The sequence below is a fragment of the Helianthus annuus genome, chromosome 7, assembly GCF_002127325.2.
Source record: "Helianthus annuus cultivar XRQ/B chromosome 7, HanXRQr2.0-SUNRISE, whole genome shotgun sequence".
In the NCBI taxonomy this organism is placed as follows: Eukaryota; Viridiplantae; Streptophyta; class Magnoliopsida; order Asterales; family Asteraceae; genus Helianthus; species Helianthus annuus.
In genome coordinates, this window is record NC_035439.2 from 97,395,835 (window position 1) to 97,467,923 (window position 72,089).

A 72,089-nucleotide genomic window follows, 5' to 3' on the forward strand; every position below is an offset into this window, starting at 1 on the left:
TGAAGCAGCCCTGCAGGATTTGAAGCAATATCTTTCAACTGCACCTCTACTGATGAAGCCTGAGAATGGTGAACCACTATCCCTATACCTCGCAGTATCAGGGAATGCTGTAAGTGTCGTCCTTGTAAAGGATCATGAAGGTCAGCAATATCCTGTTTATTATGTTAGTAAAAGTTTGTTAAATGCTGAAACTAGGTATTCTCATTTAGAAAAATTGATACTAGCATTAGTTATGGCATCAACGAAGCTTAGACATTACTTTGAGACACATAGGATTCATGTTAAAACAAATTATCCTGTCAAAAATGTGCTTAGGAAACCTGAGATGTCAGGTAGAATGGCTAAATTGTCAGTAACGTTAAGTGCCTATGATCTAGTGTACGAACCTAGAAATGCCATAAAATCTTAGGCTTTAGCTGACTTTGTGGCTGATTTTAGTAGTGATATTCAAAATGAAGTGGACCTGGAAGTACAACAACTAGGAGAAACCTTAGAATTTTGGACATTATATAGTGATGGTGCATCTAATATTAGAGGAGTAGGATTGGGTATACTACTAAAATTGCCATAGGGGGACATAATACCCCAGGCTATTAGATGCGAATTTCCTGCCACTAATAATGAAGCAGAATATGAGGCTTTGATTGCAGGATTAGAATTGGCTAAGAGCATGAATATTAAAAGTTTGCAAGTATATGTTGACTCCTTGTTAACCACTAATCATTTTAATGGATCTTATGCAGTTAAAAGTGAGAAATTAATTGAATATCTTGATATTCTCAAAAAATTAGCAGGATATTTCGATATTTTTACACTGGAACAGGTACCAAGAGAGGATAATGCTGAAGCGGATGCCTTGGCAAACTTAGGATCATCAGTTAGGATACCGGAAGGAACCCAAATACCGATACTTCATATCTTGTATCCTGCCATGGATCCCTTCAAAGCTTAGGATAAAGAGGTAACAAGCATTCAGGATCCTGGTCATGATCCTGAGGAGGATACTGGATCTTGGATGACTCCAATCATAAGATATCTCAAAGAAGGACACGTTCCTGACAATGAAAAGCCTAAGGCATTTTGGATGAAGGTATCACGATTCACCATTATAAATAATATTTGGTATAAGAAATCTCTTGCAGGTCCATACCTAAGATGCTTGAAGGATCCTGAGGCCATGGAAGTGCTTCAGGATATACACGAAGGGGATTGTGGTAACCATACTGGGGGCATATCTTTATTCTCGAAAGTATTGAGGACAGGATACTATTGGCTGACAATGAAGAAAGATGCTGCAGAATATGCTCGAAGATGTGATGCATGTCAGAGGCATAGCAACATATTGCACCAACCAGCTGAACCATTATATCCTATAGTTTCCCTTTGGCCATTCATGAAATGGGGAATGGATATAGTGGGAAAGTTGCCGAAAGCTCCGGGAGGAAAAGTTTTTATGCTAGCAATGACCGACTATTTTTCAAAATGGGTTGAAGCTGAAGCATTAAAGACCAAGAAGTAGTATCCTTCATAAAGAGAAATATCCTGACCAGGTTTGGAGTACCAGCTGAGATAATCTGTGACAATGGTTCTCAGTTCATAAGCAAGAGGACCACTGACTTTTGCAAGAGTTGGGGGATCAAAATGATCACATCTACCCCGGTACATCCTCAAGCAAATGGGCAGGCAGAATCCTTAAACAAGATAATAATCAACAACCTGAAAAAGAGACTATGAGCTAAAAAAGGAAGATGGGCAGAAGAGCTACCCTTTGTTTTGTGGGCTGGTAGAACAACAATAAAGAGTGCAACTGGCCAAACCCCTTTCTCCTTAGTATTTGGAGCAGAAGCGGTGATCCCAACAGAAATGGTAATACCTACAACAAGATCCAGCCTCCGGGATCCTGAGCGGAATCCTAAAATCCTATGCCAGGAATTGGATACTATTGATGAGACAAGAGATGCAGCAAAGCTAAGGATGGCAGCATATCAACAGAGGATATCCAGAGCATATAACAAGAATATAAGGACTAGAAGGTTCGAAGTCGGAGATTGGGTCTTAAGGAAAGCTTTTCAGAATACTACTAATCCTGCCGATGGAAAATTGGCTCCAAAATGGGAAGGACCTTATGAAATTGAATCTGAAGCAGGGAAAGGAGCATATCGACTTAAGAATATGGAGGGGGATATACTACCAAGATCCTGGAATGCTATACATCTCAAATCCTATTTCAAGTGAGTTTAGAATTTAATTTCTAACTCAAGATGGTATGAACTCTGTCTCTTTTAAATATAATTTATTTTATTTGAACCCAATACTAACTTAAGCATCGGAGGGGTGTTAGCCAAGCTAACACCCACCTTAGTTTAAAGTTGTTTTGCAGAATATGCTTCGGGATATAGCTCCAGGATACACACTCAGGATACTTCGAAAGATTAGAGGATTGGCCCCCTCTCTCACGTTTAAGGGATCCTGATCCCTTCACAGGTTTAAAGGTATTCACCTTTCTCACGAATTGGGTTTAAACACCCCGCCTGGAGCGCAAGTTATCCAGGGATAGTTCAAGGTGGCGGGACCAGTTCATGTAAAAGTGGCTGACAATTTCGTTACTGTTGGCTATACCCTGGATCCTTAAGGTATATGAGGATTGATCACCCTCTCTCGCGAAAGGGTATTTTCATACTCTCTAAGGTTTAAAGGTTTTCACCTTTCTAAGTCTTGGAGTTTATACACTCCCGCCTGTAGCGCACGAAAATTTGGGATTTTCCCCAGGATACTAAGGGTTTATCCCCAGTAAAACTAAAGTTTTTAACAAGATTGCAAAGATATAACAAGTGGTGGTTACACACGTTCTTTTGTGGATAAGAAGCTACGAAGTTTAATCACTAAGTGAAGAAATACTCAAGTATGTCATGCACTGATGCAATATCCTGCACAGACAGGGGACATCCATGCCGGGGACATTGCAAAGGATTCAAAGGTTAAGGTTGGAAATTATTGCCTAAGTGTTTCTGGTATGATTTATTATTCTTCAAGTCTCGAAAACCTTATCTAAATGATCTAAGTTTTCTAAAAAGTCATATTCAACCAAGTTTTGTCTAACGTTTAGAAGACATTTCATCAGTATCCTGACCAGGATATTTGATCAGGATATTCAAAACATACCTTTCAAAATAAAAACTTAATAAATAAGACTAAAAGGTCAGTGTATTATTAGTCCAAAAGATTGTATTCTTGGTTTCGTCTCAAAAAGAGACCCATTCACCAAGAACACAATTAAGTTTTTAAAGCATATTTACATAAACAGTTGAAGACTTCATCCTGAAAACACAGGATCCCTCCACCTTCAACTGTCAAACTATTCTACTTGCAGGAAATTAAAATTGTTCTAAGTGCAGGACAATCAGATGATTTAGACCCTACAAAATACAGGTATCATTAAAGACAAACTAACCAGGATACAGGTTCAGTATATGTGTACGGGATACAGGATCCGGATACTTACCTTATTAGGGAAGGAGATCATGGGGTCGATGGATTCCATGAAGCCAAGGTTACCATAAGAGAAACCTTCGGCAGCAGCAGCAGAGGGCTTAGAGCGGATGGCAACATATGGCTCCTTTTTCACCAAGGCAAGCTTAGAAAAGCTGTCAAGCTCCTCTAGATCAAAAGTAGCAGGGTCCTTGATGGAATCTGCGTAAAAGGGAGTAATTCTAATTTCATTACATGATAGTATTCTGAAGTAACCAAATCTATGCAGGAATATTTAAAACAGATATCCTTACCAGCCATGTTGGAATGACTAAAAAATATATCCGTTGGAATCAGGATATCCAACGGTTATATTTTTGGGGACAATTGTTATGGGTGAAATTATGAGCCCATATCCTGACTTTGTATCTTGATTTTTTAGTTGTATATGATCAGGATACCGGATCAGGATACAGGATCAGGATACCGGATCAGGATACCAGGCCAGGATATTGGTAACATCCTGGGGCAGTATCCTGACTATTACTAATGATTTGCTTGTAAACGTTGGTTACAAGGGACTAACGTTCATGAGGACCAAGTTATCCTGAAGACCCGCTCAAATTAGTCAGGATAAGGACGTTGATGGCGGAAGAATAGCTCTTGTAACGGTCATCATTGAAGAAAGGCATGTTTCATGGGAGCTGGTCAAAGATATTAATGTTCCAACGGTCATGGAGGCTTAAATCCCGGAATTATAGTTAATATGCGCGTGGAAAACGAGTAGAAGCAGCCCCCAACGTTCAGAATGGAATATTCCAAAGTATCCCGGAATAATAGGATAGTTTGTTAGTTTCTTTTACTATAAAAGGGATTGATCGGATCATAGGTAGACACAACTTTTTCCACACACTTTCACTCACACACTTTACTCTCTAGCTTCTAGCAATCACTAAACACAAACACTTGTAATCAAATTTCATTGTAACACCTAGTTGATCCGCATCATATCCTGCACTGTATCCTGAAGTTGAAAGCAATAAGAAGAACAAGGCAGCTGCGATTGTCAGCTCCCGAGGTTTTATGCCGGAGATCTAGATTGATCAAGGGCTTTCCTCGTATATCTCGTGTCAACCCCTTTACTTTTTGCGCATTGTTTGATCGTAGATACAGCTCAATATCCTGAGCCGTATCCTGAATACTGTTTTTCCAAATAACTTAACCAACATATTTTCAACACACTTTTTAGCACACTACCTCACTTAACTAATTTGATCACTTAATTGCTTCGGTAATTTTTGACGAAAACACCAACTAAACTAAAGGGGAAATTTTACAGGGTAGCAGTTAGGCCCGCTATGCTATATGGAACAGACTGTTGGGCTATCAAGAAGACACAAACGCGCAAGATGGAGGTAGCAGAGATGAGGATGCTGAGGTGGATGTGCGGACACACGAGGTTAGATCGGATAAGAAATGAGGTTTTTAGGGAGAGATTAGGAGTAGCTAGTATATCGGATAAGATTAAGGAGGGGAGGTTGAGATGGTTTGGGCATGTGAAGCAGAGGTAAACGACGACACCAGTTAGAGTAGTGGAAACTCTTACTGTGGAGGGGAGGAGAGGAAGAGGCAGACCCAAACTGACATGGGATGAGCAGATTAGGCATGATTTACTAGAGTTGCATCTTTCTGAGGACATGGTCCAAGATAGGACTTCGTGGAGGCGTAGGATTAGGGTTCAGGACTTCTAGAGAATATTACAGTAAGGTCTTAGGTGTATTTTAGGGACGTAGGTTTTCTTATCCTTTAAGTGACTTTACCGGTGATTGTCTCCTTGTGTTTATGCCCAAATGATGTTGCATGCTATTATACATGATTTACATTATATTGTGTCACTCTTTTCACCTTCTTGGTATTGGTCTTGCTATTGGTGACATCTTTTTTCTATATTCTTTGACTTGGTGTATTGGCATGCGGTTCGTTTTGGAACTGAGGGTCTCTCTGGAAGCAGCCTCTCTATCCCTAGGGATAGAGGCAAGGTCTGTCTACATCCCACCCTCCCCAGACCCTATAAGTAGCTTTGCTATTTGTGGGATTTACTGGGTATGGTTGTTGTTGTTGTTTAATAAATTTCTTTTGATATTAATATTAATTAATAAGTAGATATCACTTATTTTTATCTTTATCTTTATTTAAAATTAATAAATAACTTCAATTTTGTAATTTAATCCCAACTGTTGATAGCCATATCAATATAGAATTATAACCAATATTAATATAAGTTATAACGATTAATAGAAAACACGATATGCAGCATTATTTCTTTTAATGTTTAAACTAGGTTAGAACCCCGTGTATTACACGGGTTTAATAAATGTAATTTTATATAGTAAATAAAAAAATAATATATTTTTTAAAACCACTTTTATTACACGTGTATATATTAAATAATAAAAAAATATATTTTTAATAACTTCGTGTATTGTGCGATTTAAATAAATGTAATTTTATATACCAACTAATAAAAAAGTTATATTTTTAAGAAACCCTGTGTATTTACGGGTGAAAGAAATGTAATTTTATATACTAAATAATTAAAAAATTATATTTAAAAAAAACTCCGTGTATTGTACGGGTTGAATAAGTATAATTTTATATAGCAAATAATAAAAAAAGTTATATCTTTAAAAACCCTCGTGTATTACATGGCTTGATTAAATATAATTTTATATACCAAATAATAATAAAATTATATTTAAAAAAAATTAATGGATAAAAATAATAAAAAAAATCCATTTTGATTTAGAAAGATTTTTTTTAACAATACATAAACCCGTGTATTACACAGGGTTTTTAAAGATATAACAACCCATGTAATACACGTGGTTTTAAAGATATAACTTTTTTATTATTTGGTATATAAAATTACATTTATTCAACCCGTACAATATTGTTTTTATAGATATAACTTTTATTATTTAATATATAAAATTACATGTATTCAACCCGTGCAATAAAGGATGTTTTTAAAGATATATTGTTTTATTATTTAGTATATAAAATTTATTTATTCAACTCGTATAACACGAGGTTATAACCTAGTTATTATTTATATTAAATATAAATTCTATCTAACTTCTAATTTGTTTTTTCTTTGGGGTAGGTTTCGATTCTTTCACAATAATATTACCGAATATATGTGGCAAAAGAGGTTATAGGTTATGAGATATTATTTTTGTATAAAAGATTTATATTAATTTAATTAATATTTAATAATTTAAATTAAATAATTATTATCTATAATTAAGGATGATCTAAAATAATGACAAGTGTCTTCAAATTGGTTTCTTTTATTATATGTATAGATATTTATAGTAGTTGTAAACGTGTTAAATTTGATATTGGATTAAGTGTTACTTTTTTGACTTTTAAGTTTTCAATGCTCTTTGTTGACTCTTTAATCCAGATGTTTTTCTTCTAGCCGTCTTTAACATTTACTTGTTTCTCCTCACACCCTCGTTGTTCAATCAAATTGCTAAACCCATCTAGAATTTGTGGCTTCTATTTCATTGATTGCTTATTGATCTGCCATAACAAAAGAAAATCATACCATTTGATTTTACCTTTTTATATAATCTAACTCTTAAATTTACATCTTTGTTAGACAAGAACCCTCAAATAACTTAAAAAAAGAATACCATTATTTATACCGTTAAACTACAAACCTTTGATATTTGGTTTTACCTACCCTATCACATCTACTTATGTTCTACTATGTTTGCTAAGACCTCTGGATGATATTATCCTGAGAAGGACAACAATTATTACTTATTAGGGAAAGACATACTTGGTAACAGAACTTAACTATAGATTACTAGAGGGGAACCCACATGACGACGAAGAACACAAATATTAGGTTGGTGATTTTAATTTAATAACTAGGATTTTATTTTAGTTGATTCAACTAGACTCATATTTTAGTTGTATGGGGATCTTGCTCGAATATCATAGATCGCTTAGCTCGGCTCAAAATCAAGCTATTTTAAGGCTTGAGCTCAACTCGAATAAAATGTGAGTTAGCTCAGCTTAGTTTGATTTAGATCGATTCAGTTTTGAACCATAACTATAACCAAAATTTTCGGTTCGGTTCAGTTCTGAACTAGTCTATTGGTTATTAATAATATGTCCATGAATCAAGAAAAAAAAAATTAAAACTAAACAGGCCAAAGAGCCCATTAACGCAGCTAAACAAAGCGACTAAGGAACTTTGTTGAATTACTATTTTCTATTTATAGGAGTTTTCTTTGTCAATGTTTCTTTAGGCAAGTAATATAAGACAAAAAGTTCTAGCTTTATATAAACTTAAATATATAGGTTAAGTATAAGGGCGAAAGGGTAATTTCCCCCTCATTTTAAAACATTAAACTCTCTTTAAGTGTATTAAAATCTTGATAAAATTACCTTGTTGTCCAAAAGAGTTCATTCATATTCATAAACTAGTATAAATTAGAATTTTTGAATGTAAATGATTTGATAAATAAATTAGAAATTTTGAATGTAAATGATTTGTTAATTTGTTGAGTGTCTTAATTGTTAGATTATTTATTTAGTTCTTATTGAAACTTGAAGTGTAGTATTCAAATTCTATCAATCATTTTATACCTTATAATTACACTAAAAACAACTATATTTTGTAACGCTCCAAAACTCAAATATTAAATTTTGAGCATGTTTTGTTTACACAATGTGACTTGGGTAACTAAGTTAGTTAACATAGTTATAGTTACAAATAACAAACATAACTACAAGGGCTAAAAGAGGATAAGTGGGAAAGTGTTTTAATTAAAACATAAAAAAGGAAACCCCATTTGGGGCAGATGTGTCACACCCTGGGTTTGTAAGCGTGGGTTTATTTGGTGTGACTTCTTAATACCATAGCTTAATCATAACAAAGTTATATGAAAGTAAAACCATGAAGATCATCCATTGATTTAAGTTTGAAAAGTAAAATACGACATCATTGTTTAAAGTTGACACATGCAACGAGTTAAAACCCAACAAAATAAAGACATTGTTCATAAGACACAACCACAAAACATGAAATAAACACAGCTTAAGACTTGTGACTCGTCCAGGTAAAAGCCACAACCCCTAAACTTGGATGACATCGCCCTTCTTACGCAGCTTGAAAACATAGCATACCTCGCCAGATCCCTAATTCCCTGAAATACATGTAAGTTTGAAAAATCAACAAAAATGTTGAGCGAGTTCATGTGTAGGTGAGTATGTAAAACCTTTGTAATAAGAAAATCCCTGGTATGTAGCAAATAAGGAAATAAAGAGATCACCATTGTTTTGCAAGGCCAATGATATGTGTGAAGTGCAGTAGGAAGACTCAAACCTAGCAGATCTTTGCGTCGGGCTCAAAGTCACCCCGAGGTCCGTTCTGTTGGGCCTGGAGTTGGGCTCGCTACACCCAGATAGATCTACCGCTAATGACCCTCGGTCCTACAATGAGAATTAATGGCCTCCAGTTCCCACCTACCCACTCACATGATCTAAGTAGTAACTCTCCTTACACTAACCATACCATGTAAAAAAGTATTCGTAATCGTAGTAACATGTATTTCACCCCCGAAGTATAAAAACTGAAAACAGTTAAGAGAAAAGGGGGACATGAACTCACTGTAGTGCGTCCTCAGAATCAGCAACTCAAGACTCTATCTGCAGTACGACCACCTACAACGTACTAATATCTATTAGACGAAAGGGTCGTGCCTTAGTTTAGTATTTTGTGCTCTTGAGTTACGTTACAAGATATCATTCCAAGTTACAGCTTGTTGTTAAAATAATAACTATTTTCATTTATGCTTTGTTTTAGGGATTTGGAGAAATAGTTAGATAACTATTTCGTATGTACTTTGCAAGTATTTGCGGTTTTTAACATCTTGACATCATATACTTTAAGTCCCACTCTAGGAATATATCATACTTCCTTTACCAAAAATAATATTTACCCCACAATATATGTTTGCAAACGTATTTTCCGGTTTATATGTGTGATGGTATTTTGCTATGTTACATTATTTTGTCCTAAATAATATAACTAGTTCTCAAAATAATCAAAAATCACACAAGCATTTTTAATATCAATTATATATTCTAAATATATATTTATTCGCTTTTATTTTTTTGAAAACCCATCTCCGATACTTTGGAGTTTCGTAATAAAAATATGGCGAAGTTTATAGTCGAACACAAGTCAGAAAGTATATTTGTTAGAAAAATAATTTTTCTAAGTCTTATGATTTTTAGAAAATTTCGCCAGAGTTTCCCCTAAAACGGGAGCGTCCATGCTTATTAGCATATCGTTTTCTTTTTGAAATAATTCAACAATTTTCAACAATCAACTTTATAACATCAAAAGCAAAAATATACTTGTTACATTCTAGTCATGAACTTGATATTTCCCGAAAGCGCGTAGTAACTTAGTGAAGCCTTTAGTGGACTTAGTTACCCTCCGAAATGTATTTATTTCGTTAAAAATTACTTCTTTGAACAAGTTACGTTTTCACAACTTGTAAATAATATTTACAAAAATTATCTTCTTGAACTCCTCTTGTAAATAAAAGCTTTTTACATTCATTTTGTTAAAAATGTAAGTTTATGTAAAGTTATGATTTTTTTTCCAAAAACCGCTTCTTTACTTGGTTTCTTTATAAAAGTTTCTTGTAAGACTTGAATCCTCATGATCACAAATTTACTAGTTTATTTATATTTTAAAGAAAATTATATTTTATTCAAGTTAATGGCTCACTAGAAGGTGGTTATTTTACTTAACATGTAACCACTTTCTATTTAGTTAAATCACTCTTCAAATTTTATCTAACCAAAACCATAGGGTGATTAACCCATATAACCAAGAATCAACATACAAACAACAACAAGTTTACTACAACATTATAACAACATCATCTCAACATTTTATATCTTCAAGTAAACCTTATCTCTAAACTTTTATATTCATGATTCTTGTTTAACACCTTTAGCATTCTTGTTCTTGTGATTTAAGTAAATAAACATCATACTTCACATTTTTAACCAAGAATAAGATGGAACAAGGTGTAGAGACTTACTACTAGCTTCAAGCTAGGGAAGAATCTAGTGAAGAAATGTTGAGAAAAAGATGGTGAAAAAGCTAGAAACAAGCTCCCTTGAAAGCCCTTCAAGAAGCAACCTCTATGGATCAACTTTGAAGCTTTGAATGGAACTTGTTAGTGAAGAAGATGAAGATGTGAAAGTGATGGTGGTGGGTTCGGTTATGAAGGACCGAAAATGAGAGAGAGGAGAGTGAGGATGGAGTGTAATCTTAGGTGTGATGATGAGATATCTAAGAACCATGCCTCTTATAATCATCTTTGCATTTTTTGGATACTTACACAAGCCAAATCAAATAAACAATTAGATTAAAATCAAGTAGGAGATAGCAAGTATGGTGAATGATATGGGGGGGGGGGGTCCACAAGGACCGAAATTTCGGTTGGGGGGGGGGGGGTCTTGAGGTAAAAATTGTAACTAGAATGCAAGTACTAGTTAGATGTGAGAAATGTGATGATATAAGTTAGTTTGATTATTTTTAGTGGGTGTTATGGCAAACGGGAACCATGACTAGCCAAAAATAATAAAATATGTTATTGACAAAAATTTAGTGTTCCGGGTAATGTCCGGTTGTTCGGTTGGATATTAATCCGTTAAAGAGCTAATTAAGCATTTAGAGTGTCTTTAATATTATTTTTAGTGACACAATGAATTCCCGACACTTTGGAAAGTGTCTAGTATTATTTTCCCATGTTTTTGCACTTTGCTAGTTAAATAAAACGCTGAATTTTGTAATAAAGTGCAGGATTTTGTAGTTAGAGCATGTTTTAGGCACATCCGGTCACTATAATTATAACCTGGTGACGCAGTTTTACAATCATCACCTCTCTACACTGCCTGCTGGTGTAGTAATCTATTCCCGGCTCATAATGGCCTCAGAGACAGTGTCTGTCTAGTGCTGGCTATGTCAGCATGTTTACTGGGTTATCCGTTCATTGCGCTACTGTGCTTTTGTGCATCAAGTTTGTCACTATTGTTCTGTGTAATAAATGGAGTGACAGTAATAAAATATGATGCATGTATGTGTATGTATCAGAAATCAAGTAGCAGTTTATTCACAACTGTGAGCTAGTACAGTACTTAAGCATTAATTAAATATTAATTAATTCGTACGGATACCTGATTTGGTGAGAGTTATCACAAGATGTATGCGTCGACACACACACATGTGTGTGTTCTTGTGTGAATCAAGGAAGAAGGGAAGAGAAGGAATTTGAATGTTTGCATGGATGATCTATGAGTTTGGAAGTATTTATCATCTCCTAAGCAATAAGTAAGTACCCAAATCATCTCTTGAATCTTTTGAATGAAGCTCTTGGTGGGTTTTGAGAAATTTCCCTTAATTGGATAAATTGAAAGAATGTGATGGTTGAATTTGGGTTTAGGGACACTTAATTTAGTATTGATAATGACTTAATCATTTCAATTAGGAGTTTTAATGAATGAAGGGGTATGGTCCCAAAAAGTCGCGCAGACCATTTTAGGTCGCGCGCTGGACCATACTCCTTACTCAGCAAGCTGATCAATCTTCAGACTCGCGAGGGCTGTTCAAGCAGAACCTGGCCTCGCGCGAGATCCAAGCAAGAGATAACATCAGTTTCCACACTTAGTGTTCTGAATAAGAGCCTTCAGGCCGTACAACCCTACGCGGGCTAGTTACGTGCTCAGCAAGGGTCGCGCAGTAATTAGGGCGCAAGACCACTTCAGAGAGTACAAAAGGTACACGTGGCAGAAAAATAGGCCAATCAGCATCCTCCAGCCTGTGCTCTATCGTGCTCCACGATCGTCTAACGTGCAGGAGACAGAGAGTACACAAGGACATCGACGTGGCATCAATCAGGGGGCGGCGACACCTGCCCCATAATCTCCACTTACCTGCTGATGGTAGAGGGACAACAAGGCCGACAACTGGGACACGTGGCTCCAATCACGATGCGCCAGCACCGGAGATCTTCTAGAAGACACTAACGGTCGATACCAGTGAGACAAGGAGGATATTCCCCGTTTGTCGCCTTCCGGCCCAAGGCCCTTCAGCCCATCTCCTCTTACACCTCTCCGGCTATAAATAGGGACCTCCATGCACAGGTTAAACATTCCGTTCTCTCTACTCTCACTCTTAACACACACTTATTTCCTCAAAGCAGTTACTTATTCTCACGCCAGAGTCTGGTTAAGAGGGAAACCCCCATGTTCCACTCTTAACGAGCTAACAGTGTTGCTGTTTTGCAGGAAGAAAGGATCACATCGGAGCTCAGGAAAATTTAAGAAGATCAAACCTTATGATTTAAACATAAACCAAACTAATTAATCCTAAATTTAGTTCCGTGTTTCTTCATTGGCGCCCACCGATTTTTACAATCACTTTCATCTTCTTCTTTCTGAGTTTTTTCCGTTCTCTTGATCATGGCTGGTCAAAAGATCATTGCTGATTTCGGTTTCGGCACAAACTCTAACATAGGATTGGGGGAGGACAATCCCAATGTCCAAGTCCAACCTGTTGAGGAGATAGGTGAAATCGAAGCAACGAACACTGGGGGACCCTGCGCGAGCATCACTCGTATCACTCAGACGGGACCCCAACGAGCATTGGCGCTGGTCCTTTAAACCCAGCTCCAAACCTGAATATTTCGGCGCTATTAGGGCTACCAGAAGGCGAAACTGTAGCTTCCTGGTACGCCAAGCAAATCGCTACCATAAATGCTGCGTATCAGTCTTTGAGCGCACAACAAGCAATTTTGCAAGCAGAACCATCCTTAGTTACCCCTTCGGGTCCAAGTCAGGGGCCGCGCTAGACACCCCCGCAGCAGAACATTCAAGGAAGAATCCGCAGACCTCCTCCCCAAAGAAGGCCAAGCGTGCATGACACGCGCGACACATGTGGGGAGACAGGCAGTTATTATGACCATCCGTCAAACGTACAAAAGGGTCCAGTTCAAAGCCGGCTCGGGCCGTGCAACTTGAACAACGAATAGGATGACACGTATCCGGACGATTATACTTGGCAAGAGGATGAAGGTTCCTCGGTTTTCAACCGTCTGCAGAAAAATCATGAGTCTTACAGGCCAAGACAGCGCATTGCATACAACCAAGAAGCGGAACGGGATTTTAGCCTCGTCTACAGACCAGCTAAAGCTCCGAACACTCAAAGTTCATTCCAAAGATTGCTCTAGCCCCGCTATCAAAAGAGAAACTGCCTCCAACAGTGGGAAAGTTCAATGGTCTCACCGACCCGGACGATCATGTTCGAGTGTTTACAAGTGTCGGTGTTATGGGAGGATGGAACATGCCAAAGTGGTGCCATCTGTTTATCCAGACTTTCACAGGCGCTGCTCGCGCCTGGTTCGACAACCTTCCGCCTGGAAAAATCACGTCATGGGTCGACTTCAGAACTCAATTTGTAAACCATTTCAGCCAGCAAAGACGTTATCAGCGCGATACGTTTGAAGTAACAGACATCTGGCGCACAGATAACGAGGGGTTAGAAGATTTTATCACTCGCTTCAAGAAGGAGTGTTTGGAGATTGGTAATGTAAGCGAACAATTGATGCACGCTCACTTCAAGAAGGCCATTCGATGTGATAGTCTAATCAAGACTATCAAAGGAAAAGACGGTATGCCCAAAGAATGGGACAAACTCATGGCAGCCGCAAAGATAGTAGCGCAAACTGAAGAGTCGCTGGCAGGAAAAAAAAGCTCTTACACCGAAGATCGTTTTTCCAAGGGAAGCTCATGCGACAACAACAGGTGAAACAAAAACAGAAACCCTGGCTGGAAAGCAAACCAGTCCAACGGTTATGAAGATAGTCCTCGATTTAAAGAAGACGTGCGAGACACAATTGATCACATCGGTTATCGAAAGGCAGTCAGGAACGAGAATCGAGAAAAACAGTGGACTCCGCTCATTAAGACACCAAAAGAGGTGCTCATGACGGAGAATCATGACTTCACGGCACCAAAGCCTATGACAAACAAGAAGGGGCAAGACCCGAACCTGTACTTCGATTTTCACAAGGATACCGGTCATCTGACAGATGACTGTATCAGTCTAAGGCAAGAAATCGAAAAAGCGCTGAAGAGCGGCAAGTGCCACCTGGTCAAAAATGTGCGCAAGGAGACGCGCCAGATTCAGAGGAATGATGATGGAAACCAGAAGAAGGTTAGGCGCCTAGAGACACACATGGTCAATGGACCAAGGTATAGCGCCAGAGACAATGGTAAGCGCCCATTCGAACCAGCATGGCAAGAGCAACAAGTCATCTTTCCGGTAGTGCGCGGGGCACCACGCGCCACGCGCTCCGTTGTCATTACCGGCATCATAGGTCACTATGAAACAGAATAGATCTTCATCGACCCGGGAAGTACAACTGATATCATTTATGAACAATGCTTCAATCAGTTTGATGATGAAGATAAAGCGCGCCTCGAGCCTATTGATTTTCCTCTATCGGGATTCTGCAATGAGATGGCCTTCCCACTAGGCCAGATCAGTTTCCCCGTCACGCTATCTGACGAGAAACATTCAAGAACTACAAACGTCAACTTCATGGTGATGCCAGTCAAATCAAGGCATGACGTTTTAATTGGGAGAGAAACCCAAGGAGAAATGAACATGGTAACCTCCACGCCCCACTCAGCCATTGGCTTCCCAACCGAGATGGGGGTGGCAATTATCTATGCAAAGAAAGAGGTGATGGCAGCAGAGGACACACGCCCAGTGAAAGCAACAAGAATTTCAGCAACCGAACCAGAAAAGTGGGTCTTGAACCGCAAGTACCTAGAACAGACGGTGACAATAGGCCACGCAATCTCACCAAGTATCAGGACGCACCTCAAACAACTACTGTTCAGGAACATGGACATTTTCGCCTGGACTCCGTCTGACATGACCGGTGTCCCGCGCGATGTCACTAAACATTGCTTGAACACTTATCCTTCCGTCGAGCCGAAAGTACAAAGACGGCGCAGCCTCGGAGCGGATAAGACTAAAGCCATGAATGAGCAAGTTTGTGAACTGCTAAAGACAGGCATACTGAGGGATATGCGCTACCAGAGTTGGGTTGCAAACCCTGTTATGGTCGAGAAGTCTACCAGTGGATGGCGAATGTGTGTTAATTACACAAATCTCAATAAGGCATGCCCCAAAGATTGTTATTCATTGCCTAAGATCGACAAGAAGATAGACTCTCTCGCGCCATACAGGTGGAAATGTTTCTTAGATTGCTACAAGGGGTATCATTAAGTCCAGATGGCGCTGGAGGATGAAGATAAGACAGATTTCCGCACTGACATCGGAATCTTCTGTTACACAGAGATGCCCTTCGGGCTCAAGTATGCTGGCACAACCAACCAGCGACTCATGGACACAATATCTGCTGAAGATATCGGGAAGCATATCAAAGTATACATTGACGATCTCGTGATCAAAAGTCCCGAGGAGGCCCAGATGTTAAAGGACATAGAGAAGGCGTTTAATTCTCTAAGAAGCGTGAACATGAAGCTGAATACAGCGAAATGTTCCTTTGGTATAGAGGAAGGCTAATTTTTAGGCTTCGTGGTTACAAACGGCGGTTTCAAAGTTAACCTCGAAAAAGTTCAAGCCATTGAGCGGATGCCGTCACCGCGCACGATCAAAGAAATGCAGAGATTGGCTGGCCGCCTAGCCGCGCTTAATCGATTTTTATCAAATCACGCTGCAAAATCTTAGCCTTTTATCAGTACCTTGCGCAACTGCATGAAAAAGCAAGAATTCAAATGGACGCCAGAAGCAGAAGCTGCCTTCCAACAAATGAAGGAGTGTTTGTTCATGCTCCCTACCCTAACCGCGCCATTCGAGAAAGAACCACTTATCTTGTACTTGTCTTCATCGGACAAGGCAGTTGGGTCGGTATTGTTGGTAGAAAGAGACGGAGTTTAGACTCCAATTTACTATGTTAGTAGGGTGCTTACAGATCCAGAAACACGATACTTGATGCGTGTTAGTATGTATATATTTTAGGTATATATTTTAAGCCCTTTTTACACTTTTTAGCCAAGTTTTAAATTTATAAAACACGATATTTACTAACACTAAACACACATATGGGCAAGTGCACCCATCGTGGACGTAGTATAGTGTTGGTAAGATACCGAGGTCGTCGAAGGACACAAGAGCTTTTAGTACCGGTTTATCCTCAACGTCTAATCAATCAAAATGTTAGAAAAAGGTTTTTAAACTAAGAAAATAAAACTAACTAAAATGCTGAAAAATAAAATAAAAATAAAACAGATAGACAAGATGAATCACTTGGATCCGACTCGTGTGTAGTGTAACCTTTGATTATTTTGCACTTTTGCACTTGTTTAAGAGATTATCTTAGTTATTGTAGTAGGCCCCTCTTTTGAAGGCGACGTTACCCTCAACCCAGTAGTTTGAGTTAGCAAGGATACAATCCAAAAGGGTCGGGTTATTGAAAGATAATTAACTAAGTTATTAATGCATAATGTGGTAGGCCCCTCTTTTGAAGGCGACGTTACCCTCGGCTAAGTAGTCTGAGTCAGTAGGGATACAGTCCTAAGTAGCCGGGTTAAAGTTTTAATAGTAGTTTAACTTATGAGGGGGTCAAAGAGTTTGGACCCCCGCCATCCAATACCTTTGGGTATTGAAGGAGCTCCTACTAAATTTGACCTAGGTCCTTTGCAGGATCTATACACTGAACAATGGCAAGACTCTTACCAAACTGTTCCCTTAACCCCCGACCAGGTAGCCAACATACCTCCATATAGACCGTGGAGATGTGAATGGTGAAATCTTTTATTTTATATAGACAGTAAAATAATGCCAAGACACCACGGACAAACGATAAGGAAGAATCACCTTCAACATAAGAAACTAGTAATTAAAGTCATTAATACAAAACCACTTAAAAGTGCAAAAGATTAAAAATAAAAAGTATTACACTAAACACTTGTCTTCACCAAGTGATGTATGAGACTTAGGCAAACATGGCCTTTGATTGTCAAGAACTCTTACGATCAATCTTGGATCCCGAGACGACTCACACACTCTATGATGGACAATCGATGACGGTGTTGTGATGGTGGTGGGTGGTGGGTGAAGTGTGAGAGAGGTGGTGTGCCAAGGGATGAGTTGCAAGAGCTCCAAACACTCCTATTTATAGGCTGAACAAAAGCTCGGGCACGGCCCCGTGTCCGCTGGGCACGGCCCCGTGTCCATCCGCGTCTCTCTCTTCATTAATTGCAATTCACAATTTCATTAAATGCGTCTGTAGGAAGTTGACCACGCCCCCGTGTCCGCTGGGCACGGCCCCATGGTGGGCAACAGAAGCTTTTATGACTTTGTCTTTTCTGCTGACACTTGGGCACGGCCCCGTGCTCACTGAGCACGGGGCGTGTTCAGTCTTCTGTCTTCTTTGTTTTGCTTGGGAAGATGCTGTCGGGAGGTCGGACATGCCACTTTTGTTCCTTTTCTTGTATTTATGTTAGATTTAGCTTTCTTTTTGCTTCTTTTGTTCATTTGAGCTCATTTAATCCTGAAAATACAAAAGGAAGACAAAAGCACACTTTTTCCAACTTTGGTACTAAGAAAGGGTTAGTTTTATGCCACAATTGATATAATTTATATGTTGCATTTTGTGCACATCAAATACCCCCACACTTGAATCTTTGCTTGTCCTCAAGCAAAACTCTTTATAATGTGGCTTTTTCACTCCCAAATGGAATGGGTAGAAGAGAAGGTTTTTGGACTTGTCATAGAGTGTCGGGATTTCCAAGATTCTTTATTTAAGTTTTATTTTTATTTATTTACAATCCTATTCGTCATGATTTATTAAAAACGTTTCATAAGATAAATTACTTATTAGGGCATAACATACCTTTTTAAAATTCCATTTATATACAAGTTCACATACCTCACGGGGGATCACTCAACACTCGGCCGAAGGTGTATTTTTAGTGAATCACTCGAGAGCGGCATGGAACTTACTCCTACCATAGACTTGCCAAGCAATCAATCCTCCTCCTTTTTAACTATATACCTTTGTAAATATCAAGAGGACTCTTTTTTTTGGGTGAAGGGTTAGGCTTGGGCTAATGGTGGGTGGTTGGGTTAGTGGTTAGTAAAAGGGCGAAAAGCGTAAAAAGCATCGGTTTTTTTTAAAGACTTTTTATTTTTCACAATTTTAATTTTTTATTTTGATGAACCATTTCTTTCAAACAAGGTTAATTTTGATGGACTTGTTTGTTTATTTGGTTTCATCAACTTCTTCTTCTTCTTCTTCTTCTTTTTTTTGAAAAGTCATAAGAAAAACCGAGCTTTGTTACTAAAAGAAAAGGTTAAAATAAAAAGGTTTAGGTGGGTAAAATGGTGATTGTTTTGGGTTAAGAAATGAAAAGGTTTAGGCTCAAAGGGGTTAACTAGGGGGATTTTGGGTAGGTGGTAAAAAAAATGAAAAATAATGGTGTAGAAAGAAAAAGGGTTAGTCCTAATGCCTCCATCATTTACTTGGGTTTAAGTTGGTAAGGACCGGGAATGTATTGTCGTGGCAAGTTCTAGAGTTGTACGAACCAAGCGGCTATTCACACAAGAAACGAAAAATGAGCATTTAGTGTAAAGATATGTATTTGTATGCTCAATAAAGGCTCAAAACTCACTTTTGTGGGAAAGGGTTTTTATGTGATCAAGTATATATAATCGAATTTTAACTAAGCTTGTCATGCCGTTTCATAATTTTCTTATGTTGGTTCTTTTTATCACGACACTATCGGTTGTAAACTTGAAAAAATATAACCTTGTTAGAACTTGAATTCCCAACTTAAATTTGGACAAGTAAAAAAATGAAAATTTTTGAAAAAATTTGGGGTGATTAGCGGTTCCAATAGAGTTTTGTGTAAGGCTTGTTATTAGGACTTGCAAGATTCAAGGTTTTAGCATCCCCCCATACTTAAATTACACATTGTCCTCAATGTGTCCCAAAAATAAGTTTTTAGGTTGATTGAATGTGTAAAAGGCTGTTAAAAGCAAAATTTTTATGTTACTGGCATCCTGGGCACGGCCTCGTGGTGACCGGGCACGGTCCCGTGTTCAGGTGCCAGTGAAAAAAATTAATAAAGAGAAACAGAAGCCTGGACACGGGGGCGTGTTCAGTGAACACGGCCCGTGTCCAGTTACCTGAACTGGGCGATTTTTGCAGATTGTGCAGCACGGGGCCGTGTTGGGCGGACACGGCCCGTGCTGAACTTGCTGTAATGAAGAAATTTTTGTCGGATGGCCTTGTTTTCGTGCATGGGTGATGTTTCTCATTTCCCTTGTTATTCTTCACCATCCCGAATGTGTTTTATTTGTGCAAATTCAAATTAAACTAAAAATTAAACTAAACTAAGGATAGTTCCGCGGAATGCCTCCGTGGTGCGCCACGTTGATAAGGGTCCTTGGCTAGACCCAAGTGAGGTTATATGTTTTCCGAGCGGGATGTTTTGCATCCCATGTTGCACCGTCGGAGAGCATCATCCAAACTCGAATCAATAACCTTCATGTAATTGACCGGGTCATCGTCCTCTACTCCCTTCCCAACCCCAAACTTCACTTCCTTATCTCCATACTTCAAAGTGAGTGTTCCGTCATTCATGTCTACCACTGCTTGCGCGGTGGCTAGAAATGGCCTCCCTAGTATGAGGGGGAATTCGGTGTCTTCTTCCATATCTAGTATGACAAAGTCGGCCGGATAGACGAAATTGTCGACTTTGACCAATAGGTTTTCAGCGACACCTTGTGGGTATTTGACGGATCTGTCGGCAAGTTGTATACTCATCTTGGTAGGGCTCGTTTTTCCTAGGCCGAGTCGCTTGAACATTGATGCGGGCATGAGGTTAATGCTAGCCCCAAGGTCGGCTAGTGCATTACGAATGGGGGATTCCCTGATATAGGAAGGAATTGTGAAGCTTCCGGGATCAATCTTCTTTTATGGGAGTTTATTGAGTACGAGGACGGAGCATTCTTCGCCTAGGTTAACTAATTGCAATGATTCGATCTTCCTTTTATGAGTGAGGAAATCCCTCATGAATTTTGAGTATTTAAGCGTTTGAGTTAGGACTTCGATAAAAGGAATATTAACATGCAATTGTTTTAGTAGACTTTCGAATTTTGCGAATTGCTCATTGGTCTTTTGACGAATTAACCTACCAGGGTACAGAACCGGAGGAGCCTTGGTAGGCTCTTGAAGTAGAGGAGAAGCCTTCTCTTGTTGGGGCGGTGTTGTGCTTTCCTCAGTTGGTGGTGGCGGAGCTTCTACGGGACCCACGGTACGGTTTCTTAATGTTATGAGATGAACTTGTGCTTTCGGGTTTGTTTCGGTATTACTTGGTAATGCGCCTTGCAGTCTCTCGGAGAAATTTTGAGCTAGTTGATTTATTTGTTTTTCAATGTTTTGTATACTAGCTTGTTGATTTCTAAAATTCGATTCCAATTGTTGAAATCGATCCGAGTTTTTCTTTTCAGTGTCGAAGATGAGGCGAGATATAGTATCTTCAAGCCTTTCTCGTCCACCTTGTTGTTGAGGGAAATTTTGTGACTCATTTCGTGGTTGTTGAAAGTTTGTTCGTTGGTTTAGGCTTTGTTGGTTACTACTATTGCCGGGTTCTCTCCAACCAAGGTTAGGGTGGTTACGCCATCCTTGGTTGTAGGTACCCGTTGGAGGACCCGACGGCCTAGGTCTATTATCAATGTAGTTTACCGACTTTGATTGATCATCTGTTTCTTTCATACAACTCCAATTTTCATGTGGCCCACCACACCCTTCACAAGCCATAACCGAGACCGTTTTTGTCATTTCTAACTTTTTAATTTTTGAAGAAAGGGCCTCGATTTGGGCTTGTAAAGAAGTGCTTTCATCAACCTTATGGGCGCCTGGGGCAATAGATTTATTGCCTCAGGGAGTGTGCCACTGAAAATTGGTTTGAGCAATTTCCTCGATTTGATTGTATATTTCATGTAGGCATCGATTACCTAAAAGTCCCCCGGAGCTAGAGTCAAGTGTTTGTCTCGTGTGTGGCAACAACCCGTTGTAGAAAGTGGATACTTGTTGCCATACCGCAAGACCGTGATGGGGACACTTTCGTAATAGCTCATTGAACCTTTCCCAAGTTTCATATAAGGATTCCCCATCCTCTTGTGAATATGTATTAAATTCAGTCATTAATTTAGCCGATTTTAGCGGGAGGGAAATACTTATATAGAAATTTTTGGGCTAGTTCATCCCAAGTGTTTACCGAACCAACTGGGGGGGGGGGGGGCGTTGAGCCAAGCTTTTGCTCGGTCTTTTAGTGAAAATGGAATCATTCAAAGGAGGATGGCGTCATTTGATGCTCCATTGATTTGAAAGGTATCACATATTTCTAAGAAATTAGCAATATGTAGATGGGGATCCTCATCCACAAGCCCATGGAAGGTTGCGGAGTTTTGAAGCATTTGTATCAAATGCGGCCGAAGTTCGAAGTTGTTGGCTTCAACATTCGGTGCATTGATAGCGGCGCCGAGATTACCTACGGTGGGTCGTAGGTAATCCATGCGGGTACGTTGGTCCGCCAATGGAAGTGGGTTCCCTGGAACCTTCTCTTGGTTTTTAGCTTTAAGTCTTTTTCTGAGAAAGCGTTCGGGTTCTTCTAGAGGTTCTTTTATGTCTCTACTAGAACTGGAGCTCATACACTACGTTGAAAGTTCAGATGTGGTGTCTAGTTCCAAGTCCTGCAATAAAAACAGAAAAGAATGCTGGTCAGGAAGTTCACCACGGCCCCGTGCTCAGTGAACACGGCTCGTGGTCGGAGATACAGCGATTGTTTTCCGGATCCCTGTTACTGGAAAGTTGGACACGGCCCCGTGTTGCACCGACACGGCCCCGTGCTCAGCCCTCTGTAACTCGGAAAATAAAAACTGCAAGTGACACTGCTGGGCACGGCCCGTATCCGACCAGGCACGACCCGTGCTGAGCTCTACAGAAACGGAAAAATTAAGAAAATCCAAAAAAAATAAAAAGAAAATTAGAAAAAATGATTAGGTCGTTGATTCCTAACTTTCATAAAATCCTTGTGTCCCCGGCATCGGCGCCAAAAACTTGATGCGTGTTAGTGTGTATATGTTTTAAGCCATTTTTACACTTTTTAGCCAAGTTTTAAATTTATAAAACACGATATTTACTAACACTAAACACACATATGGGCAAGCGCACCCATGGTGGACGTAGTATAGTGTTGGTAAGATACCGAGGTCGTCCAAGGACACAAGAGCTTTTAGTACCGGTTTATCCTCAACGTCTAATCAATCAAAATGTTAGAAAAAAGTTGTTAAACTAAGAAAATAAAACTAACTAAAATGCTGAAAAATAAAATAAAAATAAAACAGATAGACAAGATGAATCATTTGGATCCGACTCGTGTGTAGTGTAACCTTTGATTATTTTTGCACTTTTGCACTTGTTTAAGAGATTATTTTAGTTATTGTAGTAGGCCCCTCTTTTGAAGGCGACGTTACCCTCAACCCAGTAGTTTGAGTCAGCAAGGATACAATCCTAAAGGGTCGGATTATTGAAAGAAAATTAATTAAGTTATTAATGCATAATGTGGTAGGCCCCTCTTTTGAAGGCGACGTTACCCTCGGCTAAGTAGTCTGAGTCAGCAGGGATACAATCCTAAGTAGCCGGGTTAAAGTTTTAATAGTAGTTTAACTTATGAGGGGGTCAAAGAGTTTGGACCCCCGCCATCCAATACCTTTGGATATTGAAGGATGTCCTACTAAATTTGACCCAGGTCCTTTGCAGAATCTATACACTGAACAATGGCAAGACTCTTACCAAACCGTTCCCTTAACCCCCACCAGGTAGCCAACATACCTCCATATAGACCGTGGAGATATGAATGGTGAAAATCCTTTATTTTATATAGACAGTAAAATAATGCCAAGACACCACGAACAAACGATAAGGAAGAATCACCTTCAACATTAGAAAGTAGTAATTAAAGTCATTAATACAAAACCAGTTAAAAAGTGCAAAAGATTAAAAATAAAAAGTATTACACTAAACACTTGTCTTCACCAAGTGATGTAAGAGACTTAGGCAAACATGGCCTTTGATTGTCAAGAACTCCTACGATCAATCTTGGATCCCGAGATGACTCACACACTGTATGATGGACAATGGATGATGGTGGTGGATGATGGTGTTGTGATGGTGGTGGGTGGTGGGTGAAGTGTGAGAGAGGTGGTGTGCCAAGGGATGAGTTGCACGGCCCCGTGTCCATCCGCGTCTCTCTCTTCATTAATTACAATTCGCAATTTCATTAAATGCGTCTTCAGGAAGTTGACCACGCCCCCGTGTCCGCTGGGCAAGGCCCCGTGGTGGGCAACAGAAGCTTCTATGACTTTGTATTTTCTGCTGACAGTTGGGCACGATCCCATGCTGACTGAGCACGGGGCGTGTTCAGTCTTCTGTCTTCTTTGTTTTGCTTGGTAAGATGCTGTCGGGAGGTCGGGCATGCTACTTTTGTTCCTTTTCTTGTATTTATGTTAGATTTAGCTGTCTTTTTGCTTCTTTTGTTCATTTGGGCTCATTTAATCCTGAAAATACAAAAGGAAGACAAAAGCACACTTTTTCCAACTTTGGTACTAAGAAAGGGTTAGTTTTATGCCACAATTGATATAATTTATATGTTGCATTTTGTGCACATCAAATACCCCCACACTTGAATCTTTGCTTGTCCTCAAGCAAAACTCTTTATAATGTGGCTTTTTCACTCCCAAATGGAATGGGTAGAAGAGAAGGTTTTTGGACTTGTCATAGAGTGTCGGGATTTCCAAGATTCTTTATTTAAGTTTTATTTTTATTTATTTACAATCCTATTCGTCATGATTTATTATAAACGTTTCATAAGATAAATTACTTATTAGGGCATAACATACCTTTTTAAAATTCCATTTATATACAAGTTCACATACCTCACGGGGGATCACTCAACACTCGGCCGAAGGTGTATTTTTAGTGAATCACTCGAGAGCGGCATGGAACTTACTCCTACCATAGGCTTGCCAAGCAATCAATCCTCCTCCTTTTTCCAACATTAGTACTAAAAAGGGTTAGTTTTATGCCACAATTGATGTAATTTATATGTTGCATTTTGTGCACATCAATACTCAACCATGGAAAAGTTAGTGCTCGCGCTGCTACGGGCCTCCAGGAGGCTACGCAGGTATTTCACCGGACATGTAATCACTATACTCACTAACTTCTATATTGGCACAATCTTGCAAAACCAGAGACGTCAGGACGCTTGGTGATATTCGCTAATTTACACATATTTTAGTCCCCCATTTTGTCCCCATTTTATGCGTTTTCGGCCGTAAAACCGTCATTCGGATACTTAAATATGTATACTTTCGTTTACAGGCCTAAAACAGCATACCAGACGAGATGATAGTGAAAACGAGAACTTTCCGGACAAAACGACAAAGCTGCGGACATTCTGTTAGAAAACTGACCTGGGCAAGTGGCACGGTCGTGCGGTCTGAGGAACGACCGTGCATCTACGACAAACCAAGATCAGCCGGTGATGAACGACCAGTTCTGCTGTCCGTGCAACGAGATCCCGGAATGGCACGGTCGTGCCATATGAAGAACGGTCGTGCGAGACCGAAGACCAGTCAACTCTGCTGATGTCATGAACAATAACTACAATAATGCATAAAGTGAACGGTCGTGCGATCGGTGCACGACCGTGCGACATCGAAAAGATATAAAAAGCGAACAGAAGCATTCTGTTCGTAACTTTGGAATTTTGGAGAGCTTCACAGGCGATTTTCAGGCTCCGGAAGCATCAGCTTTAGCCCGGATTCAAGCCACATTGCCCGGTTTAGCTCGGTTACTATCAGGATTCTCATTCTTATGCTTGTTTATGGTTTGGTTTCTTAAATCTTTCCATAATTTTGTTATGTTTCAAGCATTTAGACTGATTATTATGTATTAATGTAAGCCTTTGGGCAAAACCACAACAATTCCTTGCTTGATTATAGCCATTAGTATGTTATCTTTGTTTGTAATGACATTTGGAAGTATTTTCTATGATTATCTTTGATGATTAGTTTGCAACCTTGTTATTGATATTGATTTCTTGATTATAAGTAATTGTGTTGGATGATTGGTGCTTGGTTAGTTAAGATAATTGAAAAATAAAGCTTAATTAATCATGTATTAGTAAACTTTAAACTTGGTTAACTAGTTTAACTTGGTTAAAATGTGGGCATCATGATACTAGAAATGGTTAGTGGTTTAATAAAATGTAATTATTGTTAATCAAGAAAGCTTGCCCTCACGGAAGGACTCTAACGGGTTAGATGGTGTTGTTATGAATTCTTGCCATGATTTGTTAGCTTAGTTAGTAGTTTCGGCCAAAATTGCTATCTTGGTGAATTTATGTGCAAGATTTGTAAAATGAACTCGGTTGTGATTTAATCTAGTTTATGCTTGTCTCGGTGGTTGCATTGTGTTTATCGATGTCGCTTTCCTTGATTAAGTGAGGTTAGAAAACTCCTAACGGATGACTAACTTATTTTTAGGAGATTTTTGTAGACATTTATCAATTGCACGTTAAAGAACAATTTTAGGTGGTTAAAGTGTGTTTATCGTTTTAACTTTCCGAATGATTATCACGTTAGGATTCTCGAAAGGGATACTAATTGTCTTAAATTGGAAAACTGACCGAATGCTTCTAGTGCCAAAACCGACTTAGTTGACATGCTTTGGTTGTGTATTAAGCAAGGCTATTTATCTATTTTAGTATTTGTATTCTACTATGTTTTATAAGTTTGTATTTATGCTTACTTTATTTTAATTAAAACCAAACAACTTATGTTTTTACCGGTAATTTAGTGACAAAGGTATAGTATTATTTCTCCGCCCATTTCCGTGGATCGATACTTGGTTCTTACCGATACTTTACTACATATATGATGGGGTACACTTGCCTCTTTCGTGTGTGTTTTGATGTAAAAGTAATAATCACTTTTATAAATTTAAAGCGAAATCGTGTGTAATTTCATTGTAAAAATATGTATAGTCACACACACGATCTAGTTTTTGGCACCGTTGCCGGGGAGAGATTTAAAGATTTGTTGATTGATGTTCCACATCATGGCTTCTCCAAGTGACAGCTGGTTTTGACGTTCTATCAGGGGCTCAGTTACCACACACGGGAGCGATTAGACGTGAACGCAGGAGGCGATCTTGGAACTAAGACACAGACAGAAGCGTATGATATTATAGAAAAAGCTGCGTTGAAATCCAGCTCGCGTCGGGAGGGAGATAGAGGCCGGGCAACATCATCATCATCATCTCGCGCAGGAGCACACGCGGTGGATGACTACACGGCCATTACTGCACAAATCTCGGCTCTTTCAGCAAAATTCGATAAATCCCAGATGATTGCACAAACCGGTTCGGGATGTGACCAATGTGGAGTGTCACATGAGCCTAGTGCATGCTTTCAGGGAGTTGTGTTTGAGAGCCACGGAGAGGTAGATTTTGTTGGTAATCAAGTGAGGCCGCAGAACAATCCCTACAGCAACACCTATAATCCCGGTTGGAGAAATCACCCAAATTTTGGGTGGCGAGCGAACACAAGAAATCAGAACCCATTGGGGTTCACTCAGCGTGCTCCAGCACCCCAGCAGGGTCAGCAGTACCAGCAGTACAACCAACCTTACCAGCAACGTCCATATTCGTACCAGAATCAGGGCACTGGGAGTAGCTCCCAGCAGCAGGCCGCTCAGTCTAGTTCCAAGTTGGAGGATATGATGGCTCAGCTTCTCTCTAGCTCCGAGAAACGATACCAACAAAGCGAAGATCGTTTTCTAGCTAACGAGGGAGAAATGAAGAGTAAAAAAGCCCCGATTCAGAATATCGAGAATCAGGTTGGTCAGCTGGCGCAGATGATGTCCAAAAGACCCCCAGGTGGTCTTCCGGGTAATACAGAACCAAACTCGGGCGGATATGTGAATGCGATCATGACCAGGAGTGGAAAAACTACCGGACCCGTCATATCGGACTCATCACCGATCACTGGAGCGGTCCCGACTGACACACCGGACGAAGTGCAAGCCAGGCTACGCCCAGCAAGTACAGCACAAGTCCAGGAGCCGGTCAAAGATTATGTTCCACCAGTACCTTATCCAGGCAGGCTGAAGAAACAGAAGAACGAAGAGCAATACGGTAAGTTCCTTGAGTTGTTTAAGCAACTACACATTAATATACCGTTTATTGAAGCCTTGGCCCAGATGCCAAAGTATGCGAAATTCCTAAAGGATATCCTCTCGAATAAACAGAAGCTCGAGGATATATCATGTGTGGTGATGAATGAAACTTGTTCCGCCGTTCTGCAAAACCGTCTGCCCACAAAAATGGGAGATCCGGGTAGTTTTACGCTCCCGTGTTTGATTGGAAACATGTCTGTTAGCCATGCATTGGCTGACTTGGGAGCGAGTATCAACCTTATGCCGTATAAGGTTTTTACTAAGCTGGATCTGGGTGAGCCGTCACCCACTAGGATGAGCATTCGGTTGGCAGGCCGCTCAATAAAGTATCCGCGTGGATTTGTGGAAAACATGCTTGTAAAATTCGATAAATTTGTTTTCCCCGTGGACTTTGTTATCCTAGACATGGACGAAGATTCAAGAGTGCCTTTAATAGTTGGACGCCCGTTCCTCAACACAGCGAGGACGATTGTTGATGTGGCAGCTGGCCAAATCACGCTCCGAGTAAATGACGAGCACGTGACATTTGATATTAAAAGATCAATGCAGCATCCACAAAGTCACGATGACATGCTTTACTATGTCGACATTGTCGACGCATGTGTGTGCTCTCATTTTCAAGGCACTGTTGACGAGATTGATTCGGACACACGTCTGTTGTGTGGGGACCTGATTGGCATTACGCAGGAGGGCCACGATTTCGAGTAGCCAGTCTATCAGATTGGTGACGATGGTTCCCAGAGTCCGGAGAGGTTTCTAGAATTTGTCCATGTAAAAGAGGAGGAAGCAAAGCCTTCGGTTGAAGATCCGACGCCTTTGGAGTTGAAAGAACTCCCGCCACATCTCGAGTATGCATTTCTGGACGAGGAGCGTCGCTTACCGGTCATAATTTCGGCATCATTGGAAAAGGATGAGAAAAATCAGCTTCTCGAGGTTTTGAGACTTCATAAGAGAGCCATTGCATGGAAAATCGTGGACATCAAGGGCATCAATCCTTCTTTTTGTACTCACAAGATTCTGATGGAAGACGAGTACAAACCATGTGCACAGCATCAGAGGCGTTTAAATCCGAATATGCAAGACGTGGTGAAGAAGGAAGTAATTAAGTTATTGGATGCCGACATGATTTATCCTATTTCTGACTCTGTGTGGGTGAGTCCGGTGTAGGTTGTACCTAAGAAAGGTGGTATGACTGTAGTTTCAAATGATAGGAATGAGCTAATTCCTACCCGTACCGTCACTGGGTGGCGAGTTTGCATTGACTACCGCAAGTTCAATGATGCTACTCGCAAGGACCACTTCCCGCTTCCATTCATCGACCAGATGTTGGAACGTCTGTCGGGGAAGTTGTATTACTGTTTCTTGGACGGGTTCTCTGGGTACTTCCAAATTCCTATTGCTTCTGAGGATCAGGAGAAGACTACCTTTACCTGTCCCTTCGGCACGTTCGCCTACCGGCGGATGCCTTTTGGGCTATGTAATGCACCAGCGACCTTCCAGAGATGCATGGTTGCAATTTTTCATGACATGATCGAGGATTCTATGGAGGTTTTCATGGATGACTTTTCGGTATTTGGGGATTCCTTAGATCATTGTTTGAAAAATTTGAAAAGGATGTTGAAGAGGTGTGAGGAGACGAATCTTGTCCTAAACTGGGAAAAGTGCCACTTCATGGTGAAGGAAGGCATAGTTTTGGGACACAAGATTTCGCATGCTGGTATGGAGGTCGATCCAGCCAAAGTGGATATCATTTCACGACTTCCACCTCCCACCTCTGTGCGAGCAATGCGGAGCTTTCTTGGTCATGCGGGGTTCTATAGGCGATTCATCAAGGATTTTTCAAAGATCGCTAGGCCCATGACCCGTTTGTTGGAGAAAGACGCTCCGTTCATATTTGGAGATGATTGCTTGAGAGCCTTTGACCTTCTCAAGCAAAAGTTGTTTGAGGCCCCTATTTTAGTTGCACCAGACTTGAGTCTGCCGTTTGAGATTATGTGCGACGCGAGTGATTACGCTATAGGGGCCGTTCTTGGCCAAAAGAGAGAAAAGCACTTTCACCCGATCTATTATGCGAGCAAAACTCTTCACGACTCTCAGGAGCATTATACCATGACAGAAAAAGAGCTCTTGGCGGTCGTTTTCGCATTTGATAAATTTAGATCGTACTTGGTGCTTTCGAAAACCGTTGTGTATACTGATCAGGCAGCCATCAGATATCTGTTCAGCAAACAGGACGCTAAACCGCGTCTGATCAGGTGGATCTTGTTGCTGCAGGAGTTCGATATTGAAATTCAAGATAAAAAGGGTGCGTTGAATGTAGCGGCTGACCATCTATCTTGGTTAGAGCACGGAGACATCGTGGACGCGTGTTGGGATTCCATAAATGACAACTTCCCACACGAGTCTTTGATGAGTGTTGAGATATGCGATGAGTCGCCATGGTTCGCCGACCTTGCGAACTACCTTGCTTGCGGGATTCTGATTAAAGGGTTGACTCACCAGCAAAAGAGGAAATACTTTTCGGATGTCAAGCAGTACATTTGGGATGACCATTACTTGTTTCAGGTTGGTGCTGATCAGGTGATAAGGAGGTGTGTTTCAGGGAAGGAGGAGACCGATATTCTGCGCCATTGTCACGAGGGACCTACCGGAGGCAACCATGGGGTCAACTTTACCGCCAAGAAGGTGTTGGATTTCGGGTTTTATTGGCCGACTATATTTCGTGATGCGCAGAGTTGGGTTAGAGCGTGCGATGCTTGCCAGAGGGCGACAAATATATCGGCACGTGATGAAATGCCTCAGAACTGGATTCAGGTTTGTGAAGTCTTTGATATCTGGGGGATAGACTTCATGGGACCATTTCCCCCCTCACGAGGTAATAAGTGCATCCTGGTCGCAGTTGACTATGTATCCAAATGGGCGGAGGCACAGGCCTTACCCACCAATGATGCTAGGGTGGTCGTGAGATTTCTGAAAAGCTTATTTGCCCGGTTTGGCGCTTCGAAAGCGCTTATCAGTGACAGAGGGACGCATTTTTGCAATACCCAGCTCGAGAGAGCTTTGTCACGTTATGGTGTGCATCACCGTCTATCCACGCCCTATCATCCGCAGACAAGTGGGCAGGTGGAAGTCACGAACTGGGTGCTGAAGAGAATCCTTGAGCGGTCAGTAGGTGCAAACCGCAAGGATTGGTCGGATAAGCTTGATGAAGCGTTGTGGGCTTTCCGTACGGCTTACAAGACGCCTATTGGGACTACTCCCTTTAGGCTTGTTTACGGAAAGGCATGCCATTTACCGGTTGAGTTGGAGCATAAAGCGATGTGGGCTCTAAAAACGGCAAATCTAGACCTAAAATCCGGAGGTGAAGCCCGGTTTCTCCAGATTCATGAATTGGAATAGCTACGACAACGCGCTCATGAAAGCTCCGTGTTGTACAAGGAGCGCACGAAGAGATTGCACGATAAACGCTTGAAGGACCACACAGAATTCCAAGTGGGCGATCTTGTTCTTCTTTACAACTCGCGGTTGGGCTTATTTCCCGGGAAGCTTCATTCATGTTGGACAGGCCCATACACAGTTAAAGAGGTATTTCCATATGGGACTGTTGCAATAGAGAACGCGGACGGCGTTATTTTCAAAGTAAATGGGCATCGCTTGAAGTTGTACGTTGCCGGGCCGATAGAGTCGGCGGTGGAGGTCATTGAGCTCCAAACCCCGCACACATCATAAGTGTGGGAAGGAGAGAGTCTACGCTACTGACTCGCGGATCAAAAATGTAGCAAGAGCGTCAAAAGCGCTTTAGGGGTAAAATCGTCCTTTTTGTATTTTTCTAGTTTTAGCGTAATTTAGGAGTGTTTGGTAGTTTCCGTTAGTTTGTACAGTTTTTATACATGCCGAGTGAAGGGTCTGCATGGGAATAATGTTAGAACAGTTTGCAGATGGTAAAAATGGCGAAAAACGGCCGAAAAGGGTGCTGAAACTGTTTACTGCAGAAAATTCTGATCTGCAGATATGGCACGGCTGTGCCACCTATCGCACGACCGTGCGTTTGCGGGCAGGCCGGAACGGGGAGTCGCACCCCTGGTGCATCTCCGAGAACAACGCGAAGGGTCAGCCAAATGTCGGCGACGCACGACCGTGCGGTTCGACGCACGACCGTGCGATTGGCTGAGGGCAGTTTGGTCATTTGTCAATATAAATACCCTCATCTGCAGCCCCCATTCACAATTCACGAACCCTAACTGATGCCGACCGTTCCAGAGCGTTTTTTGCCTTAAATCGCACGGTTTCTTCGCACGGTTTCACCCATCTCATTGCACGGTATGTTCCTTCTTGTAGATTTTCAGTTTCTTCGCTTTCTAGGTTAGATTCATCCGATTCTTCAAGGATTCTCTAGGGTTCTCTTCATAAACAAATCGAAACCCTAGCCCTTGCAAGAACCATGTATATCGTGAACACCCAGTTGAGATTCCGACCCCTGTTGGCCCAATACTTGTTGGAATTTGCAAAAATCAGGTTGTTATTAGATCAGGGGTTCGAAAAACTGCAGAATCGGAGTTGCACGGTCGTTCCTTGGTGGAACGATCGTGCCTTGCCGGCTTTTCACTGATTCTGATGTTGGCTCGGTATTACACGGTTGTGCCGTTGATCGCACGCCGTGCGGTTACGACATGTGCCGGTCACATCTGCTCGATCTCGGTGATGCACGACCGTGCGACAGGCCGCATGCCCGTGCCAATCACCCAGATCAGTTTGATAGAACCTTCATAATTGTGCGTTCTGCTGTTTTCGAATGAAATTTTTCCTGTTCCATGATTTCTAACTATATTCCTCGTGCAGATGAATCATCCCTTCCTTCAGTTTAACCCCAACGATGAACGAGAAGCCCTTTGTATCCCACGACGGGACGCCTTATGGAGAAGGCGAGGGCAGTTTGGCGTCCCCAGGAGGTTGGATTGGGACGTTATGAGGGATCTCAATCAGTTTGATAGACTAGAGAACATGATCAGTATCCCGCTTGCACGCTTAGTAGCTATCGACCGACCCATCTATCTTGAGCTAACGATAGAGTTTTTCTCGACCTATGCCTATGAAAAACCAATTGCTGCTAGAAGGCCAAAATTCCGCTACAAGGTTGGGTGGACGTTGGCACACTTGGTCGGTAGGTCGATTGGGTAGGAGGTTGGGTATCTGCACAACTGCAGACATGGATTCTGAGTTTTTCACGGAGCAGTTTAACTTTCCGTCTGATGAAGCACGAGCTGCATTCTGGGCTGCAAATGCTATTGGTGACCCTTACGACCCGAGAATGTCTAAGGCTTCACGGTTGAGAGACCCATTGGTTCGAGTGATGCATCATGTGTTTAGCCACACTATTTGCGGCCGCATGGACAGTCTGGGGAACTGTCCAACACCGGATTTGATTTTTCTATACGCGCTGGTTGAGGGAGTACTCGTCAACCTAGCCGCAAGGATGGCTGAATACTTTGTGAAGTACTCAGGTAGAACACCCAACAGTCAGATTCATGGCGGTCAATATGTGACCGAGATTGCTTACAACCTAGGGTTGATGACTGATGAGGTGCTTGAGAGTCTCACCCATGTGACCGATGGTGTTTATGTTGATATTCGGTCGTTGAAAGCGATGGGGGTAATTGCTGAGACTGATCACGGGGATAGGTTGAGGGGGCTCAACAACGAGGTCTGGGACCCGTTACCCCCACTTCCAGCAGACGAAGAGGATGTAGAAATGGAGGAGCAGCATGCAGTTCAGCAGCACGGACCGCACACACCACCACACCAGCCACAGACACCGCCACATGAGCCGCAGCACCATGATTACCACCAGCATGAGGATTGGCCAGAGTTTTACCAGCAGTTCCAGCAGATGCGTGTTACGCAGGAGCAACATGGGACCTATATCGACCAGATTAGGACTAGCTAGGACCAGATCCGGGCTAGTCAGGATCAGCTCAGGGCCACTCAGGATCAGCTTAGGCATAGCCAGGAGAGTTTATACCAGGGGGTGAGTGCCGGATTTTCATACTTGTTCGGGGAGATGCACCATGCATATCCCGACTACTTTCAGCACCCTCCATAGTTCCCACCGTGGAACCCACCTGGTTATGGTGATGCGGGCCCATCCTTCAGGAGAGACGATGATGGTGATGACGAGTAGGAGATGATGGTGTAGTTCGTTGGTGGTTTTTATTACTATTTCAGTACTTGTTATTTCGGGTGTTCTTTTTGCTTAGTATTTCAAACACCCTCGTATTGTATTTTATTTTCAAAACACTTTACTTTATGTTATGTCTTTGTTTCGATTGGTAGTATTTATGTACATTATGGTTTTTATGTTATTCTGTTATTGTTCTGTTTTGGTGTACATGTGACATACTTGCAGATCCGACATATCTTGGACCGGAGCATATGACAGACACAGCTTTGGAAGTCTCGTTTCATCAGATATCATCTTGAGGGGAGTACTATTATCCTTTTTCTCTATATTTTGGTTTCGCATTGGAGACAATGCGAAGTTCAAGTGTGGGGAGGGGGTTAACTTCGTTAACTTTGTTTGTCCTCTAAAAAAAACCCAGAAAATCCATTCAAAAATATATGTTTTCTGTATATATTTTAGTAAATAAACCGGTTGGTTGTGTTTTAGAAAGCTTCGGACTTGATAAAAACTCGACAAGCAAAATATTTTTGGAAAACGAAACCGGAAAGCGTGACAAACAAAGAAAGACTTACATGATAGTTTTCACACTTTTACCCATTCCTTCCGTTACGTGAGCATATTTGAGCCTTGATATTGTTATATATTTTTTGTTCATTTCGGATATAGGAGTGAGCCGGATGTTATGTGTAATTTAGAACTTGTCACTAGTATACTTGTTGAGACCATGAACTTGCGGATTTGTGTAAAAGTGATAGGGGCACCTAGATAACCCCTTTGTTGTTAGCCCTGTTCTTTGTGTTGTGTTTCCCGTAAACCCTATGTTACCCTTTAGGATTAACCATGTCGAGCCTTCCCGTTTACCTTTGTCTACCCAATATTATCGCCCACTTAGCCTTATTTAGCTTTTTTATATTTTACCCCTTTTAGTGTTGAAACTCGGTTAAAATAATCGTTTAACTAGCGCTTGTTTACTATCTATTGTATAAATCCGTTAGTTTATATAAAAAAAAAACACCCTAAAATAGGGTGTAGTTGACAAAAACCGAGCGATTTTTAATGCTAAATTGTTTAAATATTGTTTATAAGCTCGGTGTCACAAAAGTCGCCTTTTTAAGGCGTTAGTATGTATAGTTGTTTTGTTTATCGCTAGTTAAACGCTAAAAACCGAGTTTTAACCATTTCGCCACTTTAAATATCCATTTCCATACCCTTCGCCCAAGCCTAAAAATAAAAGATCGAACAAATCAAAAACAAAACATAGTTTGTCCTATGTTCGTTGTCTAGACTCGGAACTCGAGGAATGTGCAATTTGTGCACTGAGATTAAACACAAAGGCTAGTGTTTAATTCGCTCAGTGTTGGCTCTGATACTAACCTGTCACACCCCTAATTTCCACGTGTCACCGGTGGGCCCAGTGGGGGAGTATCGTGACGTAGTTGAAATCATCATAGTCAAACAACACAAATTATAATGCACAGCGGCAGCATAAAGATAGATTTATTTCAACCAAACAAAGTGTAATATTCAAGTATCACAATGTAGCTGAAATAGATCCACAGGCGGATCAAAATAAAAAGGAGAAATTGTTCAACAGATAATGGCATCCAAGCTTGCGAGACTCTAACGATGCTAAGGAGTGGCCAGCCTATTACGTGTAGAACCTGTACTTAATCTTTTTGGGGAAAATACGTTAGTTTACACTGGTAAATACAATTTAACTGACTCATTTTGAAAACATTTTAAAAATTTATTTGAATGCACATGGCACAAACTCTTTATAACTTGGGATAATTAATAAACTTTAAACTTGTAAAAGAATTACATGTCTGTTATGCGTTCAGTCGCCCGGTTCGTGCCGGGTTTAAGATTAATAGACACACCACATAGTATAAAATCCATGGTGGGAAACCAATGGATTATACCTTAATAAATATGGACACATTGTCGGGTGTACGCCTACACCCGCGTGTCAAGGTCGTGGCCATTTCATGAATGATGCCAAGGATATCCGGGACATGGTCATTAAACTCCCAAAGGCGTAAAACAAACAACACCAATTTTTAAACGGGTCACATTGATAATACCTAACTACTAATGAGGAGGGGTCAATTGCCCGACCAAGCGGTATTTTATATACCGTACCCCAAGCCCGTATAAGGGAAAATAAGTTAAAAGTATTTACCTGAGCAAGTAATAACCACAACAAGCAAGTGCAAGTATCTTTTACTGGGTCTCCTATTCTGGAACGAAGGTTTATAATAACCTATTAGAATCCTAACGGGTCTTTTACTTAGCCTAAGCTTAGACCGGTTAGTTTCAAAAATAAATGCGGTTTAATTGCATGAAAGGCGAAAACCGGGAAGGAATGTGATTTAGACCCAACAAGTTTGGAGACTTGTATAATATGGGTAAACTAAACACATTCTGGATTTTGAGACAAAGATGATATGGTTTGACCCGTTTCGGCTAATACGCGTAAACTAGTTACAAAAGCCGACCCGAACGCGAAAATGCGTAACGGGTAACCATGTAAATCATATACAAGTTCCCTGAGATTATATGCACTAAATATGTTGTGATATCAGTAAGATATGTCCAATTATACCCATAATAAGTTTAAACTCAAATTATGCCTCATAAGGGCGTTTTGGTCATTTTAAAGGGTATAATAGGGTTAAACTAGTAATCTGAGTTACATATCTGAATAAATCAGTAAATATACTTAGTTTACTATGTTATAACAGTATAGTATCAAATATATGTGAATTTTATTAATTATAACCATCTTATGCACCGAAACGACATTTTAGTAATTTCACATAAGCCCTAAAGGTCAAAACTGGAAACCTGAGTTTGAGACCTTAGTTTACTGTTATAATATAAAATTTTACTGAACATATCAGTAGGTATCAACTCTTATATATATAAACTAGTTTTGATACATACTATGTCAAAAAAATGCCTAAAAAGGCGATTTGGAGCCATTTTCGGGTTTTGAAAGAAAAGCTGATATTTTTATGTTTCCAACAGGCTCAAAATAATATATTTAACATAATAAATTAGTAGAAAAAGGTTTGGGGTCAAAAGGATCTATAAAACTCATTTTATGGCCCAAAAGGGCAAAACCGGCAATTACCGAAATAAGCTTAAAACTCTAAGTTATGCTTAGCCTAAAAATAAATAAAAATCTTTAAAAATCCCAAAATATTATTATATATCCATGGGTATAAAGTTTTGATATAAAATTTGGTTTTAGTTAGGCTATATGCTAATTATGCTAATTAATTACTAAGAAAGCTTCTAATTACGCTAATGAGCATAACTCTTAATCTAGACCTCCAACTGATGTCAAATTTTGGTTACAAGTTTATAATTTAGTAACTAAGATGTTTACCCTTTCATACTTTCAAAAATCACATTTTATGGATATTTGGGCATAATGGTCAACTTATGGCATTTAACGGAAACTTGCATATTAATTAGACAACTAGTGAACCAAGCCGTATAATCACAGAGGGTTATACTAACATGTTACTAGGTCCAAAAGAAGCTCTAAGGCAATCCTAATCTTGACTAAAACGGGTCAGAACTGAAAGTCAAAGCGAAAGTCAAACTATGCGACTTTCGGTTCCAAATCAGGTTTAAATAGAAAATTGTCGAGTTGAACACGTTGGGACATGTTCTTACATTAGTTACCAAGTTATATTAATGATCAAACAGGTTGCATGTATCCTACATTGCTAATTATGAGTTAATTTGGATTTAAACATTCTGTTGACTTTTTAAAGTATGCTTTGACTCGACAATTAACATAGTTAGTGGGAATCTGGAAATACCCTTTTAAGGGTTTGTTACCCACATAATTACCTACTTAAAGGTATTTTTAATTCGAGATATTACTGAGTAATTATAGACTAATCTCGAAGCCAAACCTTAATTACGATAGTTTGACTTTTAGCTAATTAACTAAGCTAAAATGGATTAAGGATGATTAGGATCACTTACAATGGTCCTAAATAGGATTAGAGACTTAAGGGAATCTTGGTTGCTGTCCAGAGAAGCTCCAGAGAATGCTCCAAGTGAGTGGCATAATGAATGATCAAAGTTTACAACATTCACTCCCTTATATAGTGACCAAGATGCTCTAGGATCAAGACATGGAAGTCTAGGATGGTTACAAGATCATCCCAGGTGTCCCTAATAGGCTAAATACTGCCTAGCAAGTCCCTTGTTTCGAAAACCATAATAGTAAGGCAATGCAACAGGCTGAACAGGCAGCTGTCCATTTTCTGCTGCCAGCGACAGGCTTACGGACCGTAAGCTTAAGCTCTTGCGGTCCGTATGCTCCTCTTGCGGACCGTATGCTTGAATGGTTGCGGTCAGTAACCGCCTTTGCTGAAATCACCCAGGTACGCATCTTACGGACCGTAAGCCTAGGGCCATACGGTCCGTAACCGGAGGCCAGAAACCAAAAATTTTACAAACTTCCAAGTATTGACCATGCAATGTGTAATGCCGAATTTCTCATGCTTTTTCTGCAATGTAGGGACCATTTTGCTCAGCCTTTGCATGCCTAGCATGCTCTTACAACTTTGGCATCTTGTAAAAGTTTAAATTAACGGAAACTTCAAGGATTCAAATCTTGGATTCTCACAAAGGTTAAACATGTTTCATTAAGCTAGTTTCAATCCTCCTTACACAAGGATTTAAATCAAGATTTTAGTAGTAACTTCCTTAATGACCCAATTTCCATATAAAAGATGGAATTTTATTTATTTAGGAACAACCGGTTAATATATAACAGATGTTTATCAAATAATTTAAGGATCTTGGGATTTTATAATTTGGGTCGTTCAGAGGTATTTTAATAACATGTCGCCCTTGGGTCATTCAGAGGTATTTTTAATAACATGACGCCCTCTTAAAATCCTACCATACATCTTTATATTTGATCCGGGTTCCTGACACGTTTGTCCCACATGACACGTGTCTTTATTTTATTGGACAGGAATTTCCGAGGTGTTACAGGAATCCTCCCTGAGAACAAGGCAGAGGCCAGAAAGATACAAAACAAAGCGTTGTTCTATGAGATGAATGGAGGAATTTTGTATAGAAGATCCTTCTTAGGGCCACTACTGCGTTGTGTGGACCCTCAAGATGCAAGTTACCTGATCAGGGAGATTCATGAAGGCATCTGCGGCATTCATGCGGGCCCGCGCATGGTCGTAGCAAAGATAATGAACGCTGGTTACTATTAGCCAGGGATGCACGTCGACGCTCTAAAGGAGTTGCGCAAATGCGACTCCTGTCAAAGGCACGCTCCAAAAACCCTGCGCCCGAAGAATGATCTCATCCCTGTGTCCACTGCCTCGCCTTTCCAGCAGTGGGGGATTGATATGGTGGGACCTTTCCCTGAAGCTCCTGGAGCAGTGAAGTTCATAATTGTTGCCGTTGATTATTTAACCAAATGGGTGGAGGCCAAAGCCCTCGCTTCAACTACTGCAATAATGGTGCGCAAGTTCATATGGGAGCACATCATTTGCAGATTTGGTCTCCCGCTCTAGATTGTAACCGATAATGGCACCAATTTTGCTTCTGAGGACCTTCAAGAATGGATGAAAGAGATGAACATCGAGTACACTTTCTCTTCCGTTGCGCACCCTCAGGGCAACGGTCAAGTAGAAAGTGTCAACAAAAGTATCGTCGAAGGGATAAAGGCCCGCCTGGGCACCAAGAGAAGAGGCTGGGTAGTGACCTCCCTAGCATCCTGTGGGCTCATCGAACCATGCCGAAAACAAGAGCTGGCAAAACCCCTTTTAGCCTGGTCTACGGCTCAGAGGCGGTTATCCCAGCTGAGATAGACCTCCCCTCGCCGCGCTTATCAGCAGTCAACAAAATTGATAACGAGGCAGAGCGCGAATCAAAGAGGCCAAGTATAAAACGCAGTTGGAAAGGTACTACAATGCAAGAGTGTGCATTTGTACCTACACTCCAGGGGGACTACGTTTTCAGAGACAATGAAGCTTCCAATGCTGAACGCCCCGGGAAACTAGCACCTAAGTGGGAAGGCCAATACTTAATACACGAGGTGCTAGGAAAAGGGGCATACAAGCTGCGCACCCTGGATGGACACATCATCCCGCGCACGTGGAACGCGCAACAGCTGCGCAAATACTATATGTGAACACCCTTGGCCATGCGCCTTTTTACTTAGTTATGTTGGTCATGCGCCTTTTATCTACTTATGTTGGCCACGCACCTTTTTAATTACCTATGTCGGCTATACGCCATTTTTCTATTTCGATGATGTACGTTGGCCGCGCGCCTGTTTCTAAGTCACTGAATGAAAGCATTGACTATGCCTTATGTTTTTATCATCATGACTTCTATGTTACAAATGCATGTTAAACTTTTGATTAGCGCGAAAACATTTCAGTAAATTACGAGCTCTTGAGTTATGCCTCCAAGGTCCTCCGCAATCATAGCGCGAGACCGGGCAGTAGCACTCATACACGACCCACACTTACATTTATTCGAGCTAATTTAACCAAAGTTTCTAACAACAATGCAATAATTGTAACTCGACAAACAAAAAGCAAACATAATATAATATTCCAAAAAGCGCGCACGCGCAATGATTACATAAAAAGTCAAAAACAGAAATTACAAGGCACAAGCCTGCAAACACTATCTATTCATAATCACCACTTTCGCCGTCTCCATCGCCATCGCCATCTCCGCCGGCTGCCTCTTCCTCATCCGTTAACTCCATAGTCTGTGGAGGGTCTAGGATAGTCTTTAGCCGCGCGCACCAGTCATCGTGCTTTAATGCTTCGGTGACCAAATCCATAACAGGAAACGATAGATGGTCATAGACTTCTTCAGCGCGGGCTAACACAACATCAGCCTGATCTATCACCAAGCAATGACTGATATCAAACTCTTGTCCAAAGGCCTCTTCAACATGATGAGCACATTCTAGATAACCTCCACGATGCCCAACCACACGTGAGGCATCTATGAGCGCGGCAACAACCGCATTCATCTCAGAAGCATTCAGAATAGAGTTAGCAATCTACGAAAAAGGCAACGGATGAGAACAAGACAACAAAAAATAAAGCCTAAGTTAAGAGAGGGGAACCTTACCAGAGCTACCCCTTTATTACGCATCCATTCAGATTCGGAGACCAGCGTGTCTACGATTGATTGGGCTTCGGCATAATTGTTTTGGGCTACGTTAAGGGCAGAGGTGCTAATATCTCGTGCCTCGTTGGCCCTCTGTTTGGCCTCCTCGACGGTAGCAGCCTTCACCCTCTCAGCTTCAACATCAATCTCCAATGATTCATTCTTATCGATAGCATCATGCAATCGGCGTTTTAACTCTGCAATCTCAACATCTTTGGCAGCTAAGTCCCTATCCTTGCTGGCCACCTGCACCTTCAACTCATCCTGCGAAGAATGAAAACAAAGGCTTAAGCAATATTTTTACAAGTACAAAACAACATAAAGAGGAAAGGGTTAAGTTTGTTGAACCTCAACATGCTCTTTGTCTGCTTCAACATTCTCAACCTTCTTTTTTAATGTGGCAATCTGAGCCTCAAGGTCGGTAATCTTGGAGCGAGCAGCATACATACGTTGATTATCTTTTTTGCACACCTCTTTCCATTCAGCCCGCTCCTTCGACAAGAGCTCCTCAGCAGCATGAAGTTTGCTCTTTAGGCCCTCGCGGCCCTATTCTTCAAATTTTTTCTCCGTATCAAAGGCGGCCTTCTCCTCAGCAAATACACTCTTCAACTTCTCAAAATCTTTAACCTGTCTCAGTAAGCGATCACGGTACTTCTCCCAATCCCCTCACTCTTTACACATCGTGCGCCATTCGCGCACAATCTGGTGGTTAGCAGCGCGGGTATTGGCCTCGCCGACAATATAAGCGTGATACAACCCATCATGGGTTCGCGCTCTCTGCCGGTTGACTTCACCGGGAGGGAAAGAATTCAAGAACCAATCACGACAAGAAGAAAACTCCATGAACGTGTCCTTCTACTTTAAGCCCCATGGAGCTTGGTGGGGAGCATCACCGCGAGCCTCCTCAGTGTATGTCTTGTAATAAATATCTCCTAAGGTATACTTTGGACCAATGGGAGCTTGTGGCGTCGATCCCCCAGCACCACCAGCAGCGCCTGGACGCACATTACCACCAGTACTCGCACCACCTGTAACAATGGTAGTCTCTTTATGCGCAGAAGCAGCTGATCCCCCAGCAGCAGAAGTCACTTGCACAGTTTGGGTGGGGGCATCAGGCTGCGCAGGCTCCGTTGGTTTAAAAACCTCAGGCCCTTTTCCCCGAGAATCATCTTTCTCCTTTTCATGAAGGGGCTGGTCAAGCCCCGTTATATACACCTTCAGCGGCAATAGCAGTCTTAGTAGCCTGCTCTTTCTCCTTTTCTTTGTCTTTCTCCTTCTCCTTCTCAACAACCTTCTCAATCACCTTTTAAACCACCTTTTCAGGCTGGTTTGGAGCAGTCTTGGAAGACTTGATTATAAACTTGGTTTTCTTCGGCGCCGGTTCTTTTGGATCCTTAAACTTAACACCCTTAGTCTTCTCAGGGGTCATCTTCTGGGCCTCTACAGAAACTAAGTGTTAAAAAGATATGTTACTAAAGTAAGACAAGTATTAACATCATAACACTAACCTGGAGAGAACTTGTAAAGGGAGCGCAGACTGCTCTGTTTCCATATTACTGGGGCTCCCTCAGCCTTCTGCGCCGCCTTAACGCCCGCATCAGTCTCCTCTCTACTTCTCTTCCTGTTCACCAACTTGGCAGCAAGTTCTTACTCATGCTCTTCTTCCTCCTCTTCATCCAGCGCGATTGAAGTGGGTGTAGTACCAGCATCTGGATTCCTTGACCCCGTGCTCCCAGAGCTTTTTGAGCAAGCAGCGCTGGTTTTCTTCTCACCTATACGGGACAAACCCTCAAGTGAGTCACTCGCAATAACGTAATCTTCTAGGTTACTCTGCCGGAATCGTAGAGTACCTTTCTCAGAGGTACCAGCAGTCACGCGGCTACTCCCGCCCTTCTTGTTGGTCGCTTCAGCATCAATGGTGATCACCTTCTTCTTTTTCTTGCTCGTTTTCTTCTTCTTCTCCTCCGGATCTATGCCAAAGTCGCGCAACACACCTGCAAAGATGTTAGACCAGGAAATTAGCTCCCCATTTGATGACCCTACAGACTCCTCGCTGGAAAGATAAAGAATCTCTTTCCCAGCGGAAGTCACAAAACGCAAGGGCCTGGGGTTGGGTAGATGCGCACCTTCGGTTGCAGTGGGAGGATTGGCAAAGGCTCCAGTAAGAGGATAAATAAAGTGGCCCTTGATCCGCTCATACCAATAAGGCTCCCCTGAATCTAGCAGGCGCACGCCCATAGATCCACCAAATGTGGGGAAAGCCGCTTGATAAAGATGCGCTTCTGCAGTAAGAATTCAACACTTAAGCGCAAACAAATCACAAAGGAAGATAAATAAGAGAAACAACGTACCTCTATCTTCAAAGTTCAGAATGGGTACTTTGTTGCTATTTTCCGGCCACTTGTCGCTCATCTGCGCGACAACCAAGACATTCTCACCAAAAATCCGATTTGGTGTCACAGCCAGCTTCAAGTACCAGTCGGCTCCCTTGGGAATTGCCAATTCCTCTTTCTCAATCGTATTCGGCTCGCGGAAGATCATCGCGATCGGAATGACCTCTTCTCTGATAAAGAAGAACTTCTGCTTCCAGTCATGGAAACTCTTTGGAGGATTCAGAAGAATCTTCTTGGAAGAACCCCAGTTTCCAAAGGAGTAAAACCCTATGTTCCTAATCAACTGGTAAAACACCCTGAACTTATTAACTGTAGGCTCTATCCCATGAGATCGGTACAGAAACTCGAAGTGTCGCACCCTCATCATGCCAGGTGGACTCATCTGGGATATGTGAAAACCATAGTAATGGAGTATGTGGGCCATAAACTCCGTCGCCGGCAACCTGAAGTTTCCTTGAAGAAAAAAGTCTTCAAAGAGGGTAATATACCCCGGAGGTGCATCGGCGGCAGTCTGACCCTGCCGGGGATATTGGGCATCCCACTCCGGTGGAAACCAGAATCCTCTAGTTATCTGTTCAAATAACCCCTGGTCCCATTTGAGGACAGGGAAGGAACCTTCTTCAAGATGAGTCTCCTCTTTAGCCATTTAGATAAAAAAAACGAAAGTAAGATGAAGATCTTCGAACTTCTCGGAAAAACTTGAAGAACTGCCAGTGAAATTTTTGAAGATTTGTTGAAGATTAGAGAGAAAACAGTGAAGCAGAAGAAGAGTTTGTACGATCTTCTCTCCTCTCTTCGACTATTTATACTCATCGCATTTAATGCGATGGGTAAACGTGTCGGATTCACCGCGCGCGTAACCAATCACGAGCCGCCACGTAAGGCGGGATTCTCGGGGTGACGGTTACCACGCGCGCGTGGGCCTTACTCACCTGACGGAAAGCCGAATCGTCGGTGACAGCATGATGATGGTCGTGTCAGTAGTCAACTCAAACGTCACCGTCAACGACATTTGCACCAACCTGTCAGAATTCAAAATTCGAGGTTTTCCCGCCCAAAGTTACTACAAACTTCATGCAGAAGTGACCAAGCCGCGCAACATTCATGATTACCCAATGAACCTGCGCACTTAGAATCAAAAGCAATAGACTACCAACAGGCAAACCTGGTAGGCGCGCTGTAGTAACTGACAAAAACTTACACGCGCGCCACCCACCAAGGCCTAGCAAGCACTTTACAAAGCTAGCACACTTTCTTTTTTCTAAGTCCAGAGCTCCAACCATTTACTTCGAGCATGGAGCAGCACTGGACTGGGGAGACTTGAAGGGGTATGGTCCCAAAAAGCCGTGCAGGCCATTTTAGGTCGCGCGCTGGACCATACTCCTTACTCAGCAAGCTGATCAATCTTCAGACCCGCGCGGGCTGTTCAAGCAGAACCTAGCCTCGCACAAGATCCACGCTTAGTGTTCTAAATAAGAGCCTTCAGGCCCTACAACCCTACGCGGGCAAGTTACGTGCTTAGTTACGTGTCAGTAGTCAACTCAAACGTCACCGTCAACGACATTTGCACCAACCTGTCAGAATTCAAAATTCGAGGTTTTCCCGCCCAAAGTTACTACAAACTTCATGCAGAAGTGACCAAGCCGCGCAACATTCATGATTACCCAATGAACCTGCGCACTTAGAATCAAAAGCAATAGACTACCAACAGGCAAACCTGGTAGGCGCGCTGTAGTAACTGACAAAAACTTACACGCGCGCCACCCACCAAGGCCTAGCAAGCACTTTACAAAGCTAGCACACTTTCTTTTTTCTAAGTCCAGAGCTCCAACCATTTACTTCGAGCATGGAGCAGCACTGGACTGGGGAGACTTGAAGGGGTATGGTCCCAAAAAGCCGTGCAGGCCATTTTAGGTCGCGCGCTGGACCATACTCCTTACTCAGCAAGCTGATCAATCTTCAGACCCGCGCGGGCTGTTCAAGCAGAACCTAGCCTCGCACAAGATCCACGCTTAGTGTTCTAAATAAGAGCCTTCAGGCCCTACAACCCTACGCGGGCAAGTTACGTGCTCAGCACGGGTCGCGCAAGAATTAGGGCGCAAGGCCATTTCAGAGAGTACAAAAGGTACAAGTGGCAGAAAAATAGGCCAATCAGCATCCTCTAGGCTGTGCTCTATCGTGCTCCACGATCGTCTGACGTGCAGGAGACAGAGAGTACACAAGGACGTCGACGTGGCACCAATCAGGGGGCGGCGACACCTGCCCCATAATCTCCACTTACCTGCTGATGGTAGAGGTGTACAAAAAAAAAACTGGTTTTAGAACCGAAACCGGGAAAAAACCGAAACCGTTTTTCTAAACCGGTTTTTTTTTATAACCGGGCCAGTTTTATAACCGAACCGCCGGTTTATGACCGGTTACTAATCTTGATCTGAAAAACCGGTTTTAAAAAAACGGGTTAAAACCGGAAAAAACTGGTTTTTTCCCAAAAAAACCGGTTAAAAACCATTCCTAACCGGTTACACCGGTTATTGTTTTGGACTTGAAAAACCGGTTAGTAACCGAAAACGGTTATAAAAAAACCGATTTTCGTTTTGAGTGAAAAAAACCGGTTCGGTTAATAACCGAAACCGGTTTTTGAAAAAAACCGATTTGTACACCTCTAGCTGATGGCAGAGGGTCAACAAGGCCGACAACTGGGACACATGGCTCCAATCACGGTGCGCCAGCACCGGAGATCTTCTAGAAGACACTAACGGTTGATACCAGTGAGACAAGGAGGATATTCCCCGTTTGTCGCCTTCCGGCCCAAGGCCCATCAGCCCATCTTCTCTTACACCTCTCCGGCTATAAATAGAGACCTCCATGCATAGGTTAAACATTCCGTTCTCTCTACTCTCACTCTTAACACACACTCATTTCCTCAAAGTAGTTACTTATTCTCACGCCGGAGTCTGGTTAAGAGGGAAACCCCCATGTTCCCCTCTTAACGAGCTAACAGTGTTGCTGTTTTGCAGGAAGAAAGGATCACATCGGAGCTTAGGAAAATTTAAGAAGATCAACCCTCATGATTGAAACATAAACCAAACTAATTAATTGTAAATTTAGTTCCGTGTTTCTTCAATGAATGAACCTATGTTCAAGAACTTAGGGTTTTTGATGGTGTATGCTTTGATATGAATGAGTAGGATGAACTAGAGATTTTGCTATGTTGATGCCTATGTATGAATGATACTTGTTCGTTTGTAGGAAGAGTTGATGATTTATGTGATGAACTTGGAAGACTATGCATGAATTAGTTGTACATGATGCATTAAATGGTGTACGCACACCAAGTGTTTGATGAAATGCCTAGTATAGGTTAGTATGTGAAATTATATGCTAAACAATGGATGGACATATGTATTGTTTGATAAAGACATGATTGGTGACAATTAAGCATTGTAGAAGGATTTCATAAGAAGGTGTGGTTGATGGTATGATTGGGTAGAAATATGCATTAGGAACTTATACTCTATGCTTGAGTAGTGAGGTGCACACCATGTGTTGGACCAATTGCTTATTGGTAATTTAGAAATGAATGTCCACTAAGTATATAACATATGAACATGCTAGTGAAGAATGATGTTATGATTATGTTAAATTGACTAACCTTGTATGTGGTTGTCCAATGTAAGGTAATGAAAGCATTAGCATGTGTAAATTATTATGTATATATCTATATAACTAGGTGGTTACATGGTCATATTTATTTTTCAACATGAGTACGAAATGTTTATGGTGCCATTAGCGTGACCGAGTACATCAATTTTAGACATATGCTCTAAGTTGGGAGTTTGCATACTTGATCGTTGACATTTCAAAAAAGTCAACAAGTATGAGATTAGCATGATTAGAAATCCTAATATAATTATAAGACTGGAAGGATTGAATGATGCATGATGGATCCTTATGTGTTATGCTTGATGATATGATAAATTGCGTGAATTTAGAATAATGTATTGTTAAATCTATGCCTTGTGCTTGTTATAATAGATTAATGAAAGTTAAATGCAAGATATGAACTAGATATGATTAATTATGTAAAATCTTGTATGCTAACAAGAATGTGAATGCATTGACATTTGGATAAGCATCATGTCAAGATGGTGCAAGCACAGAAAGCAAATGGGTCAAAAGGAGGCGAGGAAGCGATCACAAAGACGGACGATTAAGGTAAGTGATTCCGATTCACTTCTTAGTATGTATAAAGAATGTTGATATTTATGAATATGGGGAAATCATGTAAGGTTAGGTAATAACTGAGAGTACTAAGAGAAGTATTGTTTTAGTGGGACGAAAGTAGTTATCTAAAACGAAGGTAAATTGGTGGAATTAAACGGGTCGAATAAATGCGCATAAGTATTGTAACAATAATGAAATTCGTAAAGATTAAGGATCCGGGGTAAAGATTTTTGGTCAATTATGTAAGGATATGTTTTACGAACAGTTAGAACCAAGATTCAAGTGATACGGATGCGAAATGACTAAGTTACGGAGGTTTTGGTAATAAAAACGAAGTCTGAACTGGGCTCTACCGTAGCTTACGTTGGCACCGTAAGCTACGGTAGGTACTGAAGCCATTCTTCCACCGTAAGGCAATGGAATGTCACCGTAATGATATTAGGGCCACCGTAAGCTACGGTAGCGGTGGAGATCAGATGCAAAATATAAAGTTCATGCAATTCTTCGTTTTTCTTTGAATTCGGACCCCGTGAACCCATTCCAAGCCCTGTTAAGCGTCTATAATGTACCTCAACCCTACCAAACGACTTGGTGAGCTACGGGTAAGTATGGAACTTACCATTAAGGTCCGAAATGTACTCGAAGGTCACTTAAAAAGTGTTTATGAAGTGTGAGTAAGAACAAGATGTGTAAGCGAGTATGCGGGGAAAATGAATTAAGTATGTGGGCATGTATGTTTAGACTTAATTTCATTCCAATAGCTGATACTTATAAGTAATCATGAATAGGAGAGAGTATGTACATAAGTTTGTTCGTACATGTCTTATTTACTTGGAGGTTTGTAAATACGATATGTCAGTAAATCATATGGAATTATGTAAGTGGTAAGTAAGAGCTTGTATATTTGTAATTATGTGTGTGTGTAAGTACTTACGTGACAAAAAAAAAATATATGTACCTATATACGTAGGCACGAAGTAGTATTTATTGTACACGAAGGAATGGAGCTTGTATATATATATGTATGTATACGTAGCTTTAATACATTTGAGTATTTAGTTACTAATCATGTGCCTTGAGAAAGAAATGTAATGCAGGTATGAGAACTTGGGTTCATGAGGAATTGAAGCCTAATTCGGAACAAGAGAAATCAAGAGGATAATCGAATGAATCATAGTTTATATTGTGGAATGTTATACGGTTTTTGATTATATGAGAATAATGTTGGATGTTGTCAATGACTAACGGTTAAGTTGTATATGATGTCCACAGGAACCGTACGGATTTCCTCTATCACCAACGAAGATAAGCGGGCGTAGATCGAGTCAAAGAGTAAGAATTATACGGAAAGAAGGGTCACATAGCTTGAATTATGTAATGCTTTTGAAATGTTAATTAAGTGTGAATGTTGTAAATTCCTACTAGAAAATGTTTGACATCTTATAATTGAGCCTTCACGTATGTGATGTAGCTAATAAAGAAAGAATTTTTGAGTCGGTATTTTCCGCTGCGTCTTTTCAGTTAAGAACGCGTTAGGGTGTTTCATCTTTTCTCTCTCCTTTCCATTAAATAATATTTTTTATATCTTTATCATCATCTTTTCTCTCACTTCCACTCACAATCACTTTCAAAATATATTAAAAAATTATAGAAGGTGAACAGTACCCCTTCAAATATACAGATGAACAGTAACATTTTTTCTCTCCTCCACTCAAAATCAACTTTTTATTCCTTTTATAATATGAAAACCCATTCTCATAGATTTTGATGGGTAGGATGTGAATGCTTGTTTTACTTGAACATTTAGATTGAGTATTTACTATTTAGATGAAACTTGTTTGGATTGTTTAATTGCTTCATGTTTAGATGAGATTTGTTACTTAGTTGACTGCTTAAGGTTCGATTTTTCAATATCAAATGAAATTTGCTACTTGTTTTCATATGAATTTCATTTTTTAATTAGGGTTTCATTTTGATTTGAATTGAAATGAAATTTCTTATGTTATTTTATGCAGGGTTTATACTCTTAATTGGGCCTCATGTTGGTTGCTTCGTACTAAGGATGGATCTCCTCAAGTACAACAATTGTGTGATGAATTCTCATGTTCTACCAAATCTCATTTAGCTTTTTTACATTAAAATTCGTATAACCGATATGCTTATTGGCACAATTATTAGGTAGATTGTGTCCGTAGTCGAATAGTATGCTAAATTTCGTAACGTTTAGTTAGTGTTTGATATACAGGAATGAGTGGCAGAATGTAAAGGACGATTGTGTGGTAATGAAAAAAATGGGTGTTTGGATAGTGAATGGCTCAATGAAATAGAATCACTTATTAAACAAGGAATCACATTCCCTATAAACATCACAAATTCATTCCATCAATCCCCTAGTTTTTTTTTTCATTTTATTCCATTCCCTCTTTTACCGTTTATAACCACCACCACCCTCCCACCACCACCCGCCGCCGCCACCACCGGTCACTGCAACCACCCATTACTTACTACCACCCGCCGCCACTCGCCGCCCACCATCGCCACAAACCACCACCTGTGCCGCCAGCCCCACCACCATCAACTGCCGCCACACGCCGCTTCCAACCACAACGACCACCACCACCGTCGACCTGCCACCCACCCACCATCGCTACTCACCACCAATTTTATTCCTTGTATTTAGTTGCCTACCAAACACATAAAGTCATGATTCATTCCGTTCCTAAGTGGTAACCAAATATGACAATGAAATGATAATGATCCATTCCGTTATCCAGTGTTACTTTGTTAGTTTATTAGTTAGTTTGTTAAGCACTAACTTGTTAGTTGTAAATTTTAGGGCAACATGAAAAACTTTGACAAAATTAAGTTATGAACCAAATAAAAAACTCTATAATTTAAGGACCAAATAAAAAAAATTATATCTACAATCAAAAATCCAAAAAATTTTAGTGACATAATTACTCAATCCGGTAAAAAAGGTCCAATGACAAAACTCAATTTAGTAAAAAATATCAAGGATAAATTACACTTTTCGTCCTTTATGTTTGTATCGGATTGCAATGGATACCCTTTAACTTCAATAATGACAGTCACCATCCTTTATTTGTAAAATCCATTACACCGTACGTCCTTTAGCACTAACCAAGTTAAAATTTTCAGTTAAATCTATTCATACAAGGGTAGTTTAGTCTTTTTACTTAATTATATATAGTACTAGATTATTAGACCCGTGTACTACACGGGTTTAATGATATAAAATTATAACTTATTTAATTTTAGGTTGTCTTCGTAAATTTATATAAGTGAATTTTTTACCATAGATGACGCAAGAGTTGGTCATGTGTAAAAACCAATTCTTTTAAAAACAAACCAACTTTACGTAGAAATTGTCTTGTACTTTTACTTATCGTCAAGGCGAAACATAGGACGAGAGGAAACTGTCTTCTTTTCAATTGAAACGTAATTCTTCTGTTTGGCAGTATTAAACGAAATCTAGGGATAAACATTCGAGTGCCAGTATTACTTTCGGATAATATGAGTGCCTCAATAACCTGATCACCCAGTGATAGGACCTGTAGTAGAGTTCCATTACATAAACTATTCTTTGGATCAATATAACTCCATTTAGGACATCTGATGAGTATAGACTTGCATCAAAATTATTATGAAGATATTATATCCTTAAATCCGTGTATTACACGAGTCTAATAACATTAAATGTGTTTTTTAAAGCACGGAAGTAAACCGGTTTTCAAGTATTGGATTAACCTATTCTTTACCATTTTTATTTTTATAATATAAAATAATAATTTATTTAATAGATATTTTAAACATATAGTAAAAAATCCTTTTAAAGAATAACAAGGTGTTATCACATTAATATTATTTGAAATTGTTTATTATAAGTAGAATTATTACTGATAACTAATTATATATTTTAGATAATTCAAAAATAAATGATGAATATCTAAGTAGATAATAAAACATTTATTAGTATTAAGTTGTTAAGGAATTTTTCATTGTTTTGTATTAATTAATTAATAATCTATTATTATATATAATAAATGAAAGTGATTTGGGCCACGTGTCACTTAATTAGGGCATCTTCAGTTCTGTTTTCCTGCCCAACAGTACCACACTTCCATCCCTTTTATACTCCCTCCGTCTCCTTTTTTTCCTTTTCAAAACCCTAGATCTGAATCTTCTTCTCATTCTCCTTCTCCTGTACTCTTCTGCCTTCTTAATTAAAGATCAAACCAAATCATCTCATCATGAATCATTCAGCCTTTGTAATTTTCATGTCTGATTATACCATGAAGAGGTAATATCTGGCTTTTGTAATTATCATCCCGAGCTATAGTTGGGAAGATTCTTTCATCTTCTTCGTCGGCAAGGTTCTTCCATTTGAGGTTTGATTTGTATGTTTATAGATCTGTGTTGATTTCTTCTTATTTTCATACAAAGTTTTAATTAAACCCTAATTTCTACTCGTAATCTCATCATATGGTTCCAGGGTTGTTGTCATCAAAGGTCATCAAATTTGAAATCCGCTTACCCGCGGATAGATTTCCGCCATGAACTGGTATGCTTAAATATGTTCAGAAACTAAGGGTTTTTTTCTTAATGGTGATGATATGAGTACAACATCTGTTGATTATTGATCTTTGAATATGTTCACCGATTATTCTTTTTGAAATTAGGGTTTCATTTGCTTGAGATTTGAATCTTCCGATTGTTAAAGCCTTTGAAGCCGATCCTTTTAAATTTCCAGTTCCCGAGGTATTATCTGTTTGTAACAGCAGTGGTTTAGCGTCTACAGTGGATTCAACATCAGGTGTTTGCTATTATTGTTTGATGTTGTTTGCTATTGTTGTTTGATGTTGTTTGCTATTATTGTTTGATGTTGTTTGCTATTATTGTTTGATGTTGTTTGCTATTGTTGTCAAGTAAGGTAAAAATGGCCATTCTAATTACCTGAATATTGCGTATGATATCCTTTTAAATTTAATCCCCCAACAAGTTTTTTGGTTTGTTTCTTTCATATTTCATTATGATTTGTATGCTTTTAGGGTTTGATTTTATATTGGTCATCACATTAATGGTGAGTACTCAAGAATATTGGATGGTTTACTTAGTTTTATTTTGGGTATTTTTGGTTGATTTCATCCATTTTTTTAGATAGTTCATGATTGAAGATGCAGTTGAAGGTATCATTTGAGTGAAATGAATGTTGACTTATCAGAAGATGCAGTTGAAGGTATCTTAAATAAGGTAATAATTGCATTACATCCCTGTTGGAAAATAGAATTGATAAATTTAGGGAAAGTGAGGTTGAAAGATGTTAACCAAATAGTGGAGATCTCATTCTACAGTTTCGATAAATTAAGGGTATTCTCATATAATTCTTCCTAGATGCTTCCAATGAAGCGGCACTTTGGACATCTGTTGTCTTCAAACATATATTATCTATTCTATCTATTATATATAATAAATGAAAGTTATTTGGGCCATGTGGACCAAATAACTTTAATTTATTACATATAATAGATAGAATAGATAATAGATAATAGATGTTTGAAGAACAACAGATGTCCAAAGTGTGGATTCTTTGGAAGCATCCAGGAACCATTATATGAGAATACCCTTAATTTATCAAAGCTGTAGAATGAGATCCTCCACTGTTGGGTTATCCTCTTTCAACCTCACTTTCCCTAAATTTATCAATTCTATTTTTCAACAGGGAGGTAATGCAATTATTCCTCTCAACCAAATAGACCGACCCTTGCCTCCTTTCAAAGTGTTATGCAATGGTTATAACAACTGATCATGCTAAGGACTGTTATAACTAACCACTGCTCCTTATAAAGACTGATGGACTTAAAGACTGATGAGGCATATCCACTGTTGAAGACAAATCCCTGTTAAAGTTCCATGTGCTAAGGACTGTTATAACTAACCACTGCTCCTTATATAATCATCGTTCCAGTATCATTGTTCCAACATCGTCGTTTCAATGAAGCTTCCCATCACACATTAACCTTTCAATATCGATGTTGCAGTATAATTGTTGCAACATCGTGAAAAGTTGCATGTGCTACCTTCTTTGATGGGAGAGTTGTAAGTTGAACGGACGATATATATCTATCCCTCAAATCTCTTCTTCTCAATACTCGGCATTTGTTCATAAAGGATAACAGAAAACTGAAGCTCTCTCTAACCCATTTTCAGAAAAAAATTTGTTGATATGTGGTTTCCCTTGATAATGGTATGTGTTTTTGTTGTTGATTTTTACTAAAGTTTTGTTATCTGAGTTGTGACTAAATGATGATTGTGAATGATCTGCTGCAAATGATGATGATTGTTCTACGGTTGTTTCCAGTATCATTGTTCCAACATCGTTTAAAGTATGTGTGTTTTGCTACTCCAATTTTATTTTTTAGTTTTTTATTTTGAAGTGATATACTCTAATTCTTGCTTTATATTTCAGTCTAATCACAGTTGTTTGAAATTCATACAATCTGCTGCGGGTTATTATAGGTTTGTATTAAAAGAAGCATAAAGTTAAATTAAACACAAAGAAATATTTTTAAATCTACATTTAAAATAATTTTTGCTGGTGACTAAATGATGATTATATATGACTCTGAGCAGATGATGATGATGTAGAAGCCGCAGTAGTTCCTACTAAACGCAAGAAAGCATCTGCTATTGCTGTAAGATAAGATTTTATCTTACTAGAGTAATGGTCTTTCCTGCCTTTTTTCTATTAAAAGAAGCATAAAGTTTGGTTTAAAGCAGCTCTTTAGGAACAAAGTTTGTGACAACCCTCACATTTACAGGTATCCGTACACTTAATTAATATTTAATTCGTGCTTAATGACTGTGCTTGATTTCAACTATGATTAAACTGCTTTCTGTTTTCTGTTACATACATACATATGCATCACATTTCATACTGTCAATTCATTTATTTCATACAAAAATTAGTGAGAAACTTGATGCACAAAGCACAGTTAGCACACTAAACGGATAACCCGGAAAACATGCTGACAATGCCAGCACCTAGACAGACAAGGTTTTTGAGGCCAGTATGAGCCAGAGATAGAATACTACACTAGTAGGGAGTGTAGGGAAGTGAGGACCATAAAACTGCGTCACTATGTGATAGTTATAGTGTCGGGAAGTGCCTAAAACACACTTTAAATGCTGAATTCTGCACTTTTAAACAAAATTCAGCATTTAACTATACTAGTAAAGTGCAAAAACTTGGCAAAATAGTCCTAGATACTTTCCAAAGTGTTGGGAGTTAAATGTGTCACATAAAGTATTATAAAAGACACTTTAAAGATTAATTTAACACTTTAACGGAACAACACCCAACCGAACAACCGGACTTTACCCGGAACATAAAAATATTGTCAAACACATTGGTTTTATTTTTCTGAGCTGGTTAGGGTCCCCGGACACCCTAACACACTATATAATTAATAACACACAAAAGACACTAACTATATCATGGAATCCTAACTAGATTAGTAACCTTACCATTGAAACCCAACCCTATACCCCCCCCCCCCGTCGAAACCGGTTATGGAAGTGGGGACACCCCCATGATTTTATTCATTTGTTTAATTGATATTATCTAGTACTAATGAAGCATAAGACACATTGGGTATTAGCTTGTTGGAGGATTATATAATTAACCTTAAGATCACCATCTTCTCTCATCATAACCCATTTCAAACTCACTCAACTCTCTCCTCTCTTCCTCTTGATCGGCCGAGAACCAAGCACACCACCACCACCATCATCAAGCTTCATTCATACAATCTAAGGACATCCAAGGGTGCTAGAGATCATACAAGTAAGCTTGGTGTGTTCGGAAGCTCAAGGACCTCTTTCATCTTCTTTTAACCACCTCATTTACACTCTTGAACTCCCCTAGCCTTGTGCTAGTAGTAAGTGTCTTAGATCTTCATCCTCTTCATATTTTTGATGGTTAATAGTTAAAAGAATGATGAAAAGATAAGAACTCTAAAGAAACATGAACAAGTCTTGGAACATAAACTAACTAGTGATGAAGTAGTGTTAAAATGGTGATGAAATCATGTTATTTTTGTGTTGTTATGTTTGTTGAATGTTGTTTGTTAGTAAAAATGATATGGACCATCATATGGACTTGCTAGATCATGCTTAAAAACATGAACTAGCAAGATGTAAAAGTAAAAATATTGTGGATGATGGAATCATCCACACATAAACTATGAACTTGAATGAATACATGTTTTCTTGAAAAATAAAGATAAAAATAGGATGTAATCTTGTAGATCTAAAGATCCCGAGTGGTCTTTCGAAAGAACCAAGTGAAAAGTATGAGTTTTGTAAAAACTTGGATCTTACATAAACTTAACACATTTTTAATGGATAAACAAGTGTAGAAACACTTGTGTAATAAGAAAATTTCACAAAGAAATATTTTTAGAAAATATAACTAGAAGTTCTGAAAAATCAAACTCTTTAAAAAATAAAGATTTTAAAGAACCAATCACATTTTGGAAGATAACAAGACTTACAAAGTGTGCTAGTAAGTTACTACATGTTTTCATAAATATTCAAGTTCATGAGTTTATGGTTTATGCTTATTTTTGACAAAATTTGATAATAAATGTTGTATGTTGATGATTGATAATTGATTGAATGATTTTACAAATGAAAATGATATGCTAGTTAGCATGGACACCTCTAATTACAAAGGAAACTCTGGCGAAATTTTTCTAAAATTTCAACACTTAGAAAATATTTTTCTAGTAAGTGTTTACAAATATATTTTTAACTTGGTTTTCAAAATAAACTTCGCCATGATTTTTATTACAAAATACTACGTGCCGGAGGTTGATTTTCGTAAATAAAATTTGTTAAATATATATTTAGAATATTTATTTTATATACTAAAACCCTTGTGTGATTATTTGTTTATTTTATGAACTAGTTATATTATTTTTAGGATAAAATAATATAACTATTATATACCATAAAATTACGACTCCAAAATAATACCAAAAACTCTCACGAATTAAATATTTAATTTACACAAGTATTATTGCAATGCGAAACGCTAAAACGTAACTTATGTAATATTTCTGAAAAATACTCTTATGCGTGTATTTTTGGTAAAATATTATTTTGGAGAAATTATGAAGTAAAATATAATATTTTTGGGAAAAATATATATATTTTGAATTAAGATGTTTTAAGACAAGTAAGTTAAGTATATTTTTCTAAGTGGGACTTAAAATATATTTTTTCGTAATTTCAAGTGTACATGTATAAATGCCCCCATCCTTGGGAAGGAAATACACATACAAAATACTTAAGAAGTGTGGATACAAAATAGTTGCCTAACTATTTTTCCTAAATACAAAAGTTAAGTTAAAATAATTAATATTATTTTAACAAGTATAATATCAAAGTAACGCAACTCAAAACATTAAACCCTAAGCTAAGGCACGACCCATTAGTCTAATAGACCTTAGTACGTGTAGGTCGCCAGGTAGCTGATCGCGTTTGAGATTGACGTTACAGGATACGCACTTCTGTGAGTTCATGTCCCCCCCTTTTCTCTTTATTGTTTTCAGTTTTATACTTCGGGGGTGAAATACATGCGACAATTATTACAAACATTTATTTACATGGTATAGTTAGCGTAGGGAGGGTTTACTACTAGATCATGTGAGGGGTGGGTACAACACTTAAGGCCATTAATCCTCGTTGTTAGGACCGAGGGACATAAGAGTGATAGATCTATTTGGGTGTAGCGAGCCCACACCCGTGAGGCCAGGGCGGCCCATAGAGGTGACTGTGTCTTCCAGCCGAAGCTCGGTAACAAATTTGCTAGGTTTGAGTTTTCCTGAACTTTCTCACACATACCAGTGGCTTTGCAACCCATTGGTGATCTCTTTTTTCTTATTGCTACATACCAGGGACTTTTATACATGAAAGGTTTATACATACTCACTTTTACATGAACTCGCTCAACTTTTGTTGATTTTTCAAACTACATGTATTTCAGAATGGATCTGGCGAAGTATGCAATCGTGTCAAGCTGCGTAGGGAATAATGATGTCATCCAGGTTTAGGAGGTGTGACCCTTGCCTGGACGGGTTTATTTGGGTGTAGCGAGCCCATACCCGTGAGGCCGGGGCGGCCCATAGAGGTAACTGTGTCTTCCAGCCGAAGCCCGGTAACAAATTTGCTAGGTTTGAGTTTTCCTGCACTTTCTCACACATACCAGTGGCTTTGCAACCCATTGGTGATCTTTTTTTCCTTATTGCTACATACCAGGGACTTTTGTACATGAAAGGTTTATACATACTCACTTTTACATGAACTCGCTCAACTTTTGTTGATTTTTCAAACTACATGTATCTCAGAATGGATCTGGCGAAGTATGCAATCGTGTCAAGCTGCGTAGGGAATAATGATGTCATCCAGGTTTAGGAGGTGTGACCCTTGCCTGGACGGGTTTATTTGGGTGTAGCGAGCCCATACCCGTGAGGCCGGGGCGGCCCATAGAGGTAACTGTGTCTTCCAGCCGAAGCCCGGTAACAAATTTGCTAGGTTTGAGTTTTCCTGCACTTTCTCACACATACCAGTGGCTTTGCAACCCATTGGTGATCTTTTTTTCCTTATTGCTACATACCAGGGACTTTTGTACATGAAAGGTTTATACATACTCACTTTTACATGAACTCGCTCAACTTTTGTTGATTTTTCAAACTACATGTATTTCAGAATGGATCTGGCGAAGTATGCAATCGTGTCAAGCTGCGTAGGGAATAATGATGTCATCCAGGTTTAGGAGGTGTGACCCTTTCCTGGACGGGTTACAAGTCTTAAACCGTGTCTTTATTAAATCTTTTGTCATGTCATGTGAACACGTTTTGAATTCATGTCATTTTTGTAACTTGTCTTATGTGCCGACTTTTAAAACAATGATGTTGTGGTAACTTTTAAAACTTAATGAATGGATGACTATCATGTGTTTTATTTTCATATAGCATTGTTATGACTGTGCTATGGTATTAAGAAGTGACACCAAATAAACCCACACTTCCGCAAAAGCCAGGGTGTGACAACTTGGTATCAGAGCATCGATCATAGCGAACTAGGATACTTTCTCGAGTCTAGACTATGATCACTAGGGCTCTCACGAAAACATTTTTACATTGCATACACTAAAACATCCAGATCCAGGATACAAAAAATTTTTACAAACAAAAAGGGCACGAATACATTCAAAAAAAAATCATGGTTCAGTCTTAGAGACTGGGGGAGTTCAGCCTTAGAGGCTAGGGAGGTTAAGCCTTAGAGGCTGGGGAGGTTCAGTCTTAGAGGCTGAGGGAGGTTCAATCTTAGAGACTGGAGGGTTGAATCTTAGAGATTAGGGAGGTTTAGTCTTAGAGACTGGGAGGTTGGTCTTAGAGACCAGGGAATTAGTCTGAGAGGCTAGGAAGTTCAGTCTGAGAGGCTGGGAGGGTAGTCTAGGGAGACTAGGAGGATTGCTTGTTTGTTTTATTGTGACTTACATGTTTATTTGATTTCATGTTGATATTTGTGCATATGTGTGGTTGTGTTACAGACACCATGGTTTCTTCTTCCGACACAGGAGTATCAGACACAGTGGACCCTATGGCAGTTGTGTCAGACAATGAGATACCATCAGAGGGAGACGTGTATACGTCAGACACCATGAGTACAGACGATGATTATTTTCAGCCGTTCACTCTGCCAGACATCGGAGTTGAGATTCAGCCTGCTGATGGCATTCCTGCTGGGGATCTCCCTCTTGCGGTGATCCCTGCTCCCATTCCGCTTGCTGCTTTCCCCGTGGTGGATGTGCCACTCGATGTCGTATCTGATGGCGACATTGATCTGTTCGAGGAGGGTCCCCCTGAGGACAACTATGAGGGTGGGGCTCCGATTGATGCTGATGTTGTCCTTCCTATTGCTGATGCCCCTATAGAGGAGGTTCCTCTTGGTTCACCTGTCCCAGACTCGTTGGAGTCTGTGGCATCCGCGTCCCTACACGACCAGGGTGTGCAGCATCACTCTCCTGACGCCGACCCTGACGTAGCGATGTCAGCTGCACCTGGTCCGTCACATGAGTTTGAGTTTAACCATGAGATCTGTCACAACCCCCGATCCCTATCTCCCGGGAACGGGCGGCCGTGAGCCAGTTTCGGTGGTATCACATTTATTTATCCAATTTGGCAGCGGAAATTTTCATCAGGACCGTAGTTAGGAAATATTTTAATCAGAGTAAACTACCATGATTTATAATATTAAACATATGGGTAAAACCCAAGTTTTCAATACACACATTTCATAGGAATAAATCCTATTTATTGAATAAAACATCCATTTTATTATTAGGTAACTTTATTGCCACTTTTCCAAGCCTCCGGTGCTGTCCAGCTGGCTTCTATTTGGCTTTCACATTTTGTTACCTGAAACGCGTTTTAAAAACATTTTGTCAGTGGGAAATACTGGTGAGTGAATCCCAGTTTAATCAAGTTTAAATAAAATTCACAGTGAACAGTATTGAGGGCGATCCCGCAATTACATTTGTTTCCAAGTTATATCAATTATCACCCGTTGGTACTGTCGACACCCGACTTGTGGAAATGTTACTCCTTAACCAGGTTGTAACAAATTTTGTATACAAAACCCCAACATACCCACGATAATTGTATTCTTACAAATACTCAATAACTGTCATTCGCATGGAAAAGTATGTAAGGTTTTGTAAAAGCATTTAACAAAAAGAGGATAACTCACATTGCTGTTTTAGGTTATTCTTTAGGGTTTCCTGGTGAATATCTATAATTTACACAAATGCACGTGTGTTAGTATAATAACCCATTTTAACATTAGTAATACCCTCCCCGAGACGGCATTCCAACGACTACGTCGGGCAGAACCATGACAGCCGTTACGGAACCCTAGATCAATCGGGCAGCGTATCTAATACGTCTCCAGGGGTTATAATACTTACATCGTAGCAGAACCTCGCTATTTTAGGGGGGTATAATGCCCGGGTATAGTAACACTACTACAGAAATTAAGAAAGAAAGAAAGGAAATGAACGACGGAAACTGAAAGCCCGTTGCCTTCTTATATAGGGCTGTAATCGCGTCTCCACGCGGCCCGTGTAAAGAACAGGCCAACCCTTACGCGGCCCGCGTCAACCTGGGTCAACGGCGTAGCTTGGTCCGGTCACCATATAGGCTCGACACGCATCGGACACGTGGCCGCACCGGGCTATGCCACAATTCTGGACACTCGCGGCCCGCTTTAACTTAACCAAACTTGTACGCGGCCCGCATGAACTTATGATTTAAGAGAAGTCTGGTTACACCCTTGCGCGGCCCGCGTTATATTGAGGTGAGGTCCCATGCGGCCCGCCTCAACTTAATTTTTATTGTTTTTAATTTACTATATATATATATAATCTACTTTGGGCTCGGTTTTCACATACGGGGTGCATATATAGACATATTGATATATTTAAAGATATATTAGGGTGTCGGAAATATTATGAGGGTGTCAGTTTTACCGAGGGTTGTTATAAGATCAATGACGATTTTGATCCAGTTTTTCCTCCTGATCATGAGATTGAGTTTATTCATATGGACCAGCCCTTAGAGGCGCCCGTAGCTCCCATTGATCCGTTGTTTGACATTCCTGCTAATTTTGATATGGACCTTGTTGACCCCGAGCCTATCATGGCCCTAGAGCCTGTTGTTGCTCCTGATCCTGCACTGGAGCATGACCCTGTTCTTGATGATGCACTAGCTCTTGCACCACCCATTGCTGACCTTCCCATTGTTGCTCCACCAGTGGTGGATGATCCTGTTGTTGATGCACCTTTACCCGATCCCGTGCTGGTATTGGTTTACCATGCACCTTTCGTCGCTCACATAGATCCTCGTTATGCTGACACCCGTAACGGGTGGATCGAGGATGATGACGATTACCCACCATTTGTGCTACCTGTCACTCCTCCCGTAGCACCTGTTTCTGCACCCACTGATATTCCATTGTTCCACCCACACACCTCCGACGTCCATCGCACTGATCTTCCTATTACGTTCCTCCAGGACATACCGCCACCTCGTCCTGGAGAGGGGTCATCGAGGCAGCCGCCTGTTTCTGTTCCACCCGTACTGTCATCATCTTTTCCATTTCTATCACAGTTTCCTCATGTTGCACCACCTACTGCACCATCTTTCATTCCATCGGGCGAGCCATTTTTATGGACTACGCCCCCTGTTATGCCATTATCTGACCCGTACCACCCATTTCATGTGGGGTATACTACGGAGGATATACTTGCGTCACTGCAGCTACAGCAGGACACCCTGAGCCGTCGTATTCAGGAGTTGGAGAGAGCTCCATGTCCGCCTTGTCACTGTCAGACCCCCTTTGCAGCACCACACACTCCTCGTCCGCTTTCCCCTGATTCAGATGTTCGTTTCTTGACATCTGAGCAGCAGATTGCATATTTGCTGCGCGTCTGTCGTGCCTTAGAGGAGGACTGGATGCTCATGAGTCGCTTGCTTTTCTCTCATTTTCCTCCTCGTCCTCCTCCGCCATCAGCATAGGTATTTTTGGTTTGATGCAGGTCGATCTTTTTGGTGAGAAAGTCGCGATTGAGACAGCATACGAAGACTTTTGAGAGATCACACTTTTTGTATATGATATGTGTAGACGGATTTGTATTTTTGAGGGTGATTTGACCCTATGATATCATTGGATGTATGATGTACTATTAAACATGTAAAACAATATTGTGATCGTGATTAATGAAGCTCAATGGCAACGTTCTCACTACATGCTTTGTTGAATAATATGTTTTAATTTTGTAACATGTGATGTTATGTGATTGATGAATGTTGTTACGTACGCATATTATTTACTTACTATGACCTGACCGACATGATCATCTTTTAGAAGATGCCTCCACGACGCGATGCGCGCATGCCCACTACTGAGGCGGAACTCCAAGGGATAATTGCCACGGCTATAGCCTAGTATGCGGCCTCCCATGCAGAAACAAGCGGAAATATCTCGCACAATAACGGCAATAACAATCCACCCAATGGTAATGTTAAGTCGCTTGAGATATATTACAATACATTTGGATATTTATAGCACGACCGCTAATACCATTTGTAAATTCTAATGTATGTACAGGGTGCACCTACAAGCAGTTTCTTGACTGCAAGCCCATAAATTTCGACGGCACTGGAGGTGTTGTTGCGTTTGTCAGGTGGGCTGAAAAGACAGACTCTGTCCTAAGGATGAGCAAGTGTGCTCCCGAGCAACAACTGACCTACATCTCATGGCTGTTTCTGGATGGTGCCCTATCGTGGTGGAATCTGCAAGTGCAAACTTTAGTAGAAGCGGCAGCTTATGCGTTAACGTGGAATGAGCTGAAGGAACTCATGAGGAGGAAGTATTGCTCGCGTGCTGAAATACAGAAACTAGAGACTGAGTTCTGGCACCTAAAGATGGAAGGTCCTAAGATCGCAGAATATGTTCAAAGGTTTCACGATTTGTCCCATGTAGTGCCGTACATGGTCACGCCCAAGTTTAAACGTGTTGAGCACTTTATCTGGGGATTGGCACCCCAGATCATGTGTATGGTTACCATGTCCAAGCCTATAACGATCACGGAAGCCATTGATCTCAGTGTGGCACTTACTGAGGAAGCTATTAGATTGAACAAGTTTTCAGTATCTGAACCAAAGAAGAAAGAGACTCATGTGGAGTCGTCTGGTGAAAACAAACGAAAATTTTCCAACTTCAAGCAAGGTACCAGTAATGTGAACAAGAAGGGTGAGTCAAGCACGCCAGCCAGAGCCACAACCGGTGTTGAAAACAAAGGAAAGGGTTACATGGGTACTCTGCCCAAGTGTGATACGTGCCAGCGCCATCATTCTGGTCAGTACAGATTGAGGAAATGCGAGTCATGTGGAAAGAACGACCACACGAAGGATACGTGTTGGGCCGGAACTGGTGCTGGGCGTGTTGATAATCGAGGTTATGGGAATGGTAATGGAAGCCGCCAACAAGGAGGAAATGGCGGAAATGGAAACCGTGGAAATGTTGCGAATCAAGCTGGGAATGGAAATCGCAACCAAAACAACACTCAAGGTGGAAATGGAAATGGAAATGGTCGAGGACCTGGATGTTTCAATTGTGGGGATGTTGGGCACTTTAAGAGGGAATGCCCGAAGCTGAATCAAGCCCGTGGGAGAGTGTTCAACATTGGCACAAGGGAAGCGCGCCAGGATCCAAACGTTGTCACTGGTACGTTCCCTATAAACCAACGCTTTGCATCTGTTCTGTTTGATACTGGTGCCGACTATAGCTTTGTATCGTTAGAATTTAAGAATATGCTTGGGTTAACCGCTAGTAAGTTAGACGTTCGTACTTAATTGAACTGGCTAATGCAAAGCTAGTTGAAACCAATGAAGTCATCAGAGGATGCGTAATTGAGCTGGGAGAACGCAAGTTCACTTTGGATCTACTACCAGACGAGTTGGGAAGTTTCGACGTGGTGGTAGGGATGGATTGGTTGTCAAGCAACAAAGCCGAGATTGTTTGTCACGAAAAGACCATCCGCATCCCAATAGAAGATGGAGAGACGATCGTAGTCCATGGAGAAAAGCGCGATACGCCTCTGAGAATCATTAGCTGCCTGAAAGCTAGAAAGTGTTTACAGAAGGGATGTGTTGCCTTCTTGGCACACATCGTGGATAAAGAAGCTGCTGAGCCAAAGATCGAAGACATTCCAGTTGTAAAGGAATATCCTGAAGTCTTTCCAGAAGACTTGCCAGGATTACCGCCGCAAAGACAAGTCGAGTTCCACATTGACTTAGTTCCAGGCGTCGCGCCTGTGGCTAAGCCACCTTACCGACTTGCGCCGTCGGAGATGCAGGAGTTGTCAACGCAGCTCTAGGAGCTGTTAGACAAAGGATTTATCAGATCAAGCTTCTCGCCTTGGGGAGCTTCGGTTTTGTTTGTTAAGAAGAATGATGGTAATTTCCACATGTGTATCGACTACCGAGAACTGAACAAGTTGACTATCAAGAATAGATATCCTCTGCCGAGAATTGATGACCTATTTGATCAGCTGCAAGGTTCAAGTTTCTACTCAAAGATCGATTTGCGGTCAGGTTATCATCAATTGAGAATTCAAGAGGAAAGTATTCCCAGGACTACTTTTAGAACTCGTTATGGACATTACGAGTTTCTAGTTATGCCGTTTGGGTTGACAAACGCGCCAACCATTTTTATGGATTTGATGAACAGAGTTTGTAAGCCCTACCTCGACAAGTTCGTGATTATGTTCATCGATGATATTTTGATCTACTCGAAGACAAAGACGAAGAATGAGCACGAACAACATTTAAGAGCTATCTTGGAGCTACTTAAAAAGGAGAAGCTGTATGCCAAGTTCTCGAAGTGCGAGTTCTGGTTACGCGAAGTCCAATTTCTTGGACATGTGGTTAATGGAAATGGAATCCATGTGGATCCCACAAAGATGGAAGCAATAAAGAATTGGGAGACTCCAAAGACGCCGACCGAGATTCGACAGTTCTTAGGTTTGGATGGTTATTATCGAAGGTTCATTGAGAATAAACTAATGATGTCATCCAGGTTTAGGAAGTGTGACCCTTGCCTGGACGGGTTAAGAGTCTTAAACCGTGTCTTTATTAAATCTTTTGTTGTGTCATGTGAACACGTTTTAAATTCATGTCATGTTTGTAACTTGTCTTATGTGCCGACTTTTAAAACAATGATGTTGTGGTAACTCTTAAAACTTAATGAATGGATGACTATCATGTTTTTTATTTTCATATAGCATTGTTATGACTGTGCTATGGTATTAAGAAGTCACACCAAATAAACCCACGCTTCCGCAAAAGCCAGGGTGTGACAAAGTTAAGGATTAAGTATATGAGGACTGGGCTACTCTTCAACAGCTGAAGAAGTGTTTTCATGTACTGCATCTTGGTCTATTCACGAGAGATCAGGTTTCTATAAATCCCGCTGTTGATGCATTGAGTACTTCCGTGGAGTTCATGGCGATTGTCGAAGATATACTTTGATGGAGTTTAAAGCTAAAAGCACTAATTTTTTGCTGTTAGGTTTCTAAATTTCTTGGTGTTGTTCTTAGATTTTAAATTGTTGGTTTTAGATTCGTAAATTTCTTAGTTTCGTTTTCTTGAATTCTATGTAATTTTGTAAAGAAGTACAATAACAAACAGTGGTTTGAACATCTGTTTGCATTTTGGTCAATAGATAATGGAAACCCATGTTAGGTTGAACAGTGTTTTTAAGAGGAAAACAGTGTGAGAAGACAGTAGATCATATTAAGTTAAACATCTGTTCAGGGTTAAACAGATGTTTGGCCTTTAACAGATGTTTTGCCTTTTATATCAGAGGTTTGGACTTAAACAGTTGTTTGACCTTAAACAGATGTTTGGCCATAAATAGGTGTTTATGGGCAAACTTTTGTTTAAGCTTGAACATTTGTTTAAGGCCAAACATCTGTTTATGGCCAAATTTCTTTTTATGGGCAATCATCTGTTTAAGTTCAAACTTTTGTTTAAGTGCAAACAACTGATATATAAGGCCAAACATCTGTTTAAGCCCCAACATCTGTTTAAAAGCCTGTTACAACCACTGTGTTGGTTGAAACATTTGACTGTTAAAAGTTATCCACTGCTGAAATACAACCTCCGTTTCTTCAATCTTTGTGTTGACCATTGACTTACTAAACATCAGTGTCTAACAAACTGTTGGGTATCCACTGATAGGAAAAATAGCCACTACTCACTTTTTTATTGTTGACATCCATTGATATTAACCATCAGCGGTTTTCCTAAAAAACAGCCACTGCTCACATTTTTATTATTGGTGGTGTTAATTAGTGATAGATTGAAATTATCAAATAAAAACTAGAAGAGTTAATTACTGTTTCCATCCCTGTGGTTTGTGAAAAATCACTATTTCAGTCCGTTAGTTTAAAAATTGCGATTTCAGTCCCTGTAGTTTCACTTTCGTAACCATTTCAGTCCACCTCGTAACCATTTCAGTCCCTGTACTTTACAGAATAATGGATTGAAATGGTTACAAAAGTAAAACCACGGGGACTGAAATGGTTACAAAAGTGAAACCATAGGGACTGAAATTCGCAATTTTTAAACTAATGGACTGAAATAGTGATTTTTGACAAACCATAGGGACGAAAACAGTAATTAACTCAAACTAGAATTACAATGAAATTACCATTTACCTAATCGTTACATTCCAATAAGATAAGAGTTCCTCCAACATTGTTTTCGTGATAAAATTTAAAGTTAAATTAAAAAATAAAAAAAAATTCTTCATGACTATTTATTGCAAATCAAATCAGTAATTAATGCTAATTTCTTGAGCTTTGGACATTTAAAATATGCAAAATGTGAATTTCAAACTGGCGGTTATTATCTCTTAATTAAAGTTAAAATAAAAATTAGAAAAGTCATCATGACAATTGCTTTCAAATCAGATCAGTAATTACTGATAATATCAGTAATTTTGAAATTCAAAATATGCAAAATGTTAATTTAAAATTGACGTTCTCTTTTTTTTCTACTTTGAATGTCATTTCTAATATTTAATTAGTTTAATAAAGCAGGATATAAGGATATACACTACTTACCTTTCAGTTCCCAATAAACATCAGTTCCCAATAAACATCATGACAATTGCTTTCAAATCGGATCAGTAATTACTGATAATATCAGGAATTTTGAAATTCAAAATTCAAACCATATATTTTTATCCTCTAAATAAGATATAATTATCTGGTTTCACATTCAAATCTCGCTCGCTCATATATGTGAGCGTATCTTTCTCTCTCAAATGCATCTTTCTCGTGATTCAGCCGCTAATCTCCGATTACACTTCTTTGTTTGAATGTTTGTTGATTATGTTTACATGTTATCGTTCCAGTATCATTGTTCCAACATCTTCATTTCAATGAAAATTCGCATCCCACATCAACCTTTCAATATAGATGCTGCAGTATCATTGTTGCAACATCGTGAAAAGTTGCATGTGCTACCTTCTTTGATGGCAGAGTTGCAGCTTCAACGGACGATATGTTTCTTCTATCTTGAAAAGTTGCATGTGCTATCTTCTTTGATGGGAGAGTTGCATTGTTTGATTTTCGTTAAATCGAAAGTCAGGTTTTCTTGCGCCGGGAAGATTTTCTTATTTTATAGAAAGTATAGATTCGTGCAATATCGTTAAAACTCAGATGTGCTAAAACAGTTGAGAAGAGACCTTTGCATTTTAGGTTTGTTTCTTATTTGTGTTGTCAGTAATATAGAGTGCGGTGATAGAGACGTGCAGTTCATGGCGATGCAGAAGGACATACATCGAGAGGTTCAGCAATCGATGGAGTTGAAACTAAAGTTTCTTAATTCTTGCTGTTATTCTTAGATTTGAACTTTAATATTGTTCAGTGTGTGATGTAATTATTGGACTTTTAGTTTTAAGGTCATGAATAAATGAATAAATTTAATTTTATGAATCTATGTTGTGTTTTATTTTTACTTATTATTTAGTGTTTCAGTAATATTTATATTATGTTGATGTTGAATTATGTCTGAACATCTGTTTGGTAAGTCAACAGAGGTTTAATAGTGTCAAGGATTTGTTTGATGGTCAACCTCTGTTTCTTCATTCTTCATGTTGACCACTCACTGACCAAACATCTTTGTTTCAATCACTGTTGGCTATCCACTGATAGTTAAAAAATAGTCACGGCTCACATTTTTATTGTTGACATCCACTGATATTGACAATCACTGGTTTTCCTAAAAAACATCCAGTGCTCACATTTTTATTGTTGATGTGGTTAATTAATTATAGAATGAAACTATCAAATGAAAACTAGAATTAAAATGAAATTACAATTTTTCCTAATCGTTATATTCCAATGAGATAATGCTTCGTAGATTCGTAGATGTTTGAAGACCGACAAATGTTTAAAGAAGCAGCACTGTGGACATTTGTCTGTCTTTGTCGTTCTTCAAACATCTAGGAACCATTATTTAAGAATACCCCTGAATTTATCTGAGCTGTAGAATGAGATCCTCCACTGTTTGGTTATCATCTTTCAAATCCATTTTCCCTAAATTTATGGATTCTGTTTTTCAACAGGGATGTAATGCAATGAGTCCTCTCAAATGAATAGACGGACACTTGCTTCCTCTCAAAGGGTTATGGTGTGGTTATAACAGCTGATCATGCTAAGGACTGTTATAATTAACCACTGTTCCTTATAAAGACTGATGGGCTTATTGACTCATGAGGCCTATGCACTGTTGAAGACAAAGCCCTGTTAAAGACAAGCACTTATGTTACTAAAGCCTGATCAATGAAAGGAAAACCACTGCTCAGTAGCAGCAGTGTTTCAGCACCTACAACAGATTCAACTTTATTATTTATGTATCGTGTTTCTTATGTAACAGTGTTTAGTCTAGCAGTGGTTCGCTATACTTTATCTCTCGAGACAAACCCTATACAAACTCAAAGACGAACCACTGTCTAACAAAAAAAGTGGTTCAACGTCGACAGTAGATATTCTACCTTTGTTTATGTTAACAAGATTTATATGTAACAGTATTTATCACATCAGTGTTTTATACTCTGTTAGATTGTTAGATTTCATATCACTGAGATGTTTATATGTAACGCTATTTATCACATAATCCCATTTTGATTGTTAGATTTCATATCACTGATCTATACTATAAATTGAACAGTGGTTTAATCTTTATACTACTAAATAAAAATGAAGTACACTTGGATGATTATTAAGCTCCTCATTTTGATTGTTTGGGTATAGTATTCTTGAAATTTGTCTTTTTTTTGCAAACAGATGTTTATGGGCCAACTTCTTTTTAAGGTCAAACATTTGTTTAATTTCAAACATCTGTTTATATCCAAATATTTGTTTAACTCCAAACAACTGATATAGAAGGTCAAACATCTGTTTAAGGTCAAACAATCTCAAAATAGTTAAAAATGGTAGTTTTCACTAATCCTTAAAAGTCTGTTACAACCACTGATTTGGTTCAAACATCTGATTGTTAAATGTTATCCACTGTTGAAAGACAACTTCTGTTTCTTCCAGTGGCGGAGCTTGACCAAAAGTTTCGAGGGGGCGTAAAGTGATGGGACCGAAATTTTTTTCCTATCGTTATGTTTCGGGTCGGGTCGGGTCAGGTCGGCTATTCGATTCCAGTCGGGTCAAATAATAGTAGTTTCAAATAAAACTAATAAAAAATTTATTCATTCAAAGGACCTGTTCTTGCACGTAGAAAAACTAAATATTGTATAACAAACAAAAGACTTATATATATATATATATATAATGATACGAGATAAATGGAACCTGGACGAAGAATTACAACTCAGCCCGGTGACCTTTAAGATTTTTGATTTCATCAATTATGTCTTCCGAATCAAACTTATCAGCAATTGCTTTTTCTATGTAAATCACCAAGCTATTTGTGAGATATTCATCTGCCATTTTATTGCATTCCTATAATACTATTAACAATTAACAATAACTATAAAAGAATAAAGAAAAGAATTGTTACCCAAATGTTGGTGGAACCGTGAATCACTGAATTGCAAGATAAGGATGGCACCACTTCTCAAATTGTGAAATTGGCCCAAAAGTCTTACCGGAGAACTGAAGAAACATTATTCAGAACCAAAAGTCTTGCGGCAGGATTGTAGAAACAAAAAGCTACGGCGGCTGGGAAAAAGATAAATAATATTTGATAATTAATAATTTGGTATTAAGTTTGTTGTGTGGTGGGTAATCTAGGGTTAAACAAATAAAATAAGAGTCAAAATATATTTACCAAATTACCCACCATTTAGGAAAAATAATCGGGTGGGCGATCCTATATAAATTTTAAATTTTCGGATGAAAAATCGGACCATATACACACTTCTAGCCGAAACATTGGGGTGGGCGGGTGCACCCCCGGGTAACCATAATGCTTCGCCCCTGGTTTCTTCAATCTTCATGTTGACCACTGTCTGACTAAACATCAGTGTTTCAATAAATGTTGGCTATCCACTGATAGTTAAATAATAGTCATTGTTCAAATTTTTATTGTTGACATCCACTGATATTGACCATCATTGGTTTTCCTAAAAAAAATCCACTGCTCACATTTTTATTATTGACGGTGTTAATTATTGATAGATTGAAATTATCAAATAAAAACTAGAATTACAATGAAATTACCATTTTACCTAATCGTTACATTCCAATGAGATAAGAGTTACTCCAACATTGTTTTCATGATAAAATTTAAAGTTAAATTAAAAAATAAAAAAAAATTATAGATGACTATTTATTGCAAATCAAATCAGTAATTAATGCTATTAGAAAAGTCATCATGACAATTGTTTGCAAATCAGATCAGCAAACTTCTGCCTATAGCCAAGAAAGTATAACTTAGCAGTTGTTTCCTTTGGCAAACATATACCATAGCAGTGGTTTTGAAATTGCCGGTAATTTCAAATTCAAAATGCCTTGTGATATGTACTTTGCAATTAATGCATGTCAAGCAATCACTTCTGTCTTATGATAAAGGCGTCTTATAGGTAAATGAATAGGTTAATTGTAATTATAATAACGTGTTTAATTTTATATTTTTCCCATGTAAGTGCATTAAAAGCCTAACGAGTGTCGCATCATATTCTTTCGTCTGACGATGTATTTAGTCATAACCGCCTTCATTGGATATATAAAATATATTGGGCAGATGTTTTGATCATTATCGTTTTCATCCATCTACTCAATCATCTTCAAAAATTTTGTTGACGAGATTTTCACAAGGCTCTCTGCAGAATGGAAAAATTTAGGTTTCAAGTGATTGTTGACGAGATTTTCACAAGGCTCTCTGCAGAAGATATTGGCCGTTTCAAATGTCTTTCCAAGATTTTTTATAAGGAATTGTCAAGTCATGCATTTCAGATGATGCATGCTATCCGAAGTGGAGATTCAGTACAAAAGAAACTACTATCCTTTAAAGACACGTCAATT

The 72,089-nt window shown here is 39.7% G+C and overlaps 1 non-coding gene across 1 annotated transcript; it reads left to right on the forward strand.

The window, feature by feature from the left end:
• Window positions 1-21,714: 21,714 nt before the first annotated feature.
• Window positions 21,715-21,821, forward strand: LOC118480776. Its single transcript, XR_004863753.1, has one exon. It is a non-coding gene; the product is annotated as a small nucleolar RNA R71 (small nucleolar RNA).
• The last annotated feature ends 50,268 nt before the right edge of the window (window positions 21,822-72,089 follow it).